Source organism: Juglans microcarpa x Juglans regia, chromosome 6S, assembly GCF_004785595.1.
Source record: "Juglans microcarpa x Juglans regia isolate MS1-56 chromosome 6S, Jm3101_v1.0, whole genome shotgun sequence".
Lineage (NCBI taxonomy): Eukaryota > Viridiplantae > Streptophyta > Magnoliopsida > Fagales > Juglandaceae > Juglans > Juglans microcarpa x Juglans regia.
Window position 1 is genome coordinate 7,121,796 of NC_054605.1, and position 72,089 is coordinate 7,193,884.

At 35.2% G+C, this 72,089-nt stretch overlaps 2 protein-coding genes and 1 long non-coding RNA gene across 3 annotated transcripts in view; 2 read left to right on the forward strand and 1 right to left on the reverse strand.

The window, feature by feature from the left end:
- The window catches only part of LOC121236577, a 5,146-nt gene extending 3,802 nt beyond the window's left edge, over positions 1 to 1,344 (forward strand). The window contains exons 4-7 of the mRNA XM_041133025.1: positions 1 to 235; positions 704 to 881; positions 1,011 to 1,200; positions 1,336 to 1,344. The exon at positions 1 to 235 is cut by the window's left edge and continues 231 nt beyond it. Of these exons, the coding sequence (XP_040988959.1) occupies positions 1 to 235; positions 704 to 881; positions 1,011 to 1,200; positions 1,336 to 1,344 (612 nt within the window). The remainder of the gene's footprint in view (positions 236 to 703; positions 882 to 1,010; positions 1,201 to 1,335) is intronic.
- Positions 1,345 to 30,097: 28,753 nt separating this feature from the next.
- On the forward strand, positions 30,098 to 31,318 carry LOC121237714. The gene is made up of 2 exons (XR_005934957.1): positions 30,098 to 30,133; positions 31,019 to 31,318. It is a non-coding gene; the product is annotated as an uncharacterized LOC121237714 (long non-coding RNA).
- Positions 31,319 to 44,206: 12,888 nt separating this feature from the next.
- LOC121237950 (myb-related protein 306-like) lies at positions 44,207 to 46,025 on the reverse strand. Its single transcript, XM_041134886.1, has 3 exons — positions 45,768 to 46,025; positions 45,404 to 45,533; positions 44,207 to 45,114 (listed from the first exon to the last, which is right to left on the reverse strand). The coding sequence occupies exons 1-3, from the start codon at positions 45,898 to 45,900 to the stop codon at positions 44,400 to 44,402; spliced, it is 978 nt and encodes a 325-aa protein (XP_040990820.1). The 5' UTR covers positions 45,901 to 46,025; the 3' UTR covers positions 44,207 to 44,399.
- Positions 46,026 to 72,089: the final 26,064 nt, after the last annotated feature.

The window sequence follows — 72,089 nt, forward strand, 5'->3', positions numbered from 1 at the left end:
GTTCATTATTTTGCTCACCGATTACAGTTAGCATTAGTTGCTACATCTAGAGAGGTAGTTTCTATTCATGAGTTTTTCTCAAATTTGAATTTCATTATCAATGTGGTGGGCGCCTCATATAAACATCATGATGAACTGCAAGCTGCTCAGACAACACAAATTGCATATATGATAGCTATTGATGAACTTGAAAGTGGAAAAGGAGCTAACCAAATTGGCACTATCAAACGAGCAGGTGATTCTCGTTAGGGTTCTCATTTTTATTCTATTTGCAGTCTACTACAAATGTTTGGAGCCACTTGCTTGGCGCTTGAAAATATAATAAAAGAAGGATCCACTTACTCTCAACGCGAAGATGCGAATGCTGCTTATAAAATGATTAAATCATTCCAATTTATATTTATTTTACATTTAATGAAGGAAATCATGGGTATTACTGATGTTCTTAGTCAAGTTTTGCAGCAAAAATTTCAAGACATCTTGAATGCCATGAATATGGTTTCTACTACAAAAGGACTCATTCAAAAATTGAGAAATGAAGGTTGAGAAAATCTGCTTGAGAATGTTGTCTCTTTATCCAATAAATTTGATATTGACATTCCAGAATTGAGCTCTCGTTATGTACAAGGTCATGGTCATCATCAACGAGATCACATTACGATAGAGCATCATTATCATTTTAAAATATTTAATGCTACTATAGATTTTCAAATGCAAGAGCTTGACAGTAGGTTTGGTGAAGGAGTAGCAAAGCTTTTAGCCCTTAGCTCAGCTTTGGATCCAAAGGATGCTTATAGATCCTTTAATATTGATGATATCTGTTGTCTTGCAGAAAAATATTATCCTCTTGATTTTTCTAAGAACGAGAAAATTAATTTAAGGTTTCAATTGAAGCATTTTGAAGTTGATGTGCTTACTAATCCGAAGTTTCAGAGTTTGTCATCCATTACAGATTTATGTCGAAGATTGGTAGAGACAGAGAAATCAAAAACATAATATCTTATTGATAGATTGATTCGTCTTGTTTTGACTCTTCTAGTATCTACAGCGACCAGTGAACGAGCATTTTCAACTATGAAGATTGTTAAAACAAGACTTCGCAATAAAATTGAATATGAGTTTCTAGCAAATAATTTAGTTGTCTATATTGAAAGAGAAATAGCTAAGAATTTTGATTTAGATTCAATACTTGATGATTTTGTTTCTTTAAAAGAACGCAAGTTACAATTTTAGACATTCTATGTTTCTTTTGTTTGATATATTTGTACGAGTGTCTTTATGTTATTTCAATAATATATTGTTATTGACATATCATATACTTTTTTAATACATAAGTTCTATTAAGCGTATTTTATTTTTATTTTAGATCTTACTAACAGGTTGTTATATACTGCAGAAAAAATTGTATAGAAATACAACAAAAAATATTTTATTATAGTTTTAGCTTTGCTTCCCCCCCCCTAAAACAAATTTCTGGTTCCGCCACACTACAACAGAAAGGGTCTTTTGGGACGAAAATTTTCGTCCCAAAAGACCCCAATTTCGTCCCAAAAAAATTTTTGGGACGAAAAAAATTCGTCCCAAAGTCGTTCCAATATCACTGTGCCAAAAGGTATTTTGGGACGAAAATCACCATTTCGTCCCAAAAAATTTCTTTTGGGACGAAATTGAAGGAAACCGTTCGAACACGTTCGAACGAAAATTTTTTTTGTCATGGTTTAAATTCGTCCTAGAAAATGGTTCGAACGGAAAAAATTTTAAGTTCGAACAGTAGTGACGTGTTTGAACGATTTCGAAATATGTTCGAACACACATGAATTCGTTCGAACGTTATGAATTGTCATTGTGTTCGAACGTTAAATGGTCAGGTCGAACGGTATATGGGTTCGAACGGTATAGGCTATGTTCGAACACGACTGAAATTATTTACGTTCGAACGTTGTGTGATCGTTCGAACTCTACGAACATAAATTTCGTTCGAACATTACGTTTACGTTCGAAAGCTATTGTCGTTACATAGAGTTCGAACATTTTACGTTCGTTCGAACGATATGTCTTTAATTTAAATCAATAATAGAAAACCAAATAGACATTCATACTATTTGAAAAAATACATTAGAAACTGTTTAACACTCACAAAAGTGTTAAAATAAGCACAAATTAAATAAATAACAGTCGAGACAGGCATTGTTCGTACATAAATAGATAATCCCAAAATCCATCAGTTGCTTAGAGGCCTATACTGTTGCATAAGCTGCTGCATTTGGAGTTGCATCTGTCTTCTGAACTCTTCTTGTTGTTCTTCATGTTGTTTGAGGCACATCTCCATATCTGCTTGTTTTGCCAATTGAGCCTCTAACTCATGCTGTCTTGCAGTCAATTCTTCGATTCTGGAATTCGCATTCTCTAGCGCTATAGAAGTCATAGATGCATTCCTAGAAGAAGAGGAAGAGGGACCAGGCTTTACACAACGACCCAAACCCCTCAAATATCCTGAACGTTGACCCAGGACTTGTGTAAAAATCTCAATATCACTTGTTGAGGAATTTTGATCTGACGCAGATTCAGCACGTAGGGCAATCATTTTATCCTAGCCATATATAAGATAAAGAATTAATATCGTCATAAATATTCTAATATATTTAATTAAAACAGGTTATAAAACTTACATAATTTTCATGGGCATCAGGATGAGTCCACTCTCCATTACGATCAGTGTGCGATGCAGCATATAATTTTGTCAGATCATAATTAGTATCTGAATCTTGCTACAATAAATGTGTTAAGATATAAAGTCATTATGATTCATCCAAATAATTAACTATATCCAATAAAAAAAAATAGCAATACCAATTTCTTAGAAAGGCGATGGAAAGATCTTGAGCCTGCATGATGATTAATCTTCAATTTTGATCTATTTTTTTTGTTTATAGAACTTCGCTCCTGCAAAGAAATTGAAAATATGATGAAGCGAAATGCCAGATAGGACAAGTAAAATAATTAAATTTCATTATAGCTGATATGATGGATCCTCAAACATGTCACAAAGTTTTTCCCACTCAAAAGGTCGGACATCCTGGAAAGGATGTTGGCGTGCATCTTCCTTCTTCTCAAACTTATTATAATACTCATGACACCTCGCCTTATATTTACGGAATGCATTACCCATAAGCTCTTCCACAGTCTTACGCTCCTCTCTTCGACCAAAATTTAATTCGAAATCATCCTTAAAAAAATAGCCACAAACACATTATCATTTATAATATTCTAAATTTAAGTAAAATATAGAAATTTATTCTACTAAATCAATGTTTTAAACATTACCAAACAACGCTTCTTGATAAGCTCTTTAACATCTTGGGGGACTTTCTTCCATGAAGTCGTTGCCAAAGGTGCGTAAGTTCGTGTAAGAGCACCCACATGTGATGCAAGCCAAGCTGCTGGTTGTCCTTCGCCCCCAGTATGTTCGTCAGGAATGTTAACTTGATCTTACCCACCTTCCGATATTTTTCCAACGTCACCCCTCTAGTGGTGCCTCGACCTTGACGAGATTGTACTGTAGATTCTATAAAATATAACATTGTAATCAATTTCATTTATATCTCTATTATAGGACCTTAATTAATAACTTTTATGAGTATTAGATTTTTACCTTGTTCTGTAAAATCAATCTCTAATGGTGACAATGAAGGAGAGCTAGGAACAGGTGGAGATGGGTTGCGAACTTCCCTCCTCTTTGGCGGCATAATTTCAAACTACTGATACATTCAATAAGTAAAATATTTGTCATCAAGTGTAATGTTAACACATAATTGGTCAATCAGAATCTGTATCAGTTTCATTTGACAATTCGCTTTCATCATCTGTAGATACTTCAGATGATTCAACATTTTCCTCAACTGTCGCATCAACAATTTCAGCCTCAATATCTTCTCTATTTAATGGAATCATCTCATACTGGCTCAAATCCACAAACAAATTTAAGGCGGGTTGACTCTCTTGATATGCTTCTTGAGTAGAAGAGTCATCTTCTTCTTCATCTTGTCCTTCCGCCTGAGGGATAACATCATATATATTTCTTGGAGAATATTTTTGAACTACTCGCCATTGATTTCCTAACTTCGGGTCATCTAAGTAGAATACTTGAGATGCTTAAGAGGCCAAAATAAAAGGATCATCTTCATACCATTTTTTTGATGTATTAACACTCAAAAAATATTCATCATCACGGACTCCAGTACGAGGATTGCTTAAATCCCACCAATCACACTTAAACAGATACACCGCAAGCTCTCCCAAATATTTCATTCCATTTATATCGACAATAACCCCATAGAAATCAATATTTTATCCATCATGACTTCCTTCGACTAGGACACCACTATTTTGGGTTTTCCTATAACAATCTCGATCCAGTGTGTGATTCCTACTTCCCCAAGAAATACATGCAGAAAATCGAGCAGCGCGTCTCGATGGGCCACGCGCCAATGCATACAGTTCATCAGATATATCATTTGGATTATTCGCATGCAATTGTACAACCTACATATTGAGTAAAGCGTATACTATATCAAAGTTGAAATTAATAATTTTTCATTTGTTATTGAGTAACGCATATGTAATTTCATTACCCGTTCTTCAAACCATCTTGGGAACTCCTCTTCATGTTTTTGGTTTATATCATTTACTCCTAGTTCCTTGAGCACGTTAATATGATCATTGAAATTGATGATTACCACAAATATTTTATATTTTGTATTTTTTTAAAATTAATGAGGCAATTTAAATTAAGAAAAAGTTATAACTTACTTCAAGTAGTTCTCTATCTCAGGGCAATTGTTCAGCACATACCACTGAGCTTTCTCGAACTCTCTTCCACATAAGTCATAACCACGCACTACACCAATTGGACGAACTTGTTGGAAAAACACAGAAAATATATTCTGTTGTCTTGCTCGGTAAACGTCAAAGTTTCTTTCTGGCCGATCAAACCGAGTGTCAACTCCATGGAAATATTTGGAACAGAAGGTATGCCACTCATCGTCAATATATGCTTCTGCAATTGATCCTTCTGGACGGGCCTTGTTACCCACTGTACGTTTCAACTTTCCAAGAAATCGTTCAATGGGATACATCCATCTATATTGAACTGGTCCTGCAAGTCGAACCTCACGTGGCAAATGAACGGCTAGGTGAACCATGACATCGAAGAATGACGGTGGATAAATATTTTCTAGCTTACACAATATTATGACAATTTCTCGTTCCATTCGATCCAAAGCTTCTACATTCAACGTCCTAGCACATAAGTCTTTAAAAAATGCACCCAACTCAGTCAAAGCCACACGCACATCTCTGGTCAAGTACCCACGGATACCAATAGGCAAGATATGCTGTAAGAAAACATGACAATCATGACTTTTTAATCCAGTTATTTTCCAATCATTTGTTCTCACACACCTTGTTAGAGTCGAGGCATAACCGTCCGGTAATTTGATCTTCATTAGCCACTCACAAAATGTAACCCTTTCATTCCTTGACAATGTATACCACCCAATTGGCATGTAGACAGACGAACCATTTTCTTGCAACTGCATTTCCCGTCTTATTCCCAACCGCTTCAAATCCTTCCTTGAGTTTATTGTATCCTTTGTTTTTCCTTCAATTGACATCAATGTTCCCAATACGGATTCGCAAATATTTTTTTCAATATGCATAACATCAAGGCTATGTCGCAATTTTAACTTCGACCAGTACGGGAGTTCGAAAAATATACTCTTCTTTGTCCAATTCAACTCATTCGTAGCTCGTTTTCTCTTTCGTTGTTTTTTACCAAATTCATTACAACCAACATTTATAAATTGTGCAAGTACATCTTCGCCAGACAAATATGGTGGAGGTTGGCCCCATTCAACAGTTCCATCAAACATTCTAGAATTTCCACGCCATCTATGGTCACCAGGTAAAAATCGACGATGACCCATGAAACATAATTTCCTCCCGTACGTAAGCCATTCAGATTTGGTATATTTGTCACAAGTTGGACATGTCATTTTCCCTTAGTACTCCAACCTGACAAATTCCCATAAGCTGGAAAATCATTTATTGTCCACAACACCGCAGCATGCATCTTGAACAACTTGTCTGTTGACGAATCAAATGTGACAACCCCATTCTCCCACAAATCTTTCAATTCTGCAATCAATGGCTGTAAGTGTATGTCTATATCATTTCCCGGTGACCTCGGACCTGGGATGAGCAAACTCATCATGAAATATGGATCTTTCATACTCTTCCACGGTGGTAGATTATACGGCATAAGTACAACTGGCCAAGTACTATGACTAGTGCTCATGTTCCCAAAAGGATTAAATCCATCTGTTGCCAACCCAAGTCTTACGTTACGCGGTTCTTCAGCAAACCATGGGTGTTCTTGATCAAATTCCTTCCACACCTGGGAGTCAGCAGGATGTGACAAAATATTATCGTTGCTTACTCTGTCTGATGAGTGCCATGTCATATCTACAGCCGTTGCGCGTGACATAAATAATCGTTGTAATCTAGGAATCAATGGAAAGTGGCGTATGACCTTTTGCGGAACATTTGCCTTGTCTGATGTCCATCTTGACTCGTGGCATATAGGACACTCGTTCAACTGCTCATTCTCTCGCCAAAATAATATGCAGTCATTCTTACATGCATGTATTACGTTGTAATCAAATCCGAGTCCTCGTTTCAACTTTTTTGCTTCATAGAAGTTACGAGGTAAAGTATTGTCTGTCGGCAATGCCTTTTTAACCAGCTCAAGTAACATATTGACTGCCTTAATAGATAATCGACACATTGATTTTATGTGAAGCAATCTTACGGTAAACGACAACTTACTATGTCTTCTGCATCCTGGATATAGCTCACGCTGTGAATCATTCCACAAGCGTGCAAAAGTGTTATGGCCCCCATGATTTGAGCTTGATGTGTCCGTGTCACCTTCATTCATAAATATTCCCGCACCGATGTCACCTAACATTTCCTCCATGTCCTCATCGTAATCATCTCCAACAATCTCTTGTTGTACATCTTCATCGATCTCTTCTTCTTCATGTGGAGCTTCAAATGAAGTTGGATATGGTTCACCGTGTAAGACCCAATCAGTATAACCCTTATCAATACCTTTGACAAACAGATGCTCTCTCACCAAGTCTATCTTATGAGAACGCAAATTCCTGCATTCTCTGCATGGGCATCTGATACGCCCATCACTATCACATGTACCCAATGCAAACTCCAAGAATATTTTAACACCTTCAGCATATACATTGTAATTCTGACCCAATCGATCGCTAACTCTCATCCAACTCTTATCCATGCCTAACTATATTCATTACAAACAATATTGTAATGCATCAGCAAACAACTATGTATCATGTACCAATTAATGAGTATGTCACCTTTCACCGGGTAGTTGGTCCTATCCCGTTCGGTATTGTAAGATCATAGTCGCCGACCTATGATCTATTATCTGTCACGTCCAACAAAATTTCGGCAGTATCTCCCCATAGTTCTCCAAATATGCTCGTTTGGTTGTGTGCACTGACGATTAACACGTCGTTGCACCATCACCGAAACTGCATATCCAGAGAACAATGGATGAATCTACCAAAATCATAATGTTGGACGACAACAGATATAGTTCTATAATTTGCGAGAATGATCTTACAATCCCAAACTGTCCACTCTGGACAATTCAAGAGTTATCAATCAAGCATTCATCCGGATTGATAATTCTCGAACGGGTCTAAGGTTTATTTTGATGAACAAACAATGCAAAATATACTAATATATGTCAAACAATAACAACATATTATTTATACAACAATACAACAAAAACTTAATTAGTAGGTATTATTAAATCTTAACTATTTATATTTTAATTTAAAGATTTAGTAGTATTTTAATTTGAATATTAATTTTATTAATTTATATTTAAGTATTTAAGTATTATTAAATCTTAATTATTTATATTTTAATTTAAAGATTTAGTAGTATTTTAATTTGAATATTAATTTTATTAATTTATCTTTAAGTATTTAAGTATTATTAAATCTTAACTATTTCTATTTTAATTTAAAGATTTAGTAGTATTTTAATTTGAATATTAATTTTATTAATTTATCTTTAAGTATTTAAGTATTATTAAATCTTAACTATTTCTATTTTAATTTAAAGATTTAGTAGTATTTTAATTTGAATATTAAACTTATTAATTTATCTTTAAGTATTTAAGTATTATTAAATCTTAACTATTTCTATTTTAATTTAAAGATTTAGTAGTATTTTAATTTGAATATTAATTTTATTAATTTATCTTTAAGTATTTAAGTATTATTAAATCTTAACTATTTCTATTTTAATTTAAAGATTTAGTAGTATTTTAATTTGAATATTAAACTTATTAATTTATCTTTAAGTATTTAAGTATTATTAAATCTTAACTATTTCTATGTTCGAACAAAATGAATACGTTCGAACGGTAATCCGAACCCGTTCGAACGTATTCATTCCAGATTCCAGTCGTCTTCAACAACGCCGAAAACTCCATTAATCCCAAACTCTAACAAACACAAACAACAATCTCAAAGCATACAACTTTCTAACATTGCAAAATATAAAGTTCAAACCATACATTTATATTTTAAAAGAAATACCTGAATTTTTGAAGATGAAAAGGAAATAATCCGAGAATAATCCGAGAATAATCACAAACTATCCTACAAGTAATAATCCGAGAATAATGGAGTGAGATGAACAATTTTTTTGAGCTTAAGGGCTAGTTTGAGAAAGAATACCTCTGATATGCGAAGGGGTAATCTTCGGGCGACCACACGGAGCGACAGCAGGAGGAGAGAAACAGAATTGTGAGGTTCTGTCGTGTTTTTGAAGAACATTTCATGTTCGAACGGTTATTTACTAACCGTTCGAACGTGAAAATATTAAGCGGGAGAAAATTCCCTCCTAATTTTCACGTTCGAACGTTAACATATGTGTTCGAATGTTATTGATTTATTACCGCTCGAAAATTAACCGTTCGAACTTTAATTTCTAACTGTTCAAACGGTATTGTAAATGTTTATTTATATTTTTTTTTTCATTACACCTTTTGAATAAAAGAACAAAATTAATATATATAGACATATTAGATGATACTATAGTTTAATTGGCGGGATATTTTCCCACCACTGCAATAATCCGTTCGAACTATAACAAATTACGTTCGAACGGTAATCCAGCTGTCTTGTTTTTTGGCGGGATGTTTTCCCGCCATTTGCCTTGTCCGTTCGAATGTTTTTTTACGTTCAAACGTTAACATATGTGTTCGAACGGTTTACGAGTACCGTTCGAACACATATCCTTTATGTTTAAATATAACTTTTTTCATCATTAAATGAAAAGTACTATAACATCATATGTATTAGTTATATATACTATCATATATAATGTAATATATACTATCATATATATAGTAATCTATACTAAATATATAGTATATATATATATAGTAATATATATTATCATATATGTAGTGACCTATACTATCATATATATTATTAAGATCATATGTATTAGTAATATATACTCACATATATATAGCCTCAAATATACTAAGGTCACATAATAAAGTGTAGAGAAATTTATAAGATGATAGTATATTAGTAAGCTATACTCTATATATATATGTTGTATAATGTCATATATAACTTTAGTAGGTAAAGTATAATGGAATATATAATATGACATATATTAGTTTAAGTATAAACTCATACCATATAGCACTACATGCTATTATGTGGTACTATATACATATTAATATCTCATATATAACACTTTGATAGTAAAGTATTATGATATATTACTATTATACTATAAAAAAATATTTTATAAGTTATTATGCTTTCATTTAAAGTATTCTACTATCATAATATATATTATAATATTACATATATATTACAGTATATATAATCTACTATAATAGTATATATATTATAACAATTTATAGGAATATAAATATAGTATACATTTAATATATTTTTTAATAAACTTACAAAACTTCTGTTCGAACGTGAAATAGTAACCGTCGAACGGTTTTATATTAACGTTCAAACGTTAAATATTAACGTTCGAACGGTTATGCACGTATAAGTTATCGCAGGCAGCTCCTTCTCTCACGCCGCCGTCCCCACCGTTTGAAAAAGCGAGAAAACGTTTGAACGCACTACATTCACCACCGTCTGCCGTCGTGATCAGCACATACGTCAATCACTTTTCCTCCCAAGTAAAGGTATGTATTTTCAAACTCGTTTTACCGTTTATTTTATAATTTTATGGTTTTATTTGTTTTTTTTTTAAATTGCATTTTTTCATCAATAATTACCGTAGAACATCATAAATCTATCGTAGGATGTTTAGAAATGAAGAGTACTTTATTTTTAGTCGAAGAAACCACGGAATCGATTAATTTTTGAGTATTTTCATGGCCACTGAGTTGACTCAGCCATGGCCGAGTTAGATCTGTTTTACGTTCGAACGGTATTAACCAGTCCGTTCGAACGGTAAACCTGTACGTTCGAACTTGATCGACACGTTGGAACGTTATTAATTGTCCGTTCGACCATATATTTAGACGTTCGAATGCTAATTATTAAATTCATTCCATTAACATTTTATTAGCTTATTAAATTGTTTTCATCGTTTAATTGATTATATGTTCTATCAATTAATTTATTAAATTGCTATTAGTATATAATTTTGTAAATCTTTTAGTCATAATTAGATTTTATCACTAATCTTGAATGTATATTTTATTTTTAAAATTTCAGGATCATAATAATGTCTTATCGGGACCGTAAACGTGGTAGATCAGGAGAACCTTCCATCCAAACAGTTCGAGAGCGGACCGTTTTACTTGAGCGACAGGTAAAACTGTCTGATTTTGTCGCTCTTATTGGGAGGGTCATTCCCTCCCATCAGTATTCAATGATCGTGGTTGGGCACCAATCTTAGATCAGCGAGAAGAAGGAATGGAGCTCGTTTCCTTCATTGAGATCGTTACTGAGTTTTATAAAGAGCTCGGTGCTGCTAGCCCAGACGATGGAGGGGCATATAGGATCTGTGTCCGATGAGCTCCTGTTATATTTTCAGCAGATGGACTCGTTGTATATCTGGGTATTCCTAGGCTTCTTGATGCCTATCCAAACCTGCCGCCTAGAGAGTCTGGTCCTTCAGGTGATGCAGCTATGTCTCAGGACGAGGAACTAGATTACACAGATGAGATCGATACACTTGCTGATCACGAGATCAGAGACTTGATTGTTGGTCCAAATGCTCCAGTGTACGATGGCTCCAAGATTATTAGGCAGGCAGATTTATCTTCATTCTTCCAGATTATGAATTTGATCATTGCCAATAATATTGACCCACGGCAGCACAAGACGGAGGTCGGCATGGATCGAGCGAGATTTATGATACGGGTCGCTCGTGGCATCCCGATCGACCTCGTTGGTTATATATTTGAGAGAATCCGATCAGAGGCACGGTTCATTACGATAGATATACTTCCGTTTGGGATCCTCATCACTCGATTTTTGCTACATGCCGGGGTTGTGTCCGAACCTGCCGAGCGTTCCCGATTTCCGATGACACCGATCAACAGCACCACCCTATCACGGAGCACGGGACACTCTAGATTTCGTTTTCGTGGGGCTGTTCCTGACAGGGCTGAGATTCAGAGAGATGCGCAGCCGGGAGATACTGGAGTATCGGCTGGTGAGACATCTACACAGGCTGAGACATCACGCACATATATTCGCGAGGAGATGGCTGACATATTGCGTGCTGAGATCAGCGTACACCATCAGCAGTGATTGATGCAGTGCATACTGCCATGTCTGAGTTGCGTACAGAGATTATGGCTACCGTCTCTGGGTTACGTACAGAGGTTAATGAGTTACGTACAGTGATTAATGCCAATAATGCAACTCAGGTCACAGTTAGTACTCGACTGACACAGGTAGAGACACAATTAGCTACAGTCGAGGATGTGTGTAGCGACCTCGCATCACAATAGTTTTTATCTTTTATTTATATTTTCTTTTGTTGTAATTATGAACAATATATATGGCATTTTGATAATTTGCTTTATTTGGTTGATTAATATATATGTGGTTGATAATATTTATTTAACTAAAAATCTTATTTAACGTAAAAGAAATTACTAAAATATTTTAAAATTAATTACATAAAATTAATTAATGAATTTGTATATATGATATATATTTTTTATATTTTGAGTTTCGTACCGAGATTAATATTATACCTTCGAATGTATAAATGTGGTGTTTGAATATGTTCTAACTAAATATATTCCTTTCGAACGGTTTAGAAACCTTCCCGCCAGGATTTACCACCAAATATTTTCCGTTTGAACACAACAAATTCTCGTTCGAACGTTTTTGAACTTTCCCCGCCATAATAAAGTAATTATCCGCCAAATTTTACTGTTCGAACGTATTTTTTCACTTTCGAACGGAAAAATTTTTTTGAGACGATTTAATTCGTCACAGAAAATACTGTTCGAACAGTTATTTTGACGTTCGAACGATTTTCTAAATTCATCGATTTTTTGGGATGAAATTTAAATTTCGTCTCAAAAAATGACTTTTAGGGATGAAAAAAATTTCGTCCCTAAATAATTTCGTCCCAAAATCTCAAATTTGTTGTAGTGCCACTGGCAGGAAGGTCCAGCGGGATCCCTAGCATGACCCTTTGATATTTAATCCTTATTTTAACTAATATTTCTAGGTTTTGGTTTAATCGCAGTGAAATGGTCGTTGCTAAAATTGTCGTATCATAAATTAAATTAAGAGTTTAAGTACTGTAAGATAAAATATTAGAAATCATAAAGTTATCGTTACATGTCTGACTGTCGGGCTTACATCAAAGCCCATTTTAACCTTACTAACTAAACCAAGAAATAACATTGTTTTCACGTTGAAACCAACAAAAACAAAAAAACAGTGTAATTAAACATAATTCACCAAAAGGGATATACATATAAATATAGAAAAAGAGGTTGCATACAGGTTTCATAACTCCCAATTCACCAAAAGGGTGGTTATCAGTGTACCAAGAGCAGGGTATCAAGGGAAATACAGTACAATACAACACAAATAAAACAGTTCATAAAAATAGATACTTGTGTAATGAGATAGCTTTTATTTTCATGATTTTGTTATTAATTCTATTTCTGTTTCCATGGTCGAGAGATTAGCCCTTACTCATACCTAGAGCTCCGGGAGCTTGCAACCCGTTGATCACAAGGTTTGATGGTGAATTCTTTTATTCTCTTATCTGGTCTCAGGGTTTGTAGGTGAATCCTTTATTCCCTTATCAGGTCTGAGGGTTTGTAGGTGAATCCTTTATTCCCTTACCCAGCCTCATGGCTTGCTGGTGAATTCTTTTAAAATCACCCCCATCTATACCCCATGGTCCTTTCCTCGACCTTTTCAGCAGCCACCCTCCCATCCAAGGGTCATTCAAGGCGCCCCCCATCCCCCCCCCCCCCCCCCCATGTCCGCCTCCATCTATTCCCCATGCTCCTTTCATTTTATTTCCAACACTAAGCCATTTGGCTCACTTTTCCAAGAGTTTCTGGTAGCTTTTGTGTTTTCCATTCAAGACCCTTTGTGATTATTTTTCTATCGCTCAATCTTCTAGTATTATGGTCTATTTTGAGTATAGTTTGTTTGAGTATGTGTTGGGAAAATTTTCATAGAGTTTTGATTGGTGAAAATTAAGTATGATGATGCAAAGGTGCCGATGGTGACAATTTTGATGCTTGTGTAAAACTTTGAAAGTTTTGTGAAGTTTTTCGTAAAATGATGGTAGATCTTTCTAGTAAAGTGTTAAAATATTTATATGCAAGTTATTACTGGATTCAAAGAATGTTAGTAATTTTTTGAAATGGTTTTGCATGATTTCAAGGTGATAGAAACTGTAAGGCTCAAAACAGTTTATGTTTTGGCTTAGGTTATGATTTTGGTTCTACAAAACTTGATCCTATGGATTTTTCTTATATGTTATTCTTAAAGCTTTAATGTATGTATTAAGAGTTTATTTTTGAAAAGATATGGTTTAGATCTTTGATGGAGCATTGATGAACATGCAAGAGTTTGGTTTAAACTCAATCTACAGGCTCTCGAATATGATGATTTGTTTGGATGAAATGTTTCACATGACATGCTAGCTTTAATGCTTAGATCTAGTTAGAACTTGAATATGAGATATATGGTTTTTTTATTTGAAGATTTATTGTATAAAAATCAAGGATCTAGCACCTTGTTTCAAGTTCAAAGCATGTTATGCTCAGTTTATGGCTTTTTTATGCAAACCAATTGTTCTAAGTAGATTTTGTGATTTTTGTTGTTTAGTCAAGTATTCTATTACTTAGGTATGGATTATATACATGTTAGGAGAGTATTTATGAACTTTTGGAGTCCTTGAAGTTGACTAGAAAGTGTTAGACTAAGAACATCAAAAGTTGGTTCATTTTGACCTAAGCTTGATGTTTTGGCATTTTCCTTATTATGATGAGTCCAAGTTTTTATGAAATGTGTTTTTTGATATCTTAGCATGATTTTGTAACAAAGGATGTGATTTTTTAAGGTTGATAAAATAGGTTTGAGCATATTAGTGTGTTAGACGGTCAAGTTGCAATAAAAATAAAGTTTTTGGCCATTGAGTGAATCGATCTAAACAAGTTTCAAATAGTTGTGATATGTTTCAATTTTTTATGAGTTCATATTTATATCCAGGACAAAATATACCTAAGAAATGTAAGTTTTGGTAAGTTTTGGAGTTTATATGCAAAATACTTATTTTAAGGGCAAATTGTAATTTTTCACAAGTAGATGGTGACTTTGCAATTTTAGACAAAAGTTAGTAAGTTTTATGTTTGTAAGAATTCAATGAGATATTCTAACCTTAGAAAGATATCTCATTTCAGTTTGCACTCATTCTACGCTTTGCTTTACATTACGCGGCATAGCTGTAAGTTAGCCTCTAACATACTCTTGGTGTACTTACGTATGTATGGTGGTAAGACTGCAACTGTTATATTCATGTTATTTATGCTTATTGTAACTGTGATAATATACTATGCAATTTCATCAATTACTTGTTACACGAATGCCATGTCACCCATTATTGTTATACAATTATCTGTTACACAAATGCCATGTCACTATTACATACTACGAATGTCATGTCATCTCTTACATATTCATCTGTTACATGTCATGGATGTCACATCATCTATTATTTGAGTATGTCATGAGTTAAGCATAAGTCATGCATGAGTCCTTTACTTTATCACAACCCAAAGTGCTAGAATGAGAAATTATCCTATTGTAACTCTTTTGTCCATGCTGGAGTGCGTAAATTGAATGTGGTATCTCCTGGTTGATAAGGTACAATCAACAAGCGTCAAATTGGACCTAAGTAACTGGTTACTAGAGCAAAATCTGGCACCCAACATCGGTGATGCCAACTACACGTTTGATAGTCATACTCAGTTTAGTTATCAAGATGTACTCATAGCTGGCATAGATGCCTGTGATGTGATGCCCTACCGGCAAGAGCACGTTCAAATATATGTAACAAGGTCATGTTCATGTGAAGTCATGGCACGTTCATGTATAGTCATGTTATTTACAAGTTATGTCATGCATGTTCAAGCTCATGTCATGATGCATGCATGCCATTTTACTGTCATACCTACCTATATATATTGTTGGTATCCTACTAGCTTACTTGCTAAGATTTGTAAAAATTTCATTTGGTAGTCCCAATATCATTCCCTCTGGAATGGTAGACTATAGGGGTGCTACCCCGCCCCTGCCCTGGTGGGGGGGGGGGGGGGTAGGGTTTGCCCATGAGATCCAACCCGGCACCCCAAGTGGGCCGATGGTCTACTAGGCCCAAAATTGTCTAAAAAAGATTTTAAAAGAAAATTGTCTAAAAAAAGTTAAAAACTATATTTTACGTATAAAATTAAATGAGATAAGGTTTTCTAAAGCATAAAATATAAAAATCTACCTATTCGAATCTATTACAAGTGTAGGAATTAATATGAAAATATTACAAATATTTAAATAATCTAACTGAATAATATTACAATATTACAAATTATAGCTAGCAAGATGCTTTGAATCCTGAGATTGGAATTTAGAGGTGGTGGACAAGTGAGACTGTGAGATTACAAAACCTGAAACATTAATAAGAAAACAAATTAGAATTACAAGCAAGATATAGATAAACAAAAAAGTTAAAAACATAAAAGTACAAGTACAAACCAAATGAAACTATCAAGGATTGTAGATTAGATCATTGGGAATTTGGGATTAGGGTTGGGTAAGTGGGGTTATGAGATTATGAAACCTAAAAAACAAAATAAGAAAAACAATCGTAAATACAAACATTATATAGATATGTGAAAAAGTTAAAAAATTAAAATTACAAACAATGATGAGATTGAGATCAAGATGACATCATTAGAATTGGGATGCGACAGTGAGGCTATAAAAGTTGAAAAAAATACAACAAAACCAATTAGAATTACAAACATTATATACATACTACAAATAAATAAGAAAACTATTATACAAACCAATGTTAATGGTGGATCAAACTTCGAAGTAATATTGTTGCTGATGTAGATGTAGGGGCATTTGCCGAAATTGTCTCCAGAAAATTAAATTTGAATATAAGTAGTAACACAATATATTATAACTAAAAGAAATATTATAGCAATATCAAAGGTGAGAGTGATTACCGGATGCAGGCTGATCACCACCTATCTCTTCTTTGAGTGAAAATCAATATTTGATATGAACCCATGGGAATGAAATCTCTTGAACCCACAATCAATTTGAAAACTCACCCAAGAAAGTCAAAAATCAAGCCAATAGATGGAGAATTTAGACCCGTTGAACAACCTGTCTCAAGAACCCAGATTATAAGGAGAAATGCTACAAAAGTTGTAATTTACCTTTGATAAGTTCAAAAGTTCAATCAAGAACAATAGGAGTAAACTCAACTCACAATGAAAATTCTATATTGTCTGAAGAGCTTATGTTGGACGGCTACAAGATATTTAAATACCTAAACCCCAATTAACCATTGGCCAAAACAATGCCCCTTTTACCCAAAATGCCCTAAATGAATAGTGTCACGGCTACAACAACGCAATTATAGTAACTATTGAAACCCTAATTCAACAAAATAAAACATATATGGGCCAAGTATCCTCAAGCCCGATTATTCTAAACTAATTCCTATAAGTAATAAAATAAATCTTTTAAATAATTTAAACAAATTGAAAGCCTTTATTAACAATTGGCAAACAATAACTCTGAGTCATGTCTTCCACATCTTGTATCAAGTAGATCAAAACTAGTTCAAACTTCTTTCAAGCTCATCTTGAGTGTTGGACTCTTGCTAGCTTCATTCCAAGTGGAATGCACTAATCCTTGCATTACTTCATTGATCTTCTTGGCTCTTGATCTTGTAATTGGCCCATCTGAAACTTGCAAAGGATCTTTAAGATTAGGCCCACCTTGGTTCCCATCATTCTCCCTCTCCTCAAATGGATTCAACCTCGAATCTTCACCTATCTCAAAAGGATAAAGATTAGAAACATTGAAAGTAGCAGAAACATTATACTCACCAGGAAGGTTTACTTTATATGCATTGTCATTAATTTTCTCAAGAATTTGGAAAGGTCCATCTCCTCGAAGATGCAACTTAGTCATTCTATGGGCTGGGAATCTTTCGTTGCGCATGTGAACCCAAACCCAATCTCCTGGTTCAAAGATGACACGCCTTCGCCCTTTATTGGCTTGGGAAGCACGCCTTTCATTCTTTTGGGCAATTTGAAGCCATGCCCTCTCATGAAATGACTTCACTAATTCCGCCTCTTTTGTCCATCCAAGCTCTGGGATAGAGCATCAGCAACAATGTTCTCCTTACCTTACTTGTAACGGATGACATATGGAAAGGTCTCAATGTATTCCATCCATCTAGCATGCCTTTTATTCAACTTACCTTGACCCTTGAGATGCTTCAATGATTTATGATCGGTGTGGATCACAAATTTCCTAGGCTACAGGTAATGCTACCAAGTCTCTAATGTACAAACAAGAGCATAAAGCTCTTTGTCATAAGTAGGGTACTTCAGGGACGCCCCACTTAGCTTCTCACTGAAGAAGGCTATGGGCCGCCTATCCTGCATCAAAACGGCTCCAATCCCTATTCCTAAGACATCACATTCAATCTCAAAAGTTTTGTTAAAATCAGGTAATGCTAACACAGGTGCAGAGCATAACCTTTCTTTAATAGTGGCAAAAGCATTCTCTTGATCAGCCCCCCAATGAAACCCAACATTCTTTTTAATTACCTCAGTGAGTGGTGCAGCAATGGTGCTAAAGTCTCTAACAAAACGCTGATAAAAGCTAGCTAAGCCATGAAAGCTTCTTACATCAGTGATGCTTTTTAGCGTTGGCCACTCCTTGATGGCCTTGACTTTCTCTTCATCCACCTCAATACCTTTTGTACTAACAACATAACCAAGAAAAACAACTTTATCCATGCAAAAGGTACATTTCTTAAAATTAGCATACAACCTTTCACATCTCAACACATTAAACACATATCTCAAATGCTCAATATGTTCATTTAAGTTCTTGTTGTACATAAGGATATCATCAAAGAGTACAACCACAAACTTTCCTATGAACGCACGTATGACATGGTTCATTAATCTCATAAAAGCACTGGGCGCATTTGTAAGTCCAAATGGCATAACCAACCAATCATAAAGCCCATACTTAGTCTTAAAAGCAGTTTTTCACTCATCACCTTCTTTCATTCTAATGTGATGGTACCAACTTTTAAGATCAATTTTCTGAAAATACGTGAGCCACGCAATTCATCAAGCATATCATCTAATCTAGGAATGGGATGGCGATACTTTACCGTGATATTGTTGACCGCCCTGCAATCAACGCACATCCTCCATGTCTCATCCTTCTTTGGCACTGGTAGCACTGGCACTGCACATGGGCTCATGCTCTCCCTCACGTAACCCCTTACTCATCAAATCCTCAACTTGCCTTTGAAGGTCCTTTGTCTCTTCTAGATTAGTCCTACAGGCTGGTGGGCTTGGAATAGCAGCTTCAGGCACAAAATCAATCTGATGCTCAATGCCTCTAATTGGTGGCAACTCATTTGGCATCTCCTCTAGGAATACATCCTCAAACTCCTGCAACAAAGTAGCAGCCAAACTAGGAAGAGATTGGTTAGTTTCATCAAAATTAAGATAAGACACTTTATAGACAAGAAAAATCATAGGGCGATCTACTAAGAAAGCCCTCTTAATCTCACTCTATCTTGCATAGAAACTCACTTTTGTCTTTCATTTTCTCTCTGTAGACTCTCCTTCTTTTTCACACTTTCTTTTTTGCTCATTTTCCCTCTCACTCTTTTTTTTTTTTTTTTTTTTTTTTTTTTGCTCAATCTCTTTTTCACTCTTTTTTTTTTTTTTTTATCACGCTCATTTTCACTCTTTCTTTTTTTATCACTCTCATTTTCACTCTTTCTTTTTTGAGTAACCTCACTTTTCCACTTTAGTTGGTCTTCATGGAGGTCTTGGAGTTAAAGAAGCAAGCTTGATTGTTTTGCTCTCCTTTTCAAAGATATACATGTTCTTGAACCCATCATGTGTCACCCTCCTATCATACTGCCACGACCTCTCCAACAAAATATGGCCAGCATGCATAGTTACAACATCGCAAAGCACCTCATCCTGATACTTTCCAATTGAAAAGGTAACTAACATTTGTCTATCTACCCTAACCTCCCCACAATCATTCAACCACTACAATTTGTATGGTCTAGAGTGTTTTAATGTTGGTAAATGTAATTTCTCAACCAAAGTAGTGCTAGCCACATTAGTACAACTCCCCCCATCAATGATCATACTACATACCTTGTTGTTGGCATGACATCTAGTATGAAAAATGTTTTCTTTATGTTGCTCTGCATCATCCACCTTAATGTCTGTATTGAGAGCACGCCTGGCAACAAGAGACTCACATGTCACGGGGTATTCCACTCCATCATCATTACTAGCATCAACCAACTTAGGCATCTCATCACTATCATCTTCACTCTCAGTCATCACCTCTTATTGTCATGCATAATTATCACCCACCTGTTTGGACATTAAGAAGCAATGTGCCCTGAACCCAAACACTTAAAGCATTTAATATCTTTATTCTTTGAAAGTTGAGATTCTACCGTGGGTTTGTTGCTAGTTCCCTCATCTTTTCCCTTAAGTGGTTCGGTCTTTCCCTTTGCTTCAGCTGGATCATTCCTATCCCACTTTGATTTCCAAGTAGTACTAGAAATTTAAGTGTACCTTGCTGTCCCTTTTCTCTTTAACTGCCTCTCCACCTTCATAGCCATGTGTACCTTGTCCTCTATCTTCTCATAATGTTGTAATTCAACTAAATTGGCTATTTTTCTTTTCAAATCACTGAAAAATCTTGCCTTGGTGGCCTCCTAGTCCTCCTCTACATTAGCCCGAATCATCGCCACCTCCATCTCCTTATGGTAATTCTCCACACTCCTAGACCCCTGTGTAAGATTTTGGAGTTTTACGTAAAGGTCCCTATATTAGTGGCTAGGTACAAATCTTGGCCTCATGAGAGCTTTCAACTCTCCCCATATCTTTACAGGCCTCTCATAATTCCTCCTACTATTGGTTACAAATTAATCCCACCAAATAATAGCATAATCAGTGAACTCAATCACCGTCAACTTCACTTTCTTCTCCTCAGAGTAATTATGACAATCAAACACCAACTCTATTTTTTTCTCCCACTCTGAATAAACCTCAGGGTCAATTCTACCTGGAAAGATGATATTTTCATTTTGATGCTCCCAAGATCTCAATCTACACCATCCCGACCCCCTAGGTTCCCCTCAAGTCCACTTTCACGCCTAACTTTTCTATGTCTACCCAACCCAACTTCAGATGTTAGGTTTTCTTCATCCTCACCATTTCCTTCATTTTCATATGCATTTTCAACCCTAGGCTCACGTCGCCTCATATCTCTCCTACCTTTCAGATTTCTAATCACTACTTCTTGATGATCCATCTTATCCTTCACTTCACCCAACATAAAGTTCAATTGCTCAAACTGTTGTTGCATGGTTTGCAGCACAAAGGATGAGTTATCTGCCATCCCCTTTGGTGGTGAGTTACTCCTATGAGACATTGTAATGTGCTGCAAAAAAAGAATGTTAGTAAAAAACTTCACACACTCCCTTACGTGTTTACACTCGAATAATGGCATTCCACTCGTGTTTTACTCTTAATTGACTTTTTTTCCTAATAATAGTCTCACACTCTCTTGCCTTTTACCTCAAGAATTTTTCCACTCAAGTTCTTTAAGAACTAATTGAACTCAATCAAGACAATGCAACCTTATTTTATCCCAACTAGTAATTAGGTCCAAGAAACAAGAACAAGAGAAACATAGAAGGAATACAATGACACGAGAATCAAGAAAATTATACAAATGAAACAAGATACCAACTATAATGAAGTATGCAGCCCATTAGATGATAAGGATCAAGAAAACAAATTTGGATTTCTATTTACTTTTATTTTTTTTTTACGATTTTTTTCCTTTCTTTTCTTTCCTATTATTTTATTTTATTTTATTTTCTTTTCTCTAATTCAATCACAAACGGTAATATTTAATTGTGAAAATAACACAATTGAATTCAAGCACACAATAATTGACAATGAAGTAGAAGAGAAATAATAAAATAGCACTCCAAGCAATTGACAAACTTAGAGATGGAAGAAACCATATAATTTTGAAACCCTAGGTGATTAAATTTCAGTCAAACCAAAAGTCCTAAGAATTTCGGCAGCCTAAGTTTTGTTTCTTTTTTCTCTTTTCTTTTCCTTCTTTTTATTTTCCTTCTTTTTTTGGCAACCCTAAAACGATGAACCCCAATAATTAAATTTAAAGATGCAAAAATTAAAAGATAGAATCAGACCTGATTGGAAACCGAGCTCTGAATAGCTAATGATATGAACCCGTGAGAATGGAATCCCTTGAACCCACAATCAATTTGAAAACTCACCCAAAAAAGCCAAAAATCAAGTCAATGGATGGAGAATCTAGACCCGTTGTGAACTCTTTTCAAGAACCTAGATTATATTAAAATCTAAACCTGCTGAATAACCTGTCTCAAGAACCTAGATTACAAGGAGAAACACCACAAAGGTTGTGATTTACCTTTCATAAGTTTAAAAGTTCAATCAAGAATAAGAGGAGTAAACTCAACTCCTAATAAAAATTCAATATTGTCTGAAGAGCTTGTGTTGGACAGCTACAAGGTATATAAATACCTAAACCCCAATTAACCCTAGGCCAAAACAAGGTCCCTTTTACCCAAAATGCCTATGGATGAATAGTGTCATGGCTACAGTAACGCGGCTACAGTAACTCTTGAAACCTTAATTCAACAAAATAAAACATATATGGGCCAAGCATCCTTAATCTCGATTATTCTAGACTAATTCCTATAACTAATAAAATAAATCATTTAAATAATTTAAACAAATTGAAAGCTTTTAATAACAATAGGCCCAAACAATAACTCTAAGTCATGTTTTCCACAGCTTGTATCAAGTGGATCAAAACTAATTCTCCTTCTTTGAAGCTCATCTTGAGTGTTAGGCTCTTGCTAGCTTCATCCCAAGTGGATTGTACCAATCCTTGCATTGCTTCCTTGTTCTTCTAGACTTTTGATATTGGAATTGGCCCATCTTGGTTCCCATCAATATCTCTACAATGATAAGAGATAATGAACTCTAGAATGGATCTAAATGTGTCTCTCGATGCTAAAAGGCGACTCTAAGGCTATGTCTTCAAGGATGAGATACTTAACGATATTGACCTTCCAGCAAGATAAGATATCAAATCCCTACATAAATGGGTGCATCTCCATTGTCAAGTACATATGCAACTCCAGATGTGTCTGAAGGCTAATGAAGTTCAGCAACCTATCACCCCACCCTAGCATGCACTTTTTTCCCATCCTGACTTCGGGAGGAGACGATGCGGTAGGTATAGGTGCTGGAATATTACCACCCCTGAATTCGGCAAACTCATGAGACAATGTTTTAAGGGTTTCCCGTACCCTCCCAACAATATGATCTGCTCATGCCTTCCCATTCTCCAATGCCAATGCATTCACCAATGCCAATGCATGCACCAAGCCATCAATTTTGTACTAGGGATTAAGAACAACAGCCACATATAGGAAAATGTTTAACCTAATCAAATTCTCCTAATACTTGTCATACTTAGTCCCATACTCATTGCCATTTATGGGAACCTAATCTAGTCACTCTTGCACATTTCATCTATTTATTCTTTTACCTGATATACTTGCTAACAAAATTCATTGGATGTAACATACAAAAAATTAAAAAGGGAGTTGTGACCTCGTAGAAAGGCCTTCAAATTTCTACAAAAATCTCAACCGCAACCCAATCACTACCATTAGGCTTGGCCAATGGCCCTCATCATCAAAATGGTTGACTTATTGCATATCCTCCTCACCCAATAATTTAAAGGCCTTTTTAAACACTTGGGTCGTCTCCAACATCAAGAAGGTTCAGTTCCATGTTGTAGAAACATCAATACACAAGCCCTTCTTGTATTTAATACCCACAACCCTTACAACAAGTTTAAATTTATCAAGCCTAGCCAGTGAGAATCTCACAAAGCTCACCCCAGTTCTAAATTTTGCAATCGAATCGTGCACATCTTTCAAACCGTCAGTCACAATAAGATTTAGAATATGTGTAGCACATCGTACATGCAAACATTCACCACTCATGATTTTCCTATTGTCCTCTTTAATCTTATTGTTAAGATAACCCAAAGTGGTATCGTTAGTAGAGGCATTGTCAACTAATATTGACAAAACCCACTCCAACCCCCACTCATTTATTGCGGCCTCCAAGGCCTTCCTAAGGATCTCACCCTTTTAATTGGCAATTTGGGAGAACTTGAGAAATTTTTTTTGTTTAATTCTCAATAACAATCTACAAAATGTACTGTCTATGACATATTAAAATTTTCCACCAATGTCCATGTATTGGTCGTGAGACAAACTTTTTGACCCCTCAATTGGTTTGTGCAAGGTGAAGGGTTTCACAGTGGCGAAGCAATTCCATTCATTCAAGAAAAGTTTGTCATTCTCAAGAGGACAATTTAAAGACAACCTTAATTTTAGTGCAGTGGTCAGTTTAGCCTCCTTTTTTTCTAAACATTTCAATCAAAGCAAGAAAACTTACTTGATTTGCATTCACCTCAGGGTCGAATTCTTCTTGATGTATGTCGGACGATATCATGCAATCACTCTATTAGACTTATAAGTCTTTGGGTAGAGGTGGATGAGGCCTTGAATGATGTATAGAGCTCTGCTGCACAAGCTTCTCTAGTCTCTACTGCTCAGCTTGATTGCACTCCTCCTCTTATAAAATTCTAACAAGTCGTCGTTACCCCTTTCATAGTCTCCAATTGTGTTTGCTAAACACTTCATTTGGTAGAGTTGGCCAAGCCACGCCTACACCATCGAGCACATCCATGATCGTTCTACACTACCTCTCAAAGATGGGTACCCATTATTGATATGCCTCCACAACTTGACGACGTTCAGCTCCTTCTTTATGATGGTGTTCATTCACTAGTCTCTGTCTATACCTTTAGGCTTGAATTAACAATGGAATGCTTGAGTTACATGTAGCCTATCTTTTTCTCACCATTTCTATTAAAATATAAAGCAAGTTAATAGAATAATAACATTATTGCTAACTATCAACAATATGCCCATGATACATAAAGTGGGTGCAAATTGCTCAAAATATCATTTTTAAAGGTTTTGTGTAAGGATTTGTAGTGATACAACTCTAAACCCAAAATCCTAGAACAATTGAGGATATCTAGCTCTAATCTTGTCTCCCTTTTCCATGTGGCTTCTTTGACATTTTGATTTTGCCATAGTACTTTAACCAATGGGGCCTTTTATGTCCTTAGCTCCTATTCCTTTTACTCTAATATTTGCATTAAAGCCTCTTCATAAGACAGATTTGGTTGGAATTGAAACATGCATGGGTCAATGATTTGGTAACGATGGTTCCCAAAGCTCTTCTTCGGGAATGAGACATAGAACACATCATGGATGCTAGAGAACTTCGGTATAGTATAAAACGATAGATGATAGGTCTTGCTTTCTCTATTGTCTTATGAGGTCCCACATAGCAGAACTTAGCTTGCCTTTCTTTTGAAGCGTGTTACTCCCATCATGGGGAACACCTTGGGATAGATCTAATCACCTATATCAAATGATAAGCCCCTCAAACGGTTATTTGCACAACCTTTTGCCAACTTTATGTAGTTGCCATATGTTCTTTGGTCTTATTAGATGTCACCCCAACTTCATCTCAATACAATGGGAATGTATACCTTATCTCATACAAAAGTTCATATGTTGTGAAATAAATGTTGTTGCAAGCGAAGTCAATCAACAGCAAACAGTCTATCCAACTTCTTTTGAACTCAAGCCCGCATGCTCTCAACATATTCTCTAGTATATGTGGGATATGCTTTGATTGATCGTATGCCTAAGGATGATAGGCACTAGTAAACTTCAAATTGGCTTGCACAGCCAACAGTATACTTTTTTCAGAATTTGGAGGTAGACCTTGCATCCTTGTCGAATACAATTGCTTTTGGCACTAGTTATCATAGCATTCGTCGTGCACTACCAGTTAACCACTGGCCCTTTCTTACTTGGATTGACTCATGCCCATATTTGAAAATCACAGGTCTAAGAAACTTTACTTCTTCCAACCAAAACTTGCATACTTCTTGTTCTCCCTTAACTTATCTAGAACATATCTAAGATTATCCATATGTGCATCATGGTCTTTTCAGAAATTAACATCTTCAATTAACACTACCATAATGCAGCCAATAACTGCTTGAAGGCTGTTAATTAAATCCATAGATGTTGATGGTGTATTGGCTAACCTAAATTAGGGTATCACCAAATATTTGTAATGCAAACACCTCGTTCAGAATGCGGTCATAGCTAGTACGCTTTGTTCCCTGATCTTAAGTTGATGGTACCTAGACCAAAAATCAATCTTGGAGAACATCGTGGCTCCTTGCAATTGGCCAAACATTCTCAACAGTCGTTATTTATTATTGATTGTTATCTTGGTTAACTCTCCATAGTCTGTGTACATACGAAATAAACCATATTTCTTCTTCACCAACAACACCGATGCTTTTTAGGGTGATACACATGGATAGACAAACAACATCGCTCCGACCAAGCCCATTGGATTGATAGTATGTCATCCAGGCTTGTTGCCTAAAGTTTATCTTATCTATCCTAGCTTAATTTCCTCTAACTCTGCTCTATTCCCGGCCCATATAAGGCTTCATTCCCACAAAAAGTCTAACAAATAGAGACAACCCAAGTTTAGACGATTATGGATCAAGCCCTTAAGCACAAAAAGATTTCATAATTCAAATCAACTCCCAAATACAACAGACTACTTTGTAGGAAAATTCTAGAACTCATTTCTTTGCAGAAAACTCTGTTAGGACAAACTATTTTGTCCCTATATATTACCATTCAAACGACAAATGATTGTTCGAACGTTATGTTTAAATATTTTTCTTTTTGGGATAAATTTTAAAGTTCATCTCAAAAAATAAATTTTATGGAAGAAAACCAATCCTCCCCCAAAACTCATATTTGCTGTAGTGGAGCTACCGGCCAGCTATACCTTGTCGTAGCTAAACCTCAATCGACATAGCTGACCTCACTTGTTGTAATGGAGCTACTAGCTATCAGTATCTTGTTTGAGTTGTTGTGTTGCTTGTTTGAGATTTTCCACATGCATGAATTTCATGCAAAACTTTGAGTTGCTACCATGCAAAATGACATTTATATAAACCTACATCATTTACTCAGCACATGTTCAATGAAAACCAAGTCCAAGATGTATAAGCTTGACAATCACCAACCATATGTTATTAAATTCAACATACATTCAAGAAAAATCTACTCCTACATATATTACTTATTAGCAAAAACAACATAATGAAAACCATATCAATCAAAAGTGTAAGCTAATTAATAGAGCTCCAACACAATATGGGTCAAAATGCATACATGAAATAGGGTGCAAGAAACGCAATTAACATTTAGAGATTCGATATGAAAAAGAATTATAAAAATGTTTAAGGATGTTGGATAGATTATGTCTCACCCTCGACTCCCATGTGTGATTTGGTGGAAGTCATGACACCGAGATGATGATCACATGGATCACGCATCCCATTACCAAGTGCTCAGAATGTGTGCAACATGCAATAAGTGTGCAGTTATGATAATCGTAGCAAAAGAATGAAAAAGGCGTTCATACTAAGTACCAGAAAAATTTAATACAGCACAACAACAAATGTCCTCCAAGATGATTATACAGTCATCTAATAGGTAAAAAAATAAAAGAAGAAAAACATAACATGGGGGAAGCAAACCCCATATCGCCAAAGCAACCATAACATCAGCAAGTCAAGCCTCTGGCGGAGTTGGTCCCTCAGGCTCATATTCATCCTCTGCATCAAAGTCTACAGTTCCATAAGACAAAATCGTTGGTGAAAACACCACATTGAGATTATGAAATCTCAGCAAGTAAGCAACCAAATAATATCCAAAATATTAAAACATATTAATTCAACCAACATGCCCACATCCACACAATAAAACATAGACAAACAATTCCACCCTTTTTTTCCAAAAAGACACATTTAATTACTCACGTCAAAAACCCCATTGGCCCAAATTTAACCATTTATTTTATTAAGCATACGCCATGGTTTCCCCTATGAACTATTTGTACAACCTGACTCTCATTTTCACACCACGGGTAATGTTCGTGCATGTGACTTCATAACGAGCGATGACCAAGCATCCTCTAGCCTTGCCAGCAAAGGGCCACGAAGTCGGTAAGAGAGCGTTACCATCTCGTTCGAGCCCGTTGTCACCTGGTGACAACCAAGGGGACGTCACATCAGTTTATTACGCTTCCGAGTGACCAGAGAAGCTCCACTAAGATAACGCTTCATCTCGGCTTGGAGTCATGATACGCACACACCCACACATTATAACCAGCACAAATGGACCCAAAATCTAATTCATACAACATGGTATTACACAACACATTTATATAAATAGTTTGAATAGTAATTACATAAAATGCACAGATGCATGATATGCAGTATATTGGATGACATGGCAGATTACTCCATAGACATATACATAAACCACAGAAATCTCAATCATCCAGTTTCACAATTCACAATCACAATTACAAACGTTTTCCCATCGTCCATTTCTGGCCCAAGGCCCAAACCAACCTCAACTACAGTTTAATTTTCCCAACAATCCACTAGGCCCACAACCCAGCTCAACCAACTAGACTGCATAAAAGTGTTAGTTTAAAAATATTCTTTTAATCTCAAAGTGGTCACATCAGAAGATTACTTACAACGTGGTCGAGTAAATTTCTGGAAGATCGTGAGTAAGGTCAACGGGTCTTGTGTAACATCAAGGGTGCTCATCACCAGGTGTCACCAAAAGTGGCAGCACAATGGCGGACAATGATTGCACAAGGCCAAAGTAGTGGCCAAATGTGGGTTTCTACGAAGGTGGCTTCGGACCAAAGTGTAAGTGGGTGGAAGAGGGGATTTACTATGGTTGACCACGGTGGCGATTGGGAGGAAATTTCTATAAAGCCACAGGAAGGGAAGCTTAAGGGTGAGGAAGACGATGAGTCCGTGATTGAGAGGAGGGGATGTGATTTTTGGTGTGATTTCAGAGGGGAGAAACTCGGACTATTTATAGCCCGAGTTGAGGGTCTTGGTCGTCGCAGCACCAACTGTGACTGCTGGGCTTGGGCGATGTGGGATCTCCATGTGAAGCCCAGACCAAAGCCCTTGAAACGGCACCGTTTTTGTAGGTTAGTCATCCCCTTTCTTTTTCTTCCCCCACCCCCCGATGGTTTCCTCCATTTTTTTTTCCCTTCCTCTATTTTTACCGAACACTGCTCCACTAATCCTATTCTCTCTACACGGTAGTTCAGTTATCCTTGTGGTTGGTTTTTCTCCTCAAAGCTTTAGTTCTCTCGATAGACTCATCTCCCCTTCCTCTCTTGCTCGGTGTTCTTTCGTCAACAGGTATCTCTCTCTCTCTCTCTCTCTCATTTTTACACCTTGACTCCCAAACACAAGGCCTTCACAGTCGACACTTTCTCTTTGTCTCCAGTGTAGATTTTTTTTGTTGTGTATTTTTGTGCTGCTTTTTCGTTGGTCCTTGAAGCCTTGTTACCATCGAAGCCCACAATTGGTGCCATTGTCGTTCGCCGATAATCCATTCTCATTCTCTATTTCTCTTGCCCACAGACACACATTCACGTCAAGTTATTTTATTTCACTTCAATGAAATTTTTGGGACATGATTTAATTTTGTGTAGTCCGTGGGTTTTCTTTGGGCATTCTTTTTGTGTAAGCAAACACCATTAGTTGGAATGGTTTCTATGTTTGGATTATTTGGGTGGGACGTACAGTGAATTCAATGGATACACAGGGTTGTGTGTTGGTTGTTTTTGTACTATACGGGTTTTATACAACCGTTGGAGTGGAGCGTAAATTTTGGAGGTACATTATTGCTAAATTGGTTGAGTAGTTGGTGATTGCTTGGAGTTAGGGGCCATTGGAAGGGGTGGATATAGTGATTATTTGAGTTTGATGTTGGCTTCGGTGGGTGTATAGGTCAATATTATCTTCATGAATAGGTGATGAGACTAATAGTGGGTGTTTTCAAGGCTTAAATAATACGCTACAGGAGTCAGGTAAGCGGGGTTCCTATGCTAGATTTACATAAAAAGAAATGAACTGAGGTTGGTTTGTAAAAATGTGCATTTTGTGTTCAAAAGAAAATGTGAAAAACAACTTCAGTATAAGTTTTGCATTCACTCATGAGATATGTATGAAAGAGAAAATAAATGTTTTTGACATGAATAGTGTAGACATGAGCAATATTTGACATATTTCTGAAATGTGCAAAATAGCGAATATGATGTCTGTGAATTTTTCTACATATGATATGAAAATGATTTGGATCTGTTTTTGATCAAATGGAAATGATATGAATATGTTCAGCACGTGGTTTGATATGATATGGATATGAAAAACTTTTGGCATACTTATCTGTTTTGATTCTAATTTTGAATATGGTTCTGATATGTTGATACTGGTTTATGTGATATGGTTGCTACCAACATGATATGATATGATATGAGTGCACCCATTTTGGAAACAAAATCGTCTTTTATGGGTTCTTTCCTGTGTGCACACTCGAGGCTCCGAGATTTAAAAAGAGGAAGTTTCACAATATGATACTGTCTGATTTGGCCACCGGGGATAGCACAACCCTACCACAGGGGTTAAACATGGTATATGATATATGATACGATACGATATGATGAATTGAGATGAAGATGTTCAGTTATATTATTCTAAAGTGTTTTTGAATTTGAAAATGGTTTATGAATATGAAAAGATTGAAAAGTCACTCTGATTTTTCTGATAATACGTTTTGAGATGTATATATGAAAATGAAATGTTTTGCTCCTGTATACCAAACTTTCTAAAAATAGCTCATGTTTACATACTAGTATATGTTTTCTACTTACAGAATTGTTGATAACTCACCCCTTATCTTCATTATTTTTCAGATGATATTGATGACCCAGCTGGGGGTCAGGAATAGAAATTGGAGCTTGACTAGATTTGGATAGGAGATAGAGTACCTAAGGGTACCATTGTTAGTAGAAGGGCTTGACTTGAGCATTTGAAGTTCTTTGTGTTATTTGGATCTATTGAGATTTAAGATGTTTCAATTTATTATGTTGAGATTTAATTATGTTTTTGGTTTAGTAGGACTTATAGATTTATCAGTTTGGTATGTTATGACTACCAGGAGATTGTGGACCCCTTAGTTTGTTATTATTGCAGTAATGACTTTGTGGAGTTTGCAAGGTGTTTATTTAGAAGATATGAGATGTTTTTTTTTATTTTTTTTTATTATTATATTTTCTTATGAAGTCTTTGGAGATTTTTGGATGTGTTGGGAGACATGTTTATAAGTGATAGGTAGTAATTCTCCCACCCATCCAAATATAGGGCGTTACATTTGGTATCAGAGCCAGGTTTAAGGTTCTGTAGACTATAGTATGTGAGATTTTGGAGTATAGATAGACTTTCAGAAATCATTTTCAGACTTGATGTGATAGTGGAGTGGACTATAAGGTAGAATATTGTAGGTATTCGAGGTCTTAGAATTTGCAGACTTTAGGAATGATTTTGTTATATAGGATTTTACGGGTCTATGAGCTGAATTCATGTTTTTGTGGTTTGGTTTGATTTCGGAAATTGCTTTCAATAGATTTGATGGAGTCAAAGTTTTAGACTTTGGAGATTGATCATTACTTTTGTTGCGCGTACTTCTTTTCTCTTTATTATAGGTACGTTTTTATAGCTTTGAAGTATTATATATATGTTTTGTTTTTATGAGTACCACTAACTAATTATGTTTATATGAACTCTATAATTTTTTTAAACGATTATTAAAAATCCAAGTTATTTTGTTAGGAGGCCACCTCGTCATCGAGAATGAAGTATGTCAGATCTAAACGCAAACGAGAACAAAAGGGAAGCAAACCCGAGTGCTTCCGAAGTACTACGAGCAACAGCACATCAATTAATTGGTGATCTCGCGCATAATCCTTGGGTCGCCAATGCAACTATATTGAAGGAGGTTGTACCATAGAACAATTCAATCGGATGCACCCCCCTTTATTTGATGGGAGAGGCGAACCAACCCTAGCAGAGGATTGGATTCAGGACATTGGGGAGATATTGCGTGCCTTAACCGACATAGATGAACAGAAGGTGGCATATGCCACATTCAAGCTGACTAGGGACGCGAAAAGATGGTGGATTTCTAAAAGAACTATTAGAGAAGCGGAAGGGACAAAAATATTCAGTTGACTGCATTTCAAGCAAATTTTTCTTGAACAGTTCTTCCCAAGCTCGGTCCGAGAAGACAAGGCTATGGAATTCACCACCTTGGTAAAGGGAACTATGACTGTACATTAGTATGCAGCTAGATTTACTAAGTTATCCCATTTTGCAGCATATCTGATTCCTTATGAGGAAAAGAAGGCACGTAAATTCGAGCAAGGGCTGAATAAAAAACTTTATGAACGAATAGTGGGCTTCCAGATTCGGAACTTTTCAAAGTTAGTAAATAAGGCAATAGTTTTTGAATGAAGCCTTCAAAGGAGCGCTGCATTGCATGATCAGAGGAAGAGGACCACAACATTTGGGTATCATCCTGGCATGGACCAGGGATTCTGGAAAAAGAGGAATGAAGGTAGTAGCACAGGTAAGAGGCTAGTTCAGGGCACCCAACAAGCATATCAGTGTAGAACTTGCAACCAAGTACATGCCGAAGTATGCAGGATGGAGGTGGGACTATGCTTCCGTTGTGGCAAACCAGGTCACTATCTCAGGGACTACCCATTGCAATTGGACAGCAACAGGCCACCACCACCCAGAGCAGTAGGGACAGCGCGAGGCAACATCTAGCGTACCACTACGCCTGCACGAGTTTTTGCTCTGACACCTGGAGAGACTGAGGATAGAAATGATGTGATCACTGGTAGGACTTCTTTGTTTTGTTTTAAGATATTAATCTGTTGGTTGATGTTAAGACTTGGAAATTTTAGTTCATGAATGATGTTGATTGTGACCACATGTACCCTTTCTTTATTTTCTAATAATGCCACTATGTTTTTTGACTTGGGAGCGACACATTCATTTGTTTCCATGACTTACTCTAGATATTGCACTTTGGAAACTGAAAAGTTAAAGTACAAGTTAGTGGTCACGACCCCGAGAGGAAATTCGGTAATCTGTGATGAGATTTTATCAAGGTGTCCTTTATCTATTGAGGGAAGATTAATGCCAGCAGATTTAATAATGTTTAACATGATTGGGTTTGATGTGATTTTGGGTATGGATTGGCTGGCTTGCTACCACGCTAGTATTGATTGTTTTAAAAAAGAAGTGGTTTTTAGACCCCCAAAAGAAAGTGAATTTCGGTTTACAGGGTTGAAAGTGAGGTTGCATCCACCCATCATATCTGCCATTCAGGTTGAAAAATTGTTACGTAATGGTTGTCAGGAATTCTTAGCCTACATGGTAGAAGCACCAAGAGAGGAGTTAAAGTTAGAGCAGATACCTGTTGTAAGTGGATATCCAGAGGTATTCCCAGAAGATTTATCTAGACTTTCACCCGAGCGGGAGGTAGAGTTTGCTATTGAACTAGTCCCAGGCACAGCACCCCTTTCGAAACCACATTACCGGATGACACTGTCTGAATTAGTGGAACTCAAGGAGTAGTTGCAAGATTTGTTCGACAAGGGTTTCATCTGGCCCAGTGTATCACCTCGAGGAGCCCTAGTTCTCTTTGTGAAGAAGGATAGATCGATGAGAATGTGTATTGATTATAGGGAACTTAATCGGGTGACCATAAAGAATAAGTACCTGCTGCCCCGTATAGAAGATTTGTTTGATCAGCTCCAGGGTGCTCAAGTATTTTCAAATATTGATTTTTGATCGGGTTACCATCAATTGAAGATCAGGGCATAAGACGTGGCTAAGACAGCTTTTAGGACTTGATATGGCCATTATGAGTTTTTGGTCATGCCTTTTGGCCTGATTAACACCCCAACAATATTCATGGATTTGATGAACAAGATGTTCCATGAGTTTTTGAATCAGTTTGTGGTTGTTTTTATTGATGATATACTGATATACTCTAAAAGCAAGACTAAGTATGAAGAACATTTGAAGCTGGTACTTAGGACACTCCGAGATAAAAAGTTGTTTGCTAAATTGAACAAGTGTGAATTTTGGCTTGATTCAATCGCATTTCTAGGGCATGTAGTTTCAAAAGATGGCATTTCAGTGGGTTCGAAAAAAGTAGAAGCAGTAGTTAATTGGTTGGCACCAAAGAATGTTCATGAGGTTAGAAGCTTTTTGGGACTGGCAGGTTATTACCATCGATTCATTGATGGTTTCGCCAGGATAGTTGTTCCTCTCACTGCACTCACCAGAAAAAATAATAAGTTTGAATGGACAACAAAGTGTGAAGAAAGCTTCTAGGAGTTGAAATAAAGATTAGTGACAGCTCTAGTGTTAATAGTCCCCACTGCTAGAGGTGGGTTCGTGGTTTATAGCGATGCATCAAGGCTTGAATTGGGGTGCGTACTGATGCAACATGGGAAGGTTATAGTATACGCCTCACGCCAACTGAATGTGTATGAACAAAATTATCCCACGCATGATCTGCAGCTTGCGGCAGTCATTTTTGCACTTAAGATTTGGAGACACTATTTGTATGGGGAAAAGTGTGAAATTTATATGGATCACAAAAGTTTGAAATATTTCTTCACCCAAAAAGGAATTAAATATGAGGCAGAGAAGATGGCTTGAGTTGATGAAGGATTATGATTGCATCATCAATTATCACCCAGGCAAAACTAATGTTGTAGCCGACGCCTTAATTACGAAGCCAATGGGACCAGTAGTTGCAACCCTTACCACTCAACATATGTTGTTGATGGACTTAGAAAGAGCAGGTATTGAGGTCATCACTAGTGATACAAGTACTTTCATAGCCAGTTTGATAGTTCAACCAGCCTTGATAGACAGAATCAAAACTACTCAGAAAGTAGATTCAGGAGAGGTGAAGCAAGTGGAAGAAGTCAGGAACGGGGACAAATCTGACTTTAGCATTTCCGAGGATGGAGTTTCAAGGTTTAGAGGTAGATTGTGAGTACCAGCTAATGATGAACTGAAAAGGGTAATTCTTGAAGAAGCACACCGTTCTTTGTACACAATTCACCCGGGGAGTACCAAGATATATCGGGACTTGAAAGAGTCCTTCTAGTGGAATGGTATGAAAAGAGAAATTGCTAAGTTTGTGGAACAGTGCCTAACTTGCTAACAGGTGAAGGCGGAGCATCAGAGACCAGCATGATTATTACAACCACTCTAGATTCCAGAGTGGAAGTGGGAGCATATCTCCATAGACTTTGTGACATGCCTCCCAAGGACTTTGAGTGGACAAGATGCTATATGGGTGATCGTGGAATGCTTAACAAAGATTGCTCGTTTTGTGCACATTGAAGTTTCTTATAAACTGGAGAAACTAGCTGAGCTGTATGTGCGGGAGATAGTGAGGTTGCATGGGGTACTGGTATCCATTGTGTCAGATAGAGACCCTCGTTTCACTTCCAAGTTTTGGCGAAACTTGCAAGAGGCAATGGGTACTAAGTTATGTTTCAGTACTGCTTTTTACCCTCAGACAGATGGACAATCGGAAATGACTATTCAAATCTTAGAAGACATGTTGAGGGCATGTGTGATGGATTTTAAGGGAACTTGGATGCGACATTTACCATTGGTCGAATTTGCTTATAATAATAATTTTCAGGCTAGCATTGGGATGGCACCCTATGAGGTTTTGTATGTCAGAAGGTGTAGATTTCCATTGTATTGGGATGAAGTAGGTGAAAGGAATCTTCTGGGGCCAGAAATTATTTAGCAGACTATAGAGAAGATAGATACCTTTCGGGCTAGAATGAAAGGAGTTCAAAGTCAACAAAAGAGATATGCATATAAACGTCATCGCCAGTTAGAGTTTGAGGTTGGAGATAAAGTATTTTTTAGGACAGCACCAATGAAAGGAGTTATGAGATTCGGAAAGAAGGGTAAGTTGAGCCCCAGATATATTGGACCGTTTGAGATTCTTGATCAGATTGGACCAGTGGCTTACAGGGTGGCTTTACTACTAGCATTCTCGAGAGTGCATAACGTGTTTCATGTGTCTATGTTAAGAAAGTACATCCATGACCCCACCCACGTTATAAATCATGAATCACTTCAAATTCAAGAGAATATGACCTACACCGAGGAACTAGTACGGATTTTGGACAGGAAAGAACATAACGTTATTCATTTGGTTAAAGTGTCATGGAATAATCATGCTATTAACGAAGCGTCTTGGGAATTCGAGGAGGAGATGTGAGTTAAGCACCCTCACTTGTTCGACGAGAATTTTGATAGCTTGCAGCAAATTTCGAGAACGAAATTTTTTGTAAGGGGGGAGGATGTGAACCCCAGCCTGAAGCCCTCAAAACGGCACCGTTTTAGTAGGTTAGTCATCCCCTTTCTTTTTCTTCCCCCACCCCCTGACAGTTTCCCCCATTTTCTTTTCCCCTCCTCTGTTTTTACCGAAAACTGCTCCTCTAATCCTATTCTCTCTACTCGGCAGTTCAGTTTTTCCTTGTGGTTGGTTTTTCTCCTCAAAGCTTTAGCTCTCTCGATAGACTCATCTCCTCTTCCTCTCTCGCTTGGTGTTCTTTCGTCTACATGTATCTCTCTCTCTTTCTCTCTCTCTCTCTCTCTCTCTCATTGTTACACCTTGACTCTGAAATACAAGGCCTTCACAATCGACACACTCTCTCTCTCCAGTGCAGATTTTTGTTTATGTGTATTTTTGTGCTGCTTTTTCGTTAGTCCCTAAAGCCTTGTAACCATTGAAGCCCACCATTGGTGACACTGTCGCTCGCCGGCAACCCATTCTCATTCTCTGTTTCTCTCGCCCACATACACACATTCACTTCAAGTTATTTATTTCACTCCAATGAAATTTATGGGACATGATTTAATTTTGTGTAGTCCGTGGGTTTTCTTTGGGCATTCTTTTTGTGTAAGCAAACACCATTAGTTGGAATGGTTCCTGTACTTGGATTATTTGGGTGGGACGTGCAGTGAATTTAATGGATACTCGGGATTGTGTAGTGGTTTTTTTAAAACTATTAGGGTTTCATACAACCGTTGGAGTGGAGTGTAAATTTTGGAGGTACATTACTGCTGAATTGGTTGAGTTGTTGGTGATTGCTTAGAGTTAGGGGCCATTGGAGGGGGGTGGATATAGTGATTATTTGAGTTTGGTGTTGGCTTCGGTGGGTGTATAGGTCAATATTGAGATTGGTATATGGTATTTTGGGTTGGAGTATGGGTTGTCCAAGTGATTATATGGTTGTTTAAGTTGAGTTAAATATGCTGAAATATGGTTTAGAATTTGAGTCTTAATATTTAGATCGAAATTGTGTTGTTAGTCTTTAATACTTAGTTTATATTTTTATCTTTATGAATAAGTGACACGACTGATTGTGGGTGTTTTCAAGGCTTAGATAATATGCTGCAAGAGTCAGGTAAGCGGGGTTCCTATGCTAGATTTGCATAAAAAGAAATGAACTAATGTTGATTTATAAAAATGTACATTTTGTTTAAAAAGAAAAGGTGAAAAACAACCTTAGCATATGTTTTGCATTCACTCATGAGATATGTATGAAAGTGAAAATAAATGTTTTTGACTTGAATAGTGTAGACATAAGCAATATTTGACATATTTTTGAAATGTGCAAAAAAACGAATATGATATCTGTGAATTTATCTACATGTGATATGAAAATGATTTGGATCTGTTTTTGATCAAATGGAAATGAAATGAATATGTTCAGCACGTGGTTTGATATGATATGGATATGAAAAACCTTTGGCATACGTATCTGTTTTGATTCTGATTCTGAATATGGTTCTAATATGATGATACTGGTTCACGTGATATGGTTGGTACCAACATGATAAGATATGATATGAGTGCACCCATTTTGCAAACAAAATGGTTTTTCATGTGTTGTTTCGTGTGTTCACACTCGGGGCTCCTAGATTAAAAAATGGAAAGTTTCACAATATGATACTGTCTGGTTTGGCCACCAAGGATAGCACAACCCCAACACGAGGGTTAAACATGGTAAATGATATGATATGATATGCTATATGATACGATACGATATGATGAAATGAGATGAAGATATTCAGTTATGTTATGCCAAAGTAGTTTTGAATTTGAAAATGGTTTATAAATATGAAAAGATTGAAAAGTCACTTTGATTTTTCTGATAATACGTTTTGAGATGTGCATATGAAAATGAAATGTTTTGATCCTGCATACCAAACTTTCTAAAAATGGCTCATGTTTACATACTAGTATATGTTTTCTGCTTACTGAGTTGTTGATAACTCATCCCTTATCTTCATTATTTTTCAGATGATATTGATGACCCAGGTGGGGGTTAGGAATAGAAATTGGTGCTTGACCTAGATATGGATGGAAGATAGAGTACCTATGGGTACCATTGTTATTAGAAGGGCTTGACTTGAGTATTTGAAGTTCTTTGTGTTATTTGAATCTATTAAGACTTAAGATGTATGAGTTTATTATGTTGAGATTTAATTATGCTTTTGGTTTAGTATGACTTATGGATTTATCAATTTGGTATGTTATGACTACTAGGAGATTGTGGACCCCTTGGTTTATTATTATTGCAGTAATGACTTTGGAGAATTACTACCTGTCACTTATAAACATGTCTCCCAACACATCTAAAAATCTCCAAAGACTTCATAAGTAAAAAAAAAAAAAACATTCTCTTATCTTCCCAAGAGGTGAGGATCGAACCTCATTTCTTTTCCCCACTTTTCTTTTTTTCTTTTTCTTTCTTTCTTCCGCTGTTTTCCTTCCCCGTGCAACATCTTTCCATCTCCCTTCCCCGTGCGTTCACGTTGTCTCTCCCAGCCCACCACCGTCGTGCCACCGTGCGTGACACTGCCCCTCCCGTTCACTTCCCCACCTGCCGGCGATCACACCCTTCCAACCTCAGCCTCCCTCGTGCCGCCGGTAGCCTCCACGAACCACCCAAAGTCACGGCCTTCTCTTCGTTCCAGCGCCACCGTCGCACCACCTCTGGCCACCATTTCTTCACCACTTCATCCTCGACCTCCTAGCAACCCAATGGACCCAACCCCAGCTCCGATCCGTCACGGGTGAAGCCTATTTATCTCCATCTCCAATTTCGACATTTTAGGCCTAAAATCACCCTTTGCGTAGCCACCCACGGCAAACCACCACCACCATTGGCTTCACCAACCTCTCTAAGCCCTACCCTATCAATTTCGGGTCTTGGTTTGTCTCCGTTCAAAAATGGGTATTTGAGACCCACGGCCACAGTGCATTTTGCATTGTTACGTTGCTATGTCGCCATCTTTTGCACCTTCGTGATCCTTTGAAAATTATTATATAGCACTGTAGGTATTTTCCCAAAAAACTTTCGTGATTTAAATGTATTTTTGCACTAACTCATTTTATCTGTGAACTAGTTGGTTATGCCGAACTGAGTCTGAGGAGTTCGGGGGTCGGATGGATTGTGGACGGAGTTGTTGTGTGTTTGGTTTGCATTGTTGGTTGTTGGTATGGCGTTATTCATGTACATGGCATATTGCACGCATGATCATGTTTGTAAATGAAACTGGGTTTTCGTGTACATACATTCATGTTCATGTGTTTATTGAAAACTGAGTTTTCAGCTATTTATTTGAAAATTAGATTTTCACATGAAATGATTCTAAGTGTGTTTGAAATGACTAGATTGACTGGTTTGAGAAAAAGGAAAAGAGACTGTAGGGATGGTGGTAAGCAGAGATGGTGGTAGAGTCTCGCCTGTGATTCCCGCCAACGATGCACGCTGTAGGGATGGTGGTAAGCAGGAATGGTGGTTGTGTCCCGCCTATGATTCCTGCCTACGGTGCACGCGGTAGGGATGGTGGTATAGTCCCGCGTGTGATTCCCGCCTACAGTGCTCTAATAAGTATTCATTGTGTGTGATAAGTATTCATTGTGTGGAAAGGAACTGTAGGGATGGTGGTAAGCAGGGATGTTAGTAGAGTTCTGCCTGTGATTCCCACCTATGGTGCACGCAGTAGGGATGGTGGTTGTGTCCCGCCTACGGTGCATGCGGTAGGGATGGTGGTATAGTCCCGCCTGTTATTCCCTCCTACAGTGTCCGATAAATGGTTTGTTTTGTGTGAATCATTTTCTAGGAAAATGACAGACTATGTTTTTGGGCCAAAATGGGATTTTGGCGTGTGTTGGAAAATAATCATTTTAAGAGAAAATGAGGTTTTGAGATCTATTTGTTGATTGTATTAATGCGTTTTATCCTGAGAGTTTTTTAGATTATTACTTGTGGTACCATTTTATGGTATCGCAGCTTTTGATGCAGATGAGGATGACGAGCCTTAGTTTGGCTCCGTTGGCGGAGTGATCTGGGATTGCTCCTGTTTGTCGAGATTCGTTTTTATCAATTATTTATGTATTTGCCTTGTATTATATTTTGGGATGACTGTATAACTTTTTTAAAGGTAATTTGTTTTGAATATTTGTATTTAAACTTCTGGTACTTAGATGACTTATTTATATTATCCGCTGTAATTTTTATTGTGCTCTTTTGCATGTTGCACACACTTGGCACTATCGTTGGGATGTGTGATCCGTGTTGTCATCATCCCGACGTCATGATTCCTGTATTTTTTTGTACATGGGAGTCGGGGCGTCACACATATGAAGAGGAAGAAGAAGCTCTGCGTGGAAATGGTTCGATTGGAGGAGGTGGGCGGCATCACTAGTTTAGTAGCAGGAAGAAGAGAAAATGAAAAGAGAAAGGAAGAAGAAGAAGTGGGCGTGCGGCACAGAGGGAAATTGCGATGAAGCCCTAATGGTTGAGCCAAAAAGGCATCGTTTTAGCAAGGGGCTTGGCTCCTCTTCACTCCACATGAGCTGGGCCCTAACTTACACACACTCGGCCCAAATAGAAAATCAAATACACTCAACCACACAACCCACCAATCTAAGGCCTATTTGAAAAAGACATGAAAATAACATTAAACGGCACATCAGAAAAATACACTGTAACCTAAGCCAAACAAAGTCAAATAATTAAAACCAAAATAATAAGAAATGAAATAAAAGTGTCAATAATAAAAGAAAATTGAAATAATTAAAATACAAGAAATTAGGGATCTCACATATTACAAGTTGGGGGCTAGCGGGTGGTGATTTTGGGTTTCAAGTGATGTTTTACACGATTTGGATTTTTTTGGCTTTAAAGCTAAATACATTTTAATGGATATATTTTTTTTTTTTTATCTCTCGCTAAAAATTGAGCTGATCAGATGAAAGCCAAGGGTGGTGAGGGATTGTCATGGTCATGTGGTTGTTAGAAGTGAAGTTTGTCGCGGAAACAAGAGTAACAAGGGAGAGAGTATGTATGATATGACAGTTGTGAACTGGTGGGCGACGATGGTCGAGTGAGATGTAGCTATGGTGGAGTACTAATTGGAAAGGAGTAAATGGGGCGAAACATTTAGGTCCCGTTTGGATGTTGAGCTGAATTGAGTTCTTTATGAATAGTAGTGAGTTGAGATGGTGGATTGAGTTTTGTGGGGCCTACCTAAGATGAGTTTATATGTGTTTAGATGTTAAGATGGGTTTAGATATATTTATGAGAAGTTGAAAAAGGTTGTGTGTCCCATGTGTAAAAATGTGTTGAGTTGAAAAAGTTTGTGAGTCCCACGTATAGAGAAGTTTTGAGTTGAGATGAGTTTTGTGATATGAGAGTTGGGTGTTGGATGTTAGACTTAACTTAAAATTAGACTGAACTGAGTTGATATCAATTCAGTCTAAGTTACAAACGGGGCTTTAGGCTACGTTTGGAACATGGAAGCAGCTAAGTTCATCTGAGTTGAGTTCAAATTTAAGTTTAGCCCAATATACAAACACAATTCCCAAATCACTAAATATTACTCAACTCAAGATCACCTCTTTATACGTGAGACCTTCAAGTTTTTTCAACTCAAGACCTCTTTACACACGGGACCCACAATCTTTTTCAATTTTTCATAAATACATCTAAATTCATCATAACATCCAAACACATCTAAACTCATCATAGGTGGGCCTCGCAAAACTCACTTCACCATCTTTTCAACTCACTACTATTCATAAAGAATTCAACTCATCTCAGTTCAGGTCAACATCCAAACGCAACTATCACTACAACAGAAATTAGTTTTTGTGACAGTTTGTAAATTGTAACAGTACCCAAACCGTCACAAAAAAGCATTTTCTATGACGGTTTGTGGAAACCTTCACTGAAGATAGATGAAAAATTACATTACGTTCGAATTTATACATATTCACATTAGAACGTGCCCTAGACATTCAAACATGGAGGCTATTTACATGTGAACATGAAAATTTTTTGTGCCAATGTTAGAACGTCATTGATTCTCACGTGCGAACGTTAATTGATTTAATATCAAAGTTGGATATTTTAAATTAAAAAAGATTGAGAATTGAAATGCAGTGATTTAATATTAAAGTTGTATGAGCTAACATTAAAAAGATTTAAGAATTGAAATTCAAACACAGTAGATACATTAAATAATATTGTCTCCCATCTATGCATATATATGGGGCACAATCACATCTAAAATTTGAATTTGTCAAACATGCAGGTATTTGAATTAAAGTAAGAAATAATAGTTTGATTGTGCCTATTCGACAATTATATTAATGTAGTGTAGTAACCACAGCGATGTCATTTTCCCTCGAGCTCTCAATGAATTAAAGTCCTTCCAACTATTTGACTGTTTTAGACTGTTCAATATTAAAAAGAAATACTTACTTTATATGGATTTTACAATACTTACTGAGTTTTCAGATAGTATGAACTTCACCTAAATATTTAACATTGTTTCTATCTTAATTCTCTGCATTGGACTATCCAAAGAACTGAAGATAATTTAATTACTAGCCGGTGTCCTAGCTAGTAATTAAATAAAAGAGGGAGTAATAATGATAATAATAATGACGACTATTGTAATAATTATAGGTATAACAATAATTAAATTGCATTAGTTCACGAATAGGACTCTTCATCTTGTGCTTATGGATCCATTAATGAATACTACTGAAGCTACCAAATGTTCATGGCAGCTGGTACAGTAGACTGTATTGCTGGCTGGACTTTCTACCTGCGCGCGCCTACTACACGGCCTTCATTCGCATTGGCAACACATTAAGGTATCGATTGGATATAAAAATGATTTTATCTCATCTCATCTTATTATTATAATTTTTTTAAATTTTTACACAAAATATAATAAATATTTTAATTTTTTTTAAATTCAAAAAAAATAATAATATAATAATAATATTTTATTTAACTTTCAACTAAAACCTTCAATATTTTATTTGGAGCCGACTCTTGTTCTTTTGCTGACGTTTAGTATCCTGGAAGATATGATGTGAAACCCTAATCAACATCAATATCTAATGTTTTCAAGGCTAAAATTTAAAATTTTGAAAATTTTGAAAATTTTAAAAATTTCACATTTCATCGTTACAATTTTTTTAAATTTTCATATAAAATAAAATAAAAATTCAATATTTTCAAATATCAAAATAAAAATAATATTAAAAATATATTCTAACTATATTTTATTTAATCATTTAATTTTAATCTCAACTCATCTAAAAAAACAAACCAATTAATCAATCTGCGGCATGCCAATGCTAGCTTCTTGGTTGGTATACGCATTCATTAGGGTTCAGAACCAACTGAGGCCCCTTCTAAAGTTTTGATCCACACACATGGGGTGCGCACACAAAATTGTTACTTAGGGTCCGTTTGATACAAAGAGGTGAGAAAACGATCTCTCCTCTTATCTCATCTAATTTCAAATAATAATTTTATTATTATTTATAAATTATCTTAACTCATTTTATCATCTTACTGTCCAAACAAACCCTTAGTCACCGGAATGGATAACCCTAACTTTTTAAATTATGTTTTCCGAGTTTGAAGAAGATGAAAATTAGATAATTATTTCTAACATATAGCATATTATTTAGTTATATATACTTTATATAATTTACAGTTTCTTTCTGCTTGCCATAGAATACATATTATGTTCTACAAGCGCAAGGCCGAAACCGCCAAAAAAAAAAAAAAAAAAAACTAAACAAAAACACAACAACAACAACTACTAAACCTAGTTAGGCTGAACTTTGATTGTTTAAAAGAACCCTGGATTATCCTCTAATGACATATTGTTACTTAGGTCGACATCTTGACCTTGAGTTGCGCCATCCTCAAAGAGCCACTTCTCCAGCAACGTAAGAGGGACATGAGTCTCCAAATCTGCCTTGCTTTCGTCTTGGACGAGGTTCATTTCTGGGGTCAAATTTGCAGTCTCGTCCATAGACACGGATTGAGAGACATCAGAGGTGGGGGAATCGAAGCTCAGCAACGAGTCAAAAGCATCTCGTGTTGTGGCACCTGCGGTACTAGGACTGGAACCATTTGCAATTACGAGGTTGTTCGAGGAATTCTGGGTGTTTTCTGAGTTGTTTGTCTGAACTGATTTTGGGGAATTTTTGTTCCAGTTCTCGAGCAATCGGGCTATGTTTTCGGCGTTGGATGCATATATGGATGCTTGATATGGTCTAGTGTACGGATGATAGCCATTGAAGGGATTGGATTCAGGTAATTGGCTTGGTTTGTCGAGAGACAAAGCCTCGCAAAGGGCTCTCTTAGCCATGTGGATGTCTGTTTGGAGCCTTCTCTCCCACTGACCTTTGGATATTGGCTGTGAGGCTGAGAACCCATCTTGGTTATGGTCATCGAGACCTGTGTGAAGCTTTTTGAGTTTCTTCTTTAAATGGGTATTCCAATAATTTTTTATATCATTGTCTGTCCTTTGGGGAAGATAGGATGCTATGGCTGCCCATCTGCAAACATTAGAAAAGTTTTCATAAATATTTCCCTTAATTCCATCTCAAGAAAAACTGACAAATAACCGAGCATATATGTATGTGTGTGTGTGTGTGTGTGTGTGTATATATATATATATATATATAAAACAATAGTACTGGATCAGTCTTCCCTTTAAAATTTTGAAATCTAGAAGCTTAAAAAATCATTACCAAATGTGGAAACATGCATGACCTCCGCTTTATCTCATCTAGAGAGAGAGAGAGAGAGAGAGAGAGAGAGAGATTCAATAAAGAGGGATTTTACCTATTACCCAAAAGAGCTTGGAGGTGGATTATCATCTTCTCTTCTTGATCAGTAAAGTTTCCACGCTTGATACCGGGTCGGAGATAGTTAGTCCATCTAAGTCTGCAGCTCTTACTACATCTGAGCAGACCTGTGAAACCCCACATATACAAAAGAGAGTCTGAATCGTCATTTTATTGTGAAGAAAAAGAAAGGCAGTACCGGAGAGAGGAAAGCAAAGGAGATGCAGGATATTAATTACATCCCTTTAATGATCAAACCAACCCAACCAAAAAAAAGTCACAGATAGAATAGGAGGAAGAAATACCAAGCAGAAGAAGCTTTAAATAGGAAAAAAGTAACAAATTCCGAGTAGAAAATTTACCAGTATTCGTGGGAACTGATCTCCAATTCCCTGGTCCATGTTCTTGAATGTATGAGACCAGGATGATGTCTTCTTCCGGTGTCCATGGCCCTTTCTTTACACCAACCTTGTCACAGCACGGTGGCCTCCCCATCTCTCTCTCTCTCTCTCTCTCTCTCTGAATGATTCTCAGCAATGGTCTTCGTTATGATCTATGAAGTCTCTTTCTAATATGAGAAGTAGGGACAAGCGTCCAACTTAGGGTTTGCCTTGTCTAATATATGCATCCCTTTATTTATATAGAGAGGGCCTAAAGAACTGCTAATTCCCGGATAAGAGGTAAAAGGGTTTGCAACAAAAGAGTCAAAATGGACAGCGAAGGGCATTTACTCGCTTCTCACAAAAAAGTCAGCTCTCTCTCTCTCTCTCTCTCTCTCTCTCATTAAAGGGTGCTGCGGTGGCACCGAATAAAACTCTTATAATTATCTTCTTATAATGGAGTAGGGGGGCCGAGTGCTTTTAGAAAAACTTGTTTTGCCTCCGCATAAATGAATTTCTCAGGGAATTGAACTTCGATCCTCGACATGCGTGCACAAATATCCATACGTGGCACTTAATTTTAAGCTTTTTTTCATCATGTGTCTTTTAAACTTACCGTGACCAACCGACAAAAAAAACCTATGTCTATTGTAATTAACCCACAAATCTAAATTAAGAGTACAAGTTTAGGACTTCTTACAAATTGAACCTTGAACATGATATTCTTTGGCCAAGTCAGGGAAAGGCCGACTGCTAATAAAAAATGATCTGTATGTGATCCAATAGGTTGACTATCCAGGTGAGACTTTTAGGTTATATACGGCCGACATGCATCTCCACTTATTCTTCTTTCGAATTCTTAGTTAGGGAAGCAATAACTTATAGTTGGAGATTTAGAATCAGATGGTTATGACTGCAGCTTGCAGGAAAATAAGATAAAATAAGATATAATTTGTATCTATTATATCATAGAGTAATGCTATATATCTGCACATTTTTATCCTATTTTCATTCTACTATATAAGATGTGGTATCATTTATCACTATTGTAAGAATCATCCATTAATGGTGATAAATGTGTCACCTTATAGTAAGATGATAGTATGGTGTATAGTATTTTTTTATATTTTATTATTTTTAACCGCTTTCTTGCTCTTTTCTACGATTATAAGTGCAATATATTAATTTTTTTCTGAAGAGAGAAATTATGAGTTTTTAATTCACGAGATGTTACAACCATGATGTGTGTTGTTACAACTCTCGACACCTAGTAATGATTCTTGATTTCTTGTTACATGGATCTAAAAAACACGACTAAGCTAGTTGATAATGCTCTATGATTAAGTTAGGTTTTTAAGAAAAATGTAATAAATTGTGTATAGGAGAACCTAAGTCCAAACCCCTTTACCTTATCAAAAATTTATGTGCAGTCACTTTTGCACTCCATTAATGTGATTGGTTGCATCAACTTTTTTTTAATATAAAATAATTATTTTGACCAATCACATTAGTAGAGTACACAAAGAGTACACAAAATTGATTTTATGTAGCAAAACTTTTCTTATTGACAGTGCAATTTATATTTATGGGATAAGTTCACCCATGAATATAAAATCCTAAGTCTGACACTATGACCATTGTTCGTATAAAAATATATTTGCAAATGCACAGAATCATAACAAGTAGTAAAATATTTAAAAAAAAATTGAATATCGAACCCATAAGGAATAATTATGCTATTGAGTATTGAAATTGACTAAATTAATTACTATTTGAAAAACTGAAATTTGAAAAATAGATTATCTGAATTAAACTGAAGAACAGAGCATTAAAATTAATATTTTAAAGATAAGAAGAATAGATCTAGAGCATTTGATTTTACCTAGCAAATCCCACACAATTTATTATTCCTTGTTATAGAATTCTAATTATCCCAAGTTAATAATAAAAACTCATAACTATTCAATATTTTCTCTCGAACAATACAAAAAATATCTCCAACTAATAACTCCATATCTCAATGTGAATTTAACTAATTGGAGACTCATTAAGTTCTTTGAATTTACCTTGAAAATCACACTAATCTCACCAATCACCTCTCGGTCTCATTGCGATTCAATAGATAGAATAATAATTAGCTAAAAAATTACAAGTATTAAGAACAATGAATAAACACTAAATCATAGAAATATTGAAATAAAATAACTTAGAATATAAATTGTGTTCGATGCTAGACTACATCAAAACTCTAGAAAATATAATTAGTTCATAATGAAACTGAAAAGAAAAATAATAAAACTAATATTTTTCATTGGAGTCGGTCGATGAAGCATGCGGCTCTCGCCTCTGCTCCTCAGATCCGCCTTCTTCAAAGAAACTCGAAGAATAATCTCTGGACTATTCAAATTTAAAACTCAGACTCTCTAAAACTTCTCTTATTCATCCCACAAGACAAGATTAAATAGTTGTCAAAATTCAAATCTGGAAACAATATAAATTAGGCTATAATCTAGCCTAAAGATCAAGAAACTAGTTTCTAAATATAAAAATTAACATAAAAGAAATTATCCAAAGAATAACAGAATTATCTAAAATGGAAGATTCAGTAATAAGTGGCTTGATTTACGAAATTCAGAAGAGTCCGACAGGGTAGATGCTGTGTGCGCTAAATATAACTAGCCTCCTCGTTTACTGAGAGGAAAGACTACCAATCAGGATGATAGAACCCTCTCGCAAACCTACTAAGCAATAAAGATGCTCGTCTTTTCTAGCTAATTCCCACGATGTCATTTAGGTTAGTCACTTAAGTTGATCATTTAGACTAGTCGTCCAATCTAGTCTCCTAGAGCATTGCGCCAAGTCTTCTCTCCCAGAAGGTAAAATATCTCGCCTAACTCTTGTCGCCAATTTTGGTCACTAGTTTCGTCCATGCCTAAATCTCCTCGGCTCTCTTCAAATCTCGTTGTCTCTCATCTGTTTGGATCCATAGTCTTTTATTTTGTACCCAAAATCTCTCATTTCGTACTAAATCTTCTCATTCCTTCAAATCTAAGAAAATAAAGAAAAATATATAGAAATAAAATAAAATCAATAATATTGAAGGAAAAATGACAGTTTTCATAAATAAAAAAGTAATAAAAAGCACATAAAAATCACACTTATCAACCATCTATTGGACGATGGCTCTAAATGTTATATTTGTCACTTAGAAATTAAACTAGTATTTATTAATAGCCCCAACAAAAACCCACACCAAAAGCTACAATAGTGCAAATAAAAAAGAAAATAAAATTTGGAAATATGTTGTAGTCTCAATTTTCCTTGGCTAATCACATGCCAATTAAGGAAAGTGTCGTTGATTCTAGTTTGCAAGAGTTAAGGACCTGCATGTTAATTTGCTTAACGCAATGGGGCATCAAGCATGAGAGGTTTCACCCCTATATATAGATTGTTGTGGGGATTTCAATGAGAAGTTCACTTTCTTTGATTCAGATAGAGGAGTATGTTGACTTTTGTTTTCAAGTAAAGTATTAAGATTGATGGCTACAAACAATTAGATCGATCGGCATATATATTTCTGCCATTCAAGGCATACAAGACACTGTTTTAGTGATTGGGGCTAACTTGTTGGGGATATAGGGTACGGGTGGTGAGGTTTCCAAGATCTATGGATGAACAATCAATCAAGGTTTTGCAGTGTTATTTGCTCAAAGATGTGAGAGTGCATGAGTCGTGAGGCTCAATTACTTGTGCAATTTGATTGTTGGTCGGGGGGGGGGGGGGGGGGGGGGGGGGGGGGGAGGGGAGGGGATGGCACAAGGGTGATTGGTTTGATGGTACAATGGTTATAGGCCACTTTAATTTGCTTATCATAGAGGGATACTACCACGACAAGAGAAGTTTCACTCCTTTAGATTGTCGTAGTGAATCCAATGAAGAAGTTGTGGTGAATCTAATGAATAACTCCACTTTTTTATTGCAACTAGAGTAGGTCGATTCTATCTTCTTATCTTCAGGGAAGGCAATATGATAAATAGGTACAAAGAGTTAGATCGATTGAGATTATTCTAACATTTGGGGTATACAAGAAACTCTTTCAACACTTGTGGTTGTGGTGATGAGGTTTTTGAGATACTATGCATGTGATGTTATTTGGTTGATGACATGACAGGGTGTGAGTCGTGACGCTCATTTGCCTATTAGATGAGTGCACTACTAGGTTGGAATTGTTGGTCGAAAGCTTAAGAGTCTTTTGGTAGAGCACATGAATCCCTAGGATGGCCAAAAAAATTATATCTGCATTTCTCCAACCTATAGGAGAAAATACAATAAAAATGAAATGAAAATACTTTGGATAAAGAATGGGGAGGAAAGAGAAAGGAAATAAGGGCTCCGCCTTGGTAGGCATATGATGGGAGATCATGTCAGTAAGATTATTTGGGGAGAGATTGGAGAGAGTCAAGAAAGTAATTGCAAGTAAAAATGATATTATTCTTCGCATATAATTACTTTGTATTTTAGTTTTGTTTATTCAAATGAGGAAATATATGTTTATGCTGAAGTACTACTCATTTTCATATTTGTGATGGATTATTTGAGATGATAACGATTATTTGCAACAAAAATAAACTCATTTTGGCAAGAAATAATTATTTTCGCTAGAAATAACTAATCATAAATAAGCAGTTTTCTTGGTGCATCTATGATATATAAGGTCTATAAAATTTAATTTTAAGTTCCAATAGGGCTATAAATTTAGCTTAAGAAATTATCCACTCTTTCTTCCCATCTAGTAGTTTTGTTGAACTTAGGATGATTTAAAATCTACTAATTGATTCTTTTGTTGTATATGTTTTGTCATTTTTCATGATTTACAATACTTGTAGAATTATTTGCTTTTCTTATCTTTTTATTTTTTATTTTTGATCTTTTTCATTAAAATGAATTGGTTGCTAGTACTAATTGATAATTATTATTTGACTCCAAGTTAAGGCCTAAAGGGGTGATATCACTCATATGTACTTTCACTAAGCATAGACTCATATGGAAGAAGTACAAATTAAAGATTATACAACACAATCTCCACAATAATAAAAACATAGTCTATGAACACAAGATTTCATTGAAACAATTGAAATCTCTTGAAGAACTCCTTAAACGTAAAACTAGTACATGGCAACCAACCAACAAATTTAATCCACTAAAACAATTAAGTTGGACAAACATCTACAATTACTATAATTTGTAAAGAAAATTAGTTTCATACCGAACAAGCATTTAACAAACTTGCTTAATACTAGCACAACAACTATAGGACCCATGGGCAGTTAGCTATCAGGGCTTGTTCTTTTAAAAATTCTGATTGCTTTCTTCAACGACAATAATAAAAGCAATTGAAAAATGAGATAAGATGAAATAATTAGTTACACAGATGAGATGAGATGAGATGAGATAAAAGTTGAAAGTTCAATAAAATATTATTAAAATATTATTTTTTAATATTATTTTTATTTTAAAATTTAAAAAAATTTAATTATTTATTATATGAGATGAAATGAGATAATCTCTCCAACTAAACTTCCAAGCTTAATGTACTTTATTTTTCTTATCCTCGAAGAGTCGAAAGGAAGATAGCTATTAAATTGATTGGGTGGCCATTCAGTTAGAAAAGAGTATCATGCAAGCATGCATGCTAGCCGTGAGTATCTAACGATCAATATCTGATCTTGCACATGCAATGATTAGTTTCTGTTAAACATTCATGCAATGATAAGACAAATTAAAACACAGACAAAAACAAAACAAAAAAAGGGAGAGAGATTTGCATTCAGTAATATTGTATCCATATATATATATATATAGGCAGTAGTCCCTAAAATTCGCACCACTCCTTCAAGTCGATTGTTAAGATGGGGGACACCACGTACACTTTATAACGAGATATGAGCCTGGCTAGGGTAGTACTTCCATATCTTTATATTATTATTCGAATAAAATTATTCAAATTATATCCACTTCGATCGATTGATATTATTAAAAAAAAATAATAAGATTTAAGATGAAAAATATGTATCCACATTTTTGGATCGAGAATGATCATGCTGAATCGAACGAGGCTAGCTAATTGATTGATTCGATCGACATATTCATATAATTGATCATGATCAAATCAGTTAATTTCTTTCTTGGGAAATGCTACTGGCCCCGCTCTTAAGTCCTGTTCTTATATCCCGCTCGACGTGGCCCTACACGTTTGCACAATTTATTCATTTTAAAACATAAAGAAAGTAACGGAACACTATCTCCTTTAGCACACTCTCCTTCTCTCCCATCGACCCCGCTACTGGCCCCGCTCTCAACCAAGCTCCTCTCCGACCTCATCTCTGACCACAACCTTTTTTTTCTCATCGACTTCGCCCTCCCCAGACCCACCATTTCGCCTTCCCTAGCCCCACCAATTTGAGCCTCACTAGGTCGTGGTCCCCTCTCGGCCATCTCTACGACGGAATCTCCAAGGTTTTGGTTTTATTTATTTTTTCTTTCTCAGTTTCCCCTACACTAGGGAAGCTGAACGTCTCGTTCTTTTTTTTTTTAGATTTTTTTTCTTTTTGAGCTATGTTGCAGTAGCATTGTTATGATCCTTACTTATTGTACTAAGGAAGGGAATGAAAATGGAATGATGGAGACATTTGTGAAAAAAGAGATTGTAGTTGACATGTTTGTGAAAATGCTTGTGAAAATCGAAAATGGAAATGGAATGGTCTCTCGGTGTACAATGTAATGCAATAAGCTGTAGGAGGATGTTTGATAGTGCAACCGTATACATTGCTGCTTCAGAGTGCTAAGTGATTACGTTAGTCTATGTGATGACCTGGTGTAAAGAAATCTCAAATGAACTAAATCTTGATTCCAACTAAATTGCAGTCGGCTATATGCTCCTAGCTAGGATGTTTTGCCATTTTATTGCATCTGTTTTGTATCTGTTTTGCCATTTTAATGTGATAACGTCATAGGTGCTATAATTCTAGTTAGGTTGTTGCCTGTAAGTTCTAAGGAAAGCATTATTGCGACAATTAAGATAACTTAGTAATTTCTATCTTGATTTTGATATAATTAGTTTGTATCAATGAATATTTCATTTTCATTTCTTGAAGGCCAAAAGTTGTCTTGATTAGATCGTATCAAGAAGTTCCTCATAGAGGAATAAAACATTATTGGCGCCACACATGCATGTTTATTTTTTGGGGCATTTAGGAAGGTATATTTTATGCAGTAAACATATTCAACCTATCTTATAGTTGATGCCTTTGCTACTTTTGAAGGGGCCTTATAGAACAATACATTTTCTTGCACAAGGCTAGATATTTTATAATGTCGGAAGCACATAGTAGCACTAGCAATATCTCACGCTCAAAGAACTCTTGGCAAAATGAATATGTAATATGCTTGTGTGGTATTAAAGCATGTAGACGAACTGCGCATATGGAGGATAATGATGGGCATCGATTTTTCAATTGCCAAAACTTTGAGGTATCTCAAATTTTAATCTTGTTTGCTAATGTGTTGGCTGATTTTGTAGGCTGGACATTCTTGCAGATATTTTTGTTGGTATGACCCTAAAATACCACCATATATCGAGAAGAGAATCAACCGTTTAAAAACTGAAATTCAAAATATACAACTAGCAATGGATGTTCAAACAACTCGACATCGACTAGAAATAGAGATTGAGAGGCGCAAGAGAAAGGTTGAGAAAGTCATTGCAGTTTTAGTAATTTCAATGTCATGGGTATTTTGTTTAGGCATGCTTTTTGGGAAACTTTAAGACAATATGTAATCTTTGAAGTTAATGTAATTTCATGTAATCTTGTGTGGTTGTGTAATACTAAGTAATCCAAATCCAAATCCAATTAATAGCATGATTACGATTATGATATTGCATCAACAAAGAGTTACAAAAATGACGATTACAAAAACAGGTTCAATACAATCCCAAGATTACAATATAAAATCCCAAGATTACAAATTTGTCTCATGGCGTCTACCAATCAAAAAGCAATGAAGTCCTGACGAAAAGCCTCCATAGTGTTGTCCTATAGGGGCATAAAAAAATGTTGTCAGTGGCAATACAATTTAGTAAAAAGATTATCAAAATATTTTAGTTTTACATTATCTATGAGTGATGAGCAGTCAAAGGAGTTGAAAAAAATTCCGGCGCATGTGTCCAAACTAGACTTTGTTGATCCTAGTATTAAAAGTATAATTTAAAAATAAAAATAAAAACAAAACATTCAAGAGCAAGTGAATTGTAAATTTAGTATACAACATTAATAAAAAGGAACCTCAGCTTGGTTGTTGTGTAATCATCTTTTCGTACTGGATTTCTTAATACTCTTCTCAGCGGGGTGCACTTTTCTCTTAGACGGTGGTCTTCCCTTACTCCAAACTACCAACAGACTAAAAACTCTAGGGGTCGAAGCCTCTGTCGAAGGAGTCGTATCAACTGTGTTGCTAGTATCATGATTAGCGATACTAGGGTACTGTGTCTTCAACTGTTCTATCTGACTAATCAATTTAACACAACTGTTCTCATCCTTTGAAGCATTATTCATAGAAGCAAATTTGGATCCTATTGTACCTTCGTGCATCGTCAATGCTAGTAGTGTCATAACTAATTTTCACGAAGGTGTATTTTCGCTTAACATCTTTCATTCACCGATCCAAAATATATTTTGATGGTATTGTATGTTGGCCCATCTGAGTTAAGACACGGAGAGTGTGCCTGCACAAAATACCCCTAAACTCAAATAACTTACAACTGCAATTCACATCAAGGGGATCTTGATCAACTTTCACATTAAAGGTTACACGTTTTAATAAGTCATTACCAACTTGAACCTCATCCACAACAACGAACGTATATCTACCATCCTCACATCTCATCTCCTTAGTAGTCAAATATACAAATTCTCGCAATTCCTCTTGTACCTCTTTGACTTTAGCAAGAGTTTATGTACTTTGAAATTGCTTCTTAAGATAATAGTAATTGATGCAAGGAATGTCCGTGTTAAAAGATTTGAAGTTAGTAATTGATTCATTCTCTATCTTTCTCCTAAGGGCCGAATCATACTGGTTAACAAATTGCTTTAGAGTAGTTCTAGAGTGAACGTAGTCGTCAAAAAATGCCTTCGTTCCTTCACTTCGCTGTGTGGTTGACATTCCTACCCAGAATGTGTCTCTAACATAGGCTGGCACCCAATAATGTCGATCACTATACAGTGATACTAACCATGCATTCTCATGCAAATCATATGTATCGAGTATACGGCACCAATGTTCATCAAACTCATGCTGATTAAAAGAGTCATACACGCACCTATGTAGGGTACTCTTGATTTTCCCATATCGACAATGTGAGCCAAATTTCTCAGGAAGCTTCTTGATTATATGTCACAAGCAGAAACAATGCCTAAAAGATAGAAACAGCCGAGATTGCAATTTTCATGGCCTTGTCTTGGTCTATGATGATTGCATTTGGCGGTTGGTTATTCATACCCTGCAACCATGACTCAAATAACCACTCGAATGTATCTTCATCCTCACTAGATATCAATCCGCACCCGAGTATGATTGACTACCCATAGTGGTTCACACTCACAAACGGTGCAAAAGGCATTTTATACGTATTAGTCAGATATGTTATATCAAATGTAATCACATCCCTGAATGATTCATACGCATCTATACTCTAGGCGTCTGCCCAAAATACATTATTTAACCGCATCTTATTGTCAATGTCAATCTTATAATAAAACTACGGATTTCTTTTTTTGCATATATTCGAAATAGTTACATAGAGTTACACCATCTCTAACCCCGAGGCGAAGTTGTCGTACTTTGTCAATGTAGTTTCGACACTCATTCTCCCAAATGTTACATTCTCATAACCCCCCGCCTCAACACCTGTAGACTTAAAATTTTTGGACAACCTTATTCCTGCCTCATTATTTATTTCAAGCCTTTTAGCGACATGAGCATCAACCTTCCCCAAACTACAAGCGTGTGTGTGATCCAATATCACCTTAGATATGGTATATCCACCTTCAACATTGAATACCGCATTAATCCTAGCTTTATACCCCATCTTTTCTATTTATCTTGGTTTTATAGCATTGGCAACCGTACTCTTCGATGTGCCTCCTCGCCACATGCCAAGCAAAACCATCTTAACGTCCCATCGTCATCCTGTCTAATATTCCTTTTGGATACTCCAAACCCCTCATTTTTACCATACTTCATATAGTAAGCATGCACTTCTTCTACATATGAAAATTGCATTCCAGCCGTAGGTTCTTCAATAGTTTCATCACCTCCAATCTCTTTATCAATTTATACCTCATCACACTCATTATTTGAAAATTCTATGTCGGCATCCATTGCAACGTTAAAATTGTCTACAAATATACAACATGTGAAACAAGGATATTAAAATAAAGCTTTATAAAAATAGTTGTAATACGAGAGCTAGAGATGAATTTATAATGAAATAAGCATTTTGACATCTATGTTGAAAATAGTATACACCGAGAGAAACAATGCATGAGCTATATCAATGTTGAAAATAGTGACCATTGCAATCAAGAAGATGGTATATATCAATGTTTGTGGGCAGTGACCATTGCATTACATTGTACACCGAGAGACCATTTCCATTTCCATTTTCGATTTTCACAAGTATTTTCACAAACATGTCAACTGCAATCCCTTTTTTCACAAATGTCTCCATCATTCCATTTTCATTCCCATCCTTAGTACAGTAAATAAGGATCATAACAATACTATTGCAACATAGCTCAGAAGAAAAAAAAATTCCAGACAAAAAAAAAAAGAACAGGACGTTCGGCCTCCCTAGTGCAGAGGAAACCGAGAAAGAAAAAAAAATAAAAGTAAGACCTTGGAGATTCTGTCAGAGAGATGGCCGAGAGGGGACCACAAACTGGTGGGGCTTGAACTCGTGGAGCTGGGGATGCAAAATGGTGGGTCTAGGAGGGCAAAGTCAATGGGTTTGGGGAGGAAAAAAAAAAGGTAGAGGTCGGAGATGAGGTCGAAGATGGAGGGGAGGTCAGAGAGGAACTTGGTTGAGAGCGGGGCCAATAGCGGGGTCGATGGGTGAGAAGGAAAGTGCGCGGGAGGAGATAGTGTTTCGTTGCTTTTCCTGTTTATTAAAATGAATAAATTGTGCAGACATGTAAGGCCACGTCGAGCGGGATAAAATAATAGAATTTAAGAGCGAGGCCAGTAGTATTTTCCTTCTTTATAAAACACAAACAATACATGATAACCCAAACTATAAAATAAACAAATTCAAATTTATACACTGTACGTACGTATCTGCTCAGTGTGAACAGAAAATTACAACAGATCCAAAGTGCAGCTTCCGTTGTTTTATTGTCATTAACATGAATGATCAATGAACGTGGGGGTGGCTACTTACGAGACGCGCACGGCTGTACATGCTCTCCACTCGGATTTTGGCTGTGCCCACATCGGCCTGCCCGCCCAATAAATACTCTCCGACTTTAGAGCTGCATGAAATAGTCAAAAAAGTGTTGATAAATTATATATGTTTGCAATTAAAAAGATTAATATTAGTCATATGACTTCGTTTTCTTCCTTGAAATTAAAGATAAGTAGTAGCTCCATTCTCACTATCTATAATTATCCGCAAAAATGAATACGACAAATGTGTTAGCATCATGGTACGGTTTGTTCACATCATGGATAAGTACTACAGCTTAAAACTGTTTGCCTCTTTTCCAACATTAATCTTCCAATTATGCAGTTTCCTCGATCGGTAATCTGTCCGCGCACTGGCATGGAAACGACTATGGCTATTTGTGATAAAAATATATTAATTTTGATAAAAAATAATAATTTTTGTTAAAAATAACTTATTATAAATAAATAATTTTTTTATAATGAGTATAAAAAAAATAAGTATTTATGACAGATTATTTTCGACGAAAATAACTAGTTATTTGCAATGAAAATAGACAATTTTTACAAGAAATAATCATTTTCGGATAAAATAAACTGATTATAAATAAATAGTTTTCTTATAATGAAAAATTCATAAAACTAGACAAATTATATATGTAGTACGTAGGAGATTTGTTTCTAAAATACCTTTGCAAAGTAATGTGCAAGACTCACTATATATAAAAATAATTCGATTACAAATACTCGTTTTTTTTCAATGAATATTATTGAGTCGTTAGAATTATATTATTGTGTGAGACTAAAGAGAGACATTTAATTAAAGAGATCATGATAAGATTCTCAAGAAAGTGATCGACTGTGATCCCATATTAAAATCTAAAAGCAAAAACAAAAAAATGGGGCAAAAATAGGGAAATCAAAAAGAAGATATTTTAATTGGGTTCGGTTTTAGGAGATCAAATACATGCACGTACATAACTGTTACATCTTTATTATAATGACTTGAAGTACTACGTATACGTAGTTTCTACGGATCATGGATGCATGTATTCTTATAGAAATTAGCATGATATGATATATAGTACAACAAAATCGTAGAAAGAGTACTATGATATATATATTGGACTTGAGTTTCCATGTAAAGGACTTAAAATTGATTAAGAGAGCTGGGAGCAATTGTACATGAATACTAGATCTCTATCAATGTGATTCTTGATTCACACCTTCAAGTAAAAAAATCGTAGTAAATAGTCCAAAATGTTGGTAGGAGTTAGGTTGCGTTTGAATGTTGAGTTGAACTGAGTTGAGTTGAGTTTTTTATAAATAGTAATGAGCTGAGTAGTGGAGGGAGTTATATGAGATTATCTGAATTGAGTTTAAAATGTATTTAAATATTAAGATGAGTTTAATATTTTTTATAAAAAATTATAAAAGGTTGTGGATCTCATATATAAAGATGTTTTAAGTTAATAAAGGTTATGAATTTTATGTGTAAGAAGATTTTGAATTGTGATAAATTAATAATTTAAGAATTAAATATTTAAATATTAGATTCAGTTTAAAATTTAACTAAATTTGAAAACCAAATACAGTAACATTCTATATAGTCCCAACCTTTTGTGTTTGATTATGATCACACTTTTTATATACAAAACGTCCTTTTCTCGTTGTTCATTTTCTTTTTGGCACTTCTAAGTCATGAATCGTCCTTTTCATTTCAGTTATGTAAAATTGATTGAATATGGGAAGGCCATTTCCTCTCCATACGATCCATGCTCGTGGTAATAGAAGACAGATGTATGGTTCGCAACCAAGCAACGTGGAAATTACATTTATTTCGCGGCACAAACGATAACTCTTTTTCCCTTTATTTTTGGACAGTTTTTAGTTGGAAACGAAAAATAAGAAGAAATTTTGATTTCCCGAATGCATGCATTTATGTTACGAAATGGGATTTCTCCAATCACGAAAGGCTATATTATGTGTAATTCAAGATATGTAATGCCAGCATGAAGGCGACCTAACGGGAATGGGGTTTTGTTAGGTGCAAATGGGGAGCCCACCACCCTAGCTACTCTGTTGCCAGGTGTAACAATCACAGCATTTACGACAAAAACATTTTGGAAGATGAAGAAATCTAAGCTCCCAGCAGATGTGGTTACGAGACACGTAGACGGAGTGGAGGTCCCAGTCCCGACAGATGATTGAATGTGGGTTTGATGAGAGGTGTTGACTGTTTGAAATGATTGATGGGTTTTTTAAGGTAATACCGTAATAGAACAAGAGGCAACAGAGCAATAAAAGGTAATCGAGGAAAAGGTAAAAGAAGAGCGGTTTTAATTTGAGATAAATTGTGATAGTTTATAAATAGTCGTATATCCCAGGTATAATATAATAGAACAAAAATGTATTAATAGAAATTAAAGGCGGTAAGACCGGTCATATGCATGATGGCAAAGTAGGCAGGCGGTATAACCGACCATATGCATGAGGAGATAAAAACTAATGAAAAGAGATGTGAAATAAACTTCTTCATTAAAATATAATACTTACAAGGAGACTAATTCTCAAAGGAGTTGGGAGCTGAAGACATGAGGGAAGGACAATTGAAGATTTACAGAGAGAGGAGGACAGGACTTGGACTGGAGAGGTTTTGGCGAGAGAGGAAGGGATCAGATTAGAACTCTGAATGCCCTTCTTGCCTCGTGAACCCCCTTATATAGACACTAAAACAGTAACTTTTAATAATACATGAACAGTACCGGCCGTTATAAGAACAGTATTAGCCGACGCTAAAGACAAGCACAGTACCGGCCGACATTAAAGACAAGAACAGTGTCAGCCGACGCTAAAAATAAACATAGTACAGAACACGTAATCTAGTACAGAATTATTTGTCACTTTGCTGGGCAATAATCTGTCGCGAATAACTTTTTAGAGAGATACTATCTGCATGTCATGCTGATTAATCAGATAATAATTTTTTGTAGTTACAAATTCTGAGGATCAAAATTTGCTAATTCCAGTTCAAACGGGTCTTGAGAATCCATCAGTTGTACCGGATGGTAAGGTGAATAATTCTGAGAAGGAGATGCAGCTTGGTTGCCTTGAGATTGAGAGGCCTGTTGGGAAGGAGAGGCCTGATGAGCTGGTGATAATGCGAGTTGCTGTGGTGGAGTTAATCTGGGTTGTGCTTCTTCTTCATCGTCACTGTCTGATATTTGTGACATTACTTCAGCTAATTTTTTCAAATCTTTTTTGTTTGTAATGGATGCCAATTGTGCTTGAAATCTGCTTCGCTGGACTAGGACTTCCGGAGCTTTGGTAACTTTTGAAAACATCTTCAGTACATGATCATAATTGTATTTTTCCCACCATTTGATGGAAACTTGACGGGCTAGGAACATAATGGTTTTGAGAGAGGGATGAGGTTTGATAACGTATTCCCATTTCATAATCCAATTTAATTTTGTTTTGAGAAAGAAGAGCAAGAGGGGTGAGCAATGGTTTAATGCTGGTGGGCTATCATTCTGTGAGATGAAATTTTGGAGACTTTCCTGAAGGGGAAGAGGAAGGAGAAGAGGTTCAGGTCCATAATATTCCCACCATAGTGAGAACCATTTCGGGAGTGTTTTAATTTCCTGTAGTCTATCAAAATGAAGGAACCATGAATGACGCAAATTTTTGTTTTGTTTTAAAAACATTTTCGTCCATGCTTGCTGGTAATCGTAATAATCATAATAAGGAGGATCATAGGGATGAGAAAATTTTATTGTCAAGTAGGGATTTTTTCCCCATTGTTCCAGTGTGAGAACTTGCTTAATAGTGACTTTATGAAAAGCAATGATTGGAGATGCTGGTGGAGAAGGTTGAGTTTGAAGGGAACAAGGAATTTCTGAGAGAATAATTGAGTCAGTATCTATTAATATAAATTCATAAAAATGCTGGGTTTTCTTAATGTTTTGTGGAACATAATGCCAGTCCGGTAGGAGAAAGGCATCAATTAATTTCTGAGGGTCAGACAGATGTTGTATTTCAGATTCAATAAGAAAGACCGGATGCCAATGAGATTTGATAATAATAGGAGACGAAGAAGGTTGAGATAATAATGGAGGATTAATAATTTGGGAAGGAGAAGGAGGAGAAACAGCTTTGGAATAGGTTGGTAATTTTGGAGAGGCTAATGGTGAAAATGGATTGTAAGAGGGTCTAATATTTTGTGGTAATGATCCCAATACCGTATAAGGTCTTGGAGTTGCAGAAGGACAAGGTGAAGGATAGGGAGGAGATGGCGGCCGTGCGTATGAAGATTTGGACTTTATTTTGGACTTTGAAGATGACATGATTTTCCCTGTAAGAATTCTCGGGATAGAAAATCAGGAAGAGAATTAGATTCTCCTTTAATATGCTCAATATCAAAATCAAAAATACTTAATATAGCTTGCCATCTGGCAAATATTTGTTTTGCAGCCAGGTTTTTCACATCTTTAATTAAAACTTCCTTGGCTGATTTGCAATCTATTCTAAGCAAAAACTTTTGATTCAACAAATCATCTTGAAATTTAGAAATACATAATACAATAGCTAAAATTTCTTTTTTAATAGTACTATAATTCTTTTGAGTAGGATTCCAACATCCTGAATGGAATCGAACTATTTGTTCCGAGTTGGATGATAATTTTTGTTTCATAATTCCTCCGTAACCTATATCAGAGGCATCTGTTTCAACAATTTTAAAAGTATGAGGAGACAACTAATCCATTTTGTTTGATAACTTGAACAAAGATATTTAAATGTTTCCAATGTTGTTCAATAGATGAAGAAAATATTAATACATCATCTATATATACTATTGAAAAATAAGTGAATGGAGTAAAGATTTCGTTCATAATATTTTGAAATTCACTAGGGGCGTTTTTTAATCCAAATGGCATAACATTCCATTCAAAATGTCCAAAGGGGACTGTGAAAGCTGTTTTATACCGATCTTTTTCAGCAATTTGGATTTGCCAAAACCCGCTTTTCATGTCGAATTTTGAAAATATTGTAGTATTATATAATCGGGATAATAAATCTTTTTTATTAGGAATTGGGTATCTAATCCATTGTAATACCTTATTTAAAGGTTTATAATTTATTACTAAACGAGGAACTCCTCTTTCTAATTCTGCCTGTTTTTGGACATAAAAGGCAGCACAACTCCATGGTGATTTACTTTTCCTTATTAATCCTTTTGTTTTTAAATCATTAATTTCTTTTTTACAATATTCTAGTAATTCGTTATTCATTTGGATAGGTCTAGCCTTAGTTGGAATGTTTTTTTCAGAAAATTCTTTTTCATAGGGTAATTCAACTATGTGTTGTTTTCTATTCCAGAAGGCATTGGGTAGGTTAGCACATATTTCATTTTCAATTGTAATTTTAAAATTATCAATTTTTTGGGTTAATAATGGGTCTTTTAACTGTTCTCGAATTCTTTTATATTTTAATTCTTGTTTTAAGAAGTTTATTGGTTTTCCTTTCTTCTAATTTTATCTTTTGTTAAGAAATTAATTTCTCTGGTTAATGAAATTTTCTTTAAAGAGTTAATTTCTTTTGGTACTAGGGGAAATATGAACTTAAATTGTATTTCTTGTCCAAGTATTTTAGTAGAGATTCCTTCTTCTGTTACAGAGAAAGGGTAAAGTAGTGCAAGAAAGGGATTTCCTAAGATTACTTTGGTATTAATATTTTTTACTAAGATGAATGTTGTTTTAAAGCAAAGTCCATTATTACATATATGTGCATTGGATAATTTATAATTTATATTTAATTTTGTTCCATTGGCTTGAGATAATGTTTCTCTTGTTTTTTCAAAATATTTAGAAGGTATTAATCCCTCTTGTATACAATTTAAGTCTGCTCTTGTATCTAATAGGGCAATTGTAGTAAAAGAGAATTCTTGATTAATTGAAACTGTTACTTCAACATACCATTTTTGAAAATTTATCTTATTAAGAATATTAATGAAATTGTCCGTTTCATCTAATGTTGAACATTCTCCCTGTTCAATATTATGTCTTTCTCCATGGAAGTTTTTCCCATTTTTCTCTATTTTTAATAATATAATTTCTTGTAATAGTTGTTCATTTGAAACTTCTAATTTAAGATTAGATGTTTTTAAATTTCTAATTTCCTGTTTTATCTCATTGATTTCTTGTTGTATATCTTGAATAGTAATTTTCTGTTTGTCAGTTTTAAATCTACTTATTATTTCTGAAAAATTGTAAGGTGTTGAGGATGAAGTTATTGTAGTATTTTGATTATTAAATGTATCTTTTAATTTTTCTAAATAATCTTTTCTTTCTTGAGGGTTGTTGATTTTGTCTATTAATTCTAATATAATGTCTTCTTGTTTTGAAAGTACATTAATGGTTTTGTTACAGATACAATTATCCTTACTTAGACAATTACAGATATGTACTTCATCTTCTTCTAATTCACTATCGGAAGATTGTTCTGAAAAGCTTGATTCTTTTAATTGATAAATTTCTTCTTCTTCTAAAGAACTAACCTCATCTTCACTCGATTTTATTATAAAAATGTCTATTAATTTATCTTTTAGTGTTTCGGGTATATCTAATTCATTAATTTGTTGTTTAACTTTACAGTTTGATTTGTAATGTCCTATTTTTCCGCATTTATAACAAACAATCTGCTTTTTCTTTTTATTAGTCTTTTTAGGATTTTTTAGTGGCTTATTATATATTTGTTCATCTTTTGTCTTTTTATAAGGTTTTCTGTATTTTCGTTTTTTATTGGAATAATTGTTATAAACTCTTTTTCCCTTTTTGTGTCTTCTTGAGGGGGCTAATAAAGGAGTGTAACCAAATTGTTCACAAAAAGTACCTAATTCTTTTCTAGCAAACTTCTTTTCTTTCTCCATTTGCTTTTTTAATCTTAAATCATTGCACATAGTTAATCCAGTTCTATTAATCTTACTTATTATATCACCATATGTAAGATTATGAAAATCAATAGTACCGTCTGATCTTAATAATGATTCTCGTACCTTTTGGGCGAAGTAATATGGAAGTCCGGCTATGAACTTTTCCTTCCAGTATGGCTGTTGACAATCATTTCTGATCATAACTTTAGTTAGAAATACATCTTTATACCAACGGAAATCAGATAATTGAAGGCATTTAAGATTAATCAATAAATCACTAGTTCTTTCTTTAAATTGAACGGGATCACCTACAAAGTGTTTGGTTAATGCATATATTAATGTATTGACAGCATCTTCTGGGGATAAATCATTTTCCGTTTTAATTATTTGCATATTTTCATCATATTTATAGGCTGTTAATATACGTGACCTTTCATCATATGAAAGATAATGATCCCACCAACCCTTTAGTTGGCCAGTAAATCCTGTAACAATAATGTGTGCTACCTGATGATCAGTTTTTCTGTTACTTTTATAGACGTTGGCTACCATAATCATTTCTTGAAAATGATTTAGTATTTCGTATTCAGATAATCCGTCTATATTCCATTCGTATAATACATCTGGTGCGAAGGCTGATCTTACTATATGTTCTCTTTCCTCGAATTGCATATCCGGTGGAGTAGGTCTGGGATACCAATTACGAGTAATAGAGACATGATGTTTTGAATCTCTAGCCGAAAAGTTATTAACATGGTCTCCTCTAATCTTGTTTATCTGTAAATCTAGATTTTTAAATTGGTTTTCAATATTACTAATTTCAGAGTCAGATATTACGGGTGAGTCTATTTTACTTAATACATTAATATGTGATTGTTTTGAGGTGGTGGCAGTGTTGCTAATAGTTAATTTTTCTAATTTACTAGATATCTGTTCCAATAAATCATTTTTGTTTTTGGAAAATATTGATTTCAAATGGGATGGAATTTCGTGGGGAACAAATAAAGGAGTTTCTTCTATTTCTTTAATAGTGGGTTTTATAGGAGATATTTGGGTTTCAATCCTTTCTAATTGCTTACCCATGATTTTTAAATATAAATTAGTATAATTGTTTTGTTGTATTATATTATCAAGGTTTTTTTCAGTATTTGCAATATTATGTTTTTTTATTGGTGTAGCCAGAATTTGAGTATTCCTTTGATTGTACTTGATGGCTTCAAAAGGGGGATATTCTTCATAAATAATTTGGTTATTTTCTTCTTTAATCCATTGATTAGTAGTCCTGTTTATGGTAGATAATTTGTTTGATTTATATATCTCAAACCATGTAAAGAAAGGAATATTGATCTGTATTTTCTCTAAATCTTCGTAATATTTTTCTTGAATATAATCTCTTTCTATTTTTGTAAAGGTTGAGAAAAATGTTATTCTTTTGTGATCATTTTCTTTTTTCATATAATCTTGTTTGAGATATTCTTTGTTAATTTTAAATTCTTCTTTATTCAGGGTATATATTTGGGCATCATCTCCAACTACTTGAGAATACGTTGGAGAAGAGGGTTCTTTTTCAGGATTTTGGGAGGTAGATGCTCTATCAGGATTCCTAATAGCATATACTGGTGTATCAATAATGTTTCCAGGAATGATCCCTCGAATCTGGGTGTCAAGATTTTGGGATCTAGTATCAAAAGATCTGGTGTCAAAATTTTGAGATTTATTTCTAGAAATTGATGTAAGAATAGATCTGGGTGTATGATAACTGGAAGGTGCTGGAGAGGAATAATGTGAAAAAGATCTTCTGAAAGGCTGAAAAGCTATTTGAACCGTCCCATCCGTTTTTTGATCTATATATTCAAGATTATCTTTAGAATTATTTTCTATTTTGGGTGTTGGAGTGATATTTTCTAATTGCCATTCATTAGGAAGTGTGACTTGATTCCAATTGATTTGTTTAGGAATTTGTATACTAGAATTTTGTGTGCTAGATTGTAATAATAATGTATATCCTTTAGGGCTAGTAATTAAAGCTTGTGGTTCTAATGTTGTTTTCATTAATTTATAATGAATCCTGTAAACTACTGTTAAAGCATGTGACCCTTTCATCATTTGATAGCCATTTGTTTTAATATTTAGTATTAAGGCGTGTAAAATGTTACCATCAAATAATGATAAAGAATAATTGGGGTAACAGTTAAAATAGACCGGTCCTTGGAACAAGCTGGATTCTACCATTCCAAGTAATGAATCATGAAAATTATAATGTCTTCCGTCTCTTAAACAAAGCAATACTGAGGTATTTAAGCCGTTTCGAGTGAGTGGCTTTATAGCTACTTGTACTAATCCAATATGGATGAAAGAATAATTCTTTTTGTGTTGATCAATAGCCTTTTTTGTTAAGAGATGTAATGATTCATAATCATTATTTAAACTAATAGTTTTCTCTACTGTTTTAATTGTGTAATTTGTAAGGAATGAAAATTTAGAAGAAAAAGTTGAGATTTTATATATTTGATTGTTTGGAACATCGGGAATTGTCCAATCTTGTAGATTTCTTTCTATATCTAATATACTATAGTCTTCTTGGTTAATATTATCAGATTCTGTCGGGATGCTAGTGGTAGATTCATTAGGTTTGAATAAAGAATTCATTGATTCAGATTTTCAACAAAAATTTCCTATTTCCAAAGAGAAATAAGTAGATTAAGAACTTGAGGGAACACTACCGGAACCACCCTGAGAGCCCTCTGGCTTAAATGGGCTGACCATCGGTTTTTCTTGGCTTACCAACACAAGCTTCCCAATATACATTTTTCTCTCTAGTTATGGGTTATCTTTGTAAAATTTGTATCAATGATTCCTTTACTTTTTTTTTTTTTTTTTTTTTTTTTTTTTTTTTTTTTTTTATAAAGCAAGTATTTTTAGATGGTTTCTTATGGCATTAATTTCTTTTCTAAGGAAAGTGCAGTCAGCTTCATAGTATTCTATTGCAGACTGCCTACTTTGATATACATGGTATTTAGTCATCATTAATGTATAATATTTAAAATAAAAATTAAATTATTTATAATATTTTATATAAAAATTTAAAAAAATTATAATAATAATATGAGATAAATTAAGGTGAATTTTAAATTTAAATGAGATTTGAATAAGAGTAATGATATTTATATAATATATTTTATAATATATGTTATAAAATAAAAATAATTTTATAAAATAATGTTAGTTTTATAAAATATTTTATAAAAAATATTTCTAATTTGAAAATATTATTATAAAAAATAATATGTATTTATCATTTTTGCAAAGCTAATTTAGATGTGTGCGAAAAAGTCAAAGCTCCAAGATCATCTTCCAATAGGTGTATCTTTCGAGTCTACGTGGTATTGCGGCATTGGTATGCAGCTCTATCCACTGTCTTTGCTTGCTTATTCCCTCTGATAAAACTTGTTAATTCAATTTAATTCATTTTATTTTATTTAATTATTATAATTTTTTTAAATTTTTATATAAAATAAAAAAAATAACTAATTTTTTTAAATTATAAAATAAAAATATTTTAATAACATTTTATTCAATTTTTAACTTTTATTTCAATTCAATTTATCTCATCTCATTTTATTTACAATTCATCTCAATTATTTTATCAGATATTTTAAAAACATTATTCAACTTCAAAAGAAACATTTTAATCTTAAAAGAAATTTACTATCTCAACTTTTCAATTAAGTTATTTGCTAAAATTTAATGAATATAAAAAATTAAATATTAAAACAACTTTTACAAAAACTAAAAATAAAAATATAATTTTATTTAAAACAATTTTATTTTTTTTCTATCAAGATTCAATACAAAACGTAATTTTAAAAGACTATTCAAACATTCTTATCTATCTGCCGTAGATATGATAAAAACACATCTAAACAGTTTCTAAAAAAATTGAAAGAATTTTTATTGAAAAAATCTATTTATCATCGTATTCTCAACCTCATTTGATGTGACATTAAATAATAGATCCACGAGTGAAACATAATAAATAATTATGACTTTAATTTTTGAAGAGTACTGCTACATCCACACAAAAAATTACATAAAAGTAATCATATAATTTAATGTGGCTTCATCTGATCCATTATATTTACTTTACAATAAAAGTAACTTTATAATCTAACGAACCATGTCAACTCACATCAGTTTATGAGATTATTTTTGTATAATCCTTTTGTGACTAGAGTATTTTCCTAATAAATAATTGACTTTATTGCAGTCACCACAATCAAATCTGAAGTATTATTGCAGATGACAGTCACCTCCTTTTGGTTTGGTTAAACTCAATGTAAATGGCACCATGTTCTCAGACCAACATAGGGTAGAAATGAGAGAAATTTTAAGTGACCAGAATGGTGATGTTTTATTGTTGTTAGTATGAAAGAACAAAATGTTGTTGAGCCTGGGGCAGTGGAGCTTCTTGCAATGCTTAAGAGGTTTACAATTATGTTTGCAAAGAAGGATTACTCAGATAGTTCTTGAGAGTGACTGTTTGATGATGATCAAGACTATTCAAGATGAAACAGTTGCTTGAAAATTTAGAGAGAGAACCTCTGACATCTCTCTAGAAAACTCACCAAAACCGTAACAAGCCTGAGGGGGGTGGGAGTTTCAGCTCCTCCCCCCTCCTCCCTCCCTTCTCCTCCTCTCAGCCCAGTGCTTTTTCTTCTAGTTTGTATTTTTTTTCTTTGTTTTTGTGTTTTTTTTCAGGCCAAATAAATGGTGGAGTGTCATTTGGAGAGTTTATGGTGGTCGGAGAATACCACGCGCGCCCCACCGGGGGCTTCCTAGGCCGTCGATCTATCTGACTACCGAACACTACGTCAACAAGAGTGGTGTGTCACCTACATGCGCGGGTCATAGTACGCACGTGGCTGCCACGCACCACCGTGAGCAATCAACTACTGCCGCCATGCGCGGCATCTCTGGGTCTAGCAACTGCCCGACCTCTTTTTGCAGTGTATCTTAGATTTTTTTAATTTTTTTTAAGTGTTTGTAATTTTTTCTGTGTTTGTTTTAGAAAATAAAAGAAATAGACTATTGGGCTTTTGTCTATAGCAGGTGAACCCCCTCATTTTTTAGAGGATAGGGGTGGTTGTTTCCTTCTCCTTTTGGTGGATAGAGGAGGTACTTCCTTCTCCTTCTCCTCCTTTGGAGGATGGAGGTTGTTTTACCCTTTCTCCTAGGAGGTGGGGGATGGTGAACTTTGTTTTTTTACAAAGAATGATACTCTCAGTTGAGAGTTTCTAGAAGTTAAAACAATGTACGTCACAACGATGTGTGTGTGGGGAAGCTTCCAACAGATATGTAGTTTAGCTTGTAATTTGAGTTTTTTCTCAGTATTGACCAGTCACAACTATAACTTCATTCATTAATGAAATGAAGTCTATTTTCCAAAAAAAAAAAAAAAAAAAGAAAAAAGATGAAAGAGTAGCTTTCTTCTCAATTTTATATCATGTGCTACAGGAAACCAAGAATCTTATGAGAAGGTTTAACTTATGTTTTGTCCAACATGTTCATAGATTAGGTAATGAGGCTGCCCATGGGTTGGCTCGTTATGCTTGGCATGTAGATAATATTGTAACGTGGAAGGATGTGATTCCTATGCTTATATCCCAAATTGTTTGGGATGACAAGGCTTCCTTGTAAGTCCTTGATTCTATAATGGAATTTTCTTATTATCAAAAGGAAAAAAGAAAACGTATTCTCGTGATGCTTTCTTTCATTTAAACATTTCCAACAAGTAAACTTGAAAGTTTGAAGTTAACACTACCCGTTAAATTTATATAAATCTTAATTCACATTTTAGAAAATTTCTTTAGATTTCCTAATTAATTCTATGAGTCGAATAGCTTCATCAAATTTTCGTTAACTATTTAAAAGAAGAGTAATGCTACATATAATCTCCAAATGGGGACAACATTACAAGTCTAGTCAATTTTATCTTTAAATTTTTTAAAATTACAATAATATCCTTATCAAAATGGTACTTTTTTCTGTCAAAATGAAGACTGTAAATAGAATTTTTCTTAAAAGAAATTCTTATGCATGCCATGACATTCCACATTATTAAAAATGAAAAATGATTTATATATGATATGGATCCTAAGTTTTTTCGAAACGTTTGTGCAAGATTTGTATATCTTAAGTATGTATTTAGTATTGGGATTTTAATAAATTTAATAATTACTAAACAAATAATTTTAAATAAAAACTTGGATATTGTTGGCTAGCTGTGGGTATTAGCATCAAATTGATCATGTTAGTTCCTTATAACTATTTAAATATAAGTACCTCTAATATGATATGAAATCATTTCAAATTTCTCCCCCAAGCGGCCCCTGTTCAGGCCGATCTCAAGTTCCTGATTTTTGCACCTATGAGCTAGAGTTTTTGTAGATTTAATATTTATGGATAATTGCCAATATTTCTTTGTTTGAGACTCATCAATCCTATCTGATCCTTAAAAAAGAATCCGTACCCTCCATCTATTTTCTTCTCCTGAAACCCAATCCCACCAATATCCCCACATTCTAGCTCATTGAAAAAATTATTTTGTGGAACTTCTTCAAACAACGAAAACTATTTTGTGTCGTTTGGTTAAGGAAATCTAACATTTTCTTTGGTATCTACGTTGAGAATACCTTCGAGCAGGTCGGACTGTCCAATCCCAAATAACAACCCTCCAATAATAGTCCTCCACGTCAGTGTTTCAATTTACATATCATGCACTCACTTTACAAAAGATCAAAAACTCCATAGAAAGCTTCCGCAAGTCCTGTGTCCCTCATCGTCTTCCATACTAACCAAACTCAGAGAAAACAAGCTTCCATTTTTGGTGCCCCCTTCGTCTTCCATACTGACCAAAACAAGCGATGCACTGACCCAAAGAAAACAAGCTTCTATTTTCAGTGCCCCCTTCGTCTTCCACACTTACCAAACCCAGAGAATACAAAGTCACCATCAGATGGAAATACCATGTTTGAACCTATTTTTCGCTATGGAAGCTATTAGGAGATTGGACCAAAACCATATATAGAGGATGAGCACATCTGTATAGATAATCTTCTTGAACATCTAGGTCCAATTGAACACTTTTCTTCTCTTAGAGCTTTCTATGGGGTCTGTATCTAAATTGCCAGACTCTTCTATTTAGAAATTATAATTTTGACTTGTCGATTACTTCAAGTATTATATCAATGAATAAACAATGCAACTTGTTGATCATTATTGTCCTGCTGCAGGTCGATGATGGCCATGGGGGTGTACATGCAGCTTTGTTTATCAGAGAGAACATTCTTCAATTTATTCTTGAGGACTCTCATTTCCCCATTTATTCATCTGATGGCCATGGGTGTAGACGGCTTGAAGGACATTTGGTTTTTCTGTATTCTCCGAGGTTTGCTTTCGTCAGAGGCAGTGAGCTGCACGAGTGAATGGCTTTCAGGGGTGTAATTAGATGAAAAAGGGTCTATTTTACTTTTTATGAAGTACCTTACATGTCTCATTCTAATTGGAGGCTGTTAATCCCATAAGGCCAACTGGTCTATTCTGAAGAGGAACTCATCTACATGTCCGTGAATGTGATGATTACGAATACAAATTTCCATCTTCATGGGTGAACTCTCTAGCTATTCTCTATGTAAGGGGATTTTCCCCAATTCACAATTCCATTAGGCCTCAGCCTGACACTCGGCCCCAAGGTCTAAGTTCACCCATGAAGAAAGGTGCCTACGGGGAAAAGTAATCAGATGGTTGGTGGGAAAGACATGCCTGACATATCTCGGTCACACTCTGATTGTCGGGACTTGTATAGGGCAGAGTATGGA

What these genes read in the sequence shown, in the direction of transcription:
- LOC121237950 (XM_041134886.1), bottom strand. Translation starts at nt 45,900, where the DNA reads ATGGGGAGGCCACCGTGCTGTGACAAGGTTGGTGTAAAGAAAGGGCCA. An exon ending in ATCAGTTCCCACGAATACTG is followed by an intron (nt 45,534 to 45,767) that starts GTAAATTTTCTA and finishes GGGGTTTCACAG; the next exon opens with GTCTGCTCAGATGTAGTAAG. An exon ending in CAAGCTCTTTTGGGTAATAG is followed by an intron (nt 45,115 to 45,403) that starts GTAAAATCCCTC and finishes TAATGTTTGCAG; the next exon opens with ATGGGCAGCCATAGCATCCT.